The 61465-nt window shown below is 47.4% G+C and overlaps 3 protein-coding genes and 1 non-coding gene across 4 annotated transcripts; 2 read left to right on the top strand and 2 right to left on the bottom strand.

Annotated features, from left to right (window-relative positions):
- Positions 1 to 2265: 2265 nt before the first annotated feature.
- On the top strand, positions 2266 to 13749 carry TBPL2 (TATA-box binding protein like 2). Its single transcript, XM_074148924.1, has 7 exons — positions 2266 to 2316; positions 5278 to 5684; positions 6317 to 6404; positions 7028 to 7119; positions 8042 to 8209; positions 9549 to 9643; positions 11382 to 13749. The coding sequence occupies exons 1-7, from the start codon at positions 2266 to 2268 to the stop codon at positions 11459 to 11461; spliced, it is 981 nt and encodes a 326-aa protein (XP_074005025.1). The 3' UTR covers positions 11462 to 13749.
- Positions 2367 to 2438, bottom strand: TRNAG-UCC (transfer RNA glycine (anticodon UCC)). Its single transcript has one exon. It is a non-coding gene; the product is annotated as a tRNA-Gly (tRNA).
- Positions 13750 to 14858: 1109 nt separating the features above from the next.
- ATG14 (autophagy related 14) lies at positions 14859 to 35505 on the top strand. The gene is made up of 10 exons (XM_074148925.1): positions 14859 to 15136; positions 20972 to 21034; positions 21170 to 21212; positions 21612 to 21693; positions 26612 to 26849; positions 27264 to 27493; positions 27929 to 28046; positions 29864 to 29954; positions 30067 to 30152; positions 34687 to 35505. Exons 1-10 carry the CDS (start codon positions 14859 to 14861, stop codon positions 34991 to 34993), a joined length of 1536 nt encoding a protein of 511 aa, XP_074005026.1. The 3' UTR covers positions 34994 to 35505.
- Positions 35506 to 42589: 7084 nt separating this feature from the next.
- Positions 42590 to 55486, bottom strand: FBXO34 (F-box protein 34). The gene is made up of 2 exons (XM_074149637.1): positions 55287 to 55486; positions 42590 to 45469 (listed from the first exon to the last, which is right to left on the bottom strand). Exons 1-2 carry the CDS (start codon positions 55361 to 55363, stop codon positions 43282 to 43284), a joined length of 2265 nt encoding a protein of 754 aa, XP_074005738.1. The 5' UTR covers positions 55364 to 55486; the 3' UTR covers positions 42590 to 43281.
- Between the last annotated feature and the right edge of the window lie 5979 nt (positions 55487 to 61465).

A 61465-nucleotide genomic window follows, 5' to 3' on the forward strand; every position in this document is an offset into this window, starting at 1 on the left:
AGAGAGGATGATGCCTCTGATGACTAAGAAGGGAAGACCCAGAGACCAGGAGACTCAGGGAGGGGGAAGCCCAGGGACTCATTGCTTCCTGTTCGCTGGATCACTACTCTCTTGACCTCCCCACCACCTGCACCTCCACTCACTGGGGCTCCCCATCATGGGACACCCAACTCACTGAGTATCCACAAGTGGATGCCCAGCTTCAAGGAGGAGGTTGCAAGCACAGAGGCCTCCCGAGGCATGGACATGCCTCCCCTCCCTTGGGCAGCATCCAGAAGACCCTTCCTCTACCTCAAAGCAACCCCAAGAGCTTGAATCACCCACACAATGTGACTCTTGACTTCTCCGACGATCTCTCAGCTTTCTAAACATCTTAACTACTTCTCCACCTCAAGATGGGTAAACAATCCTACATCCATTCAACAGAAGAGACACCAAACTCCATGACTTACCCAAAATCACATCACTTCCACCTGGTGCTCATCCAAGGCAAGAAGCAACACCAATATCAAGAGATTTGTATTTTACGTTTCTCTCTGATATGGCCTCTCACTTAAACATTATGGTTCGACCTCTCCATCTCACATTCACAAAAGGCGGACAAATCAGTCCCTGGGAGCTGCAGGATGAACCTATCTCATCTCCAGGGGGTTCTGCAGTGCAATGAAGGATTAATTAGTTGAGGAAACTCACAGCAATGCTGCAATGCTACATGCAGGGCTACACCACAGAAACACCACGACCACCACAATACTCCAGCTTCCCAACTTAAGCACAGCACCAGTGTTCATACAGGGGGGAAACCACAGCCCTCGGCAACCCATCCTGTTGTGCTAGGACCATGGAGCTGCCTGCAAACACCCCAATCACCTTCCAGCCCTAAATAGGATGTATTAATTTTAACCATCCTGAACTGGTCCGACCTGAGCTCCACCAGCCTCTGTAATTCAAGGTGCAACCTCACAGAGAGTCCTCTCCTTGCTTTGCTGCCCGACTTGCCTCCTGGCTGCCCGGGGACGGGCGGTGTGATGTAAATCAACCTGCCGGAGGCTGAATTTTTCCGGGGCCGGGGGGATTTGGCACCTGTAAAGCACCGGGGCAAAGCGAGTCCCAGAAATACCACAAAACCAGCCCAGCAGGCTGTGGTGAGGAGGGAAGGATGCTCCTCAGCAACGTAGGCTCTGCCCCACGGATAAAGGATGCAAATCTAATCCTTCACACCTCTCAGGCAGCAAGAAGAGCCCGGCAGCACCTCCCAAAGACCTGCTGTGTGCCTGGGCTGTGACATCTTCTTCCAAAAGGTGGGTTTTTTCAGCTCATCCAGCTGTTTGCAAGCAAATCTCACAGCGGAAAGCAAAGCCCTGTCTAGCGGAGCAACAGGGACATTGATCATGGCAGTCAGCACATCCAGCAGCCCAGGCAGGGATGAGGATGTGTCCCCAGCTGTGCCTTCACAGAAACCCATCCATCCATCACCGTGCGATGACAGGACAGGAGAGAAGGAACGAGTCAGCAACTGCTGGTGTCATGTCAAGCAGCACCCGAGCCGAGCTGCGTCGGCACAACACAAACTCCCTCCTGGGAACACGCTACCTCGCGCCCAGACTCTCCACACATGAGTCTTTTGAGAAGGGAATGGCCTTAAATCATCATTCACGGAGGGTGGAAACAGACAGCAGCGGGGAAAACGTCTGCAAGGGGAGGACAGCAGTGATTGCAAGGAGTAATGGCTTCCTCCCCCTTAGCATCGTTAGCAGCGCTGGCCCAGCTGAGATTAGGCCATTTCATTGCTATGCCTTGAGTTTGAGGCGGATAGTTTTGGGCTCGGGCTCCAGATGTGCCTTATTGCACTTGATGAGGCAGGTGGGAGAAATTAAGGGCACGTTAACACTTGCTGGCTACAAAGCACCAGCTAGAGGTGCTTTATCTTTGCAAGGTCTAAGCCACAGCTCTAGCTCCCCATTTATCTTCAGCCCTGAGAAGGGGCTCAGGGGAGCTCTGGAGCTGGCTCAGGTGAAGCCCACTGATTTCTCTAGGCTTTCCCCAGGATGGAGCAAACCCCTGCGGACAGCCCCGCCAAGGGCAGGTGAAAGGCTCAGAGGCTGTTTGATGGGGGTAGCAATCACAGCCGAGAGGGACCCGCAGCGCCCGCCTATTTAAAACCAGCTGCGCTGGGCCCCGCTCCCCGACGAGACGCAGCTGCCGCCCCCTCGGGGTTAAAACAGGGGCTGGGAGGGTGTCGGGGGGGGGTGTCTATCCGTGCCCATGGACGGCGTCTCGCCGCTGGAGCGGTACCTGGAGCGCTGCGGAGGGCAGGTAAAAGAAAAGGTGGGGGGGAAGGAAAAGAGTAGAGAAACAAAAAAAGCTGCGTTGGCCGGGAATCGAACCCGGGTCAACTGCTTGGAAGGCAGCTATGCTCACCACTATACCACCAACGCCGCGCTGTACACAGTTTCCTGTCTGCGCCTGAAGTATGGTGGCTCTGGGGGTTCTCTGTCACCCATCAGGGATCCTCTGTGCCCTAAACAGCCTGGCCACCATCTCCGGCCCTGCCTTGAATAAGCGAGTACTGGGCTATAATGGTCCAGAGCTGCTGGAGGGGGTCTCTGCTGAGGGAGGTTGTCCCCAAGAGGAACGCTGCTTGCATTTAAACTCTTGCTGTTTGCAAGGACCGGCCTATGTAATGGGGTGTGTTGGCACTGTGGGGCCGGGGGCTTGGACGTCTTTGTGCTCGCTGGCAAATATTTGCAAAAAAAAAAATCATTTTTTCTGGTATTTACAGTAGCCCTCCTGCTCTCAGAGGGTTGCAGAAACCACAGGGTTGAGGGACTAGGAGAGGGCTGGACTCTGCAGCGGAGCATCATCTTCACCTAGGGAACACAACTCCTGCACGTGCATCTTGTTGTAAACTACTTTTTCAGCTCAGGAAAACGTGTTGTTTAAATCCAGAGACCTCCTGGTGACAGTCACTAAAGTCAGAATATGGCCCTATAAAGTATATAACATGGTGAGGTATAACCAGGGTTTTACAAATGCCGCTGAGCTTTTTGTATCCCAGGCTTGCTGGGATACTCGCTAATGGCGGATGGGTGAGATATCGCTGCAGAAAGGAGAAAAAACAATTACAAGTCAGTTGTTTAAAGCAGCTGGGTTTGATTTACGTGTACCTGGGTTGCAGGGATTCCTGCAGTGGAAGTGAAAATGGCTGTTTTCCTCTCAAGCTGCCCCAAACTTCATGATCTCAGGCGGGATCTATGTGTGAAATCTCCTTGCCGGAGCTGCTGGGAGATGTCCAAAGCTCTGCCGATGATGGGGCCTTCGGTGAAGTTAATTAACCTCCAGTCTCTAGCAATAACCCCTGGCAGCCAGCCCAAGGCAAACATGGTCTTGTGCCCCCTCTCACAGCCTCTCAGCATCTGGCTAAGGAGCAGGCAGTCTTCCCCAGCGCTTAACCCTGTCAGGGCTGTTTCCCAGACCAGTTAGATGGAAACCCGGTGAGAAATTAAGATTTGCTTTCTGTTTCTACCTCCTCTACGCAGTTCACTTTCTGTTAGTTTTGGGTTTTTTCAACTTGTTTTACAGCTGTTTAATACTTCCAGCCTCATATACCGCTCATTTCTCCGTCAGCTTCTTTCTTTAAGCCATACCATGAACCGTGGGGGTTTTTTGACTTACTGCATTCTAATCTCTGATTCCCCTTAGGATGATGTGTCGAGCGGTCCCACAGGCTCACTGTGATGAAGCTTTTTTGTACCATCTTCTCTGCATCATGGTTCATACAAAACTTTCCTAATTAGCTCCTGTACAGCTAAGCCTTAGCCCACTGGAGGCCTTGCAGAGCCTGCGCCTTCCTTCCTCTGTTGCTAACTTGAAAAATATCTGTTTAAAACAGATGTATTTTAGTTATTGTTATTTGTAACTGTTAATATGTTTGTATCTGACCTCTTAATTCTCAGATAGAGATTCCCAGATTCTTTTGGATCCTGTTTTCCAAAGAGCTGAGGGGTTAAAGATTAGCAGTAGCACTCCGCCCCCCCGATCTCATATGGGGCTCTGCATCTAGAAGTCAGTTTTGGAAACAGTTTTGAGCTCAGGTGTTCATGATGCTTACAGAGCTAGACCTAGTCAAGCTATTAGGGGCTCTCTGGGAGGATTTGTCTCTCAGTAAGAGTTTTCCAAGTGTCTCCAGGCCAAACACACAGCAGAGGAAGTGGGAGATCTCCCCAAGTGCATGGCTGTGTTGTTAAGTGAGCTGATTAGCGCAGAACATAGAGCAGCACTGGCTCAGGGCTGGAAAGCAGTGATCTGGAAACCCTGCTCCTGCTGGAGCTCGGGCAGTTGCTGCCAACTCCAGGGCCTCAGTCTTGTGCACGGCTCCCTGGTCTGATTTGTGCTTGGACTTCTCAAGTCCTTTTGGCTTTGGAGCCCAAAAATGCCTAAATGAACGCAAAACCTCTTGTATGGATCTTCTAGTCCAAGCTGTCACCTGCTGCGGGTGTTGGCAGAAACCACCTTCTTGGAAGAAGATGCCTTAATCAAGAAGGGAATAAATCCTTTGCTAAACTCTTGCCTCCTCATATTATGAAGCCTTTTAAATAGCTTTTAATAATAAACAGCTGATAAAGAAGGGCATTAGTATGCAAGAACTTGCTTGCAGATATGTTGCATGCTTGGTCTGGGAATGGATGCTGGCTCTGGTGACTCTGCCTCAGTTAAATTAGACTGGTGGCCTCCAGCAGCTGCAGAGAATTAAACTGCTCGTGATTCTGTGAGCTGCTGCCCTCTGTTGCACAAACCCAACACAACACTGACACTGTCCCCTAGCAGCAGGGAGAAGGACTAGTAATAGACCGAATGGGAGCTAAAGGAAGCCAGAAAATGCCAGTTATCTGCGTCAGAAAAACTCCTGAGCAATTATGTTGGTTACTTGTATAAGTGAGGCGTGACAATGGCTGTGAAGGGCAAAGTGCCAGCGTTGTCCCTCCAGTCACTGCTAAAGGTATAGCTCTCGGTTTGTGACATTACCGGAGAACTCTAGACTGCCTCTGAAGTGTGGTGGGAAAATGCGTATTTCCACTATAGAAGTTACCTAGGTTTTTTATATGCTGATAGACGAGCAAAGGTTGCACTTTTAAATCTTAAGACTATTCTTTGCTACAATATCTATGGGGGGAAAAATGATTGAAACTTCCACATTGAATAGAAGATTAATCTTAAATAGTATCAGAGTTAATGTTTTAATACAAGATCGCTAATGACACTTTTTCTTCATTCAAGGATGACCTCTCAACTAGTCCTCAGCTTTTTGCTCCCATGAGCCCTTATGATGTAGACCTTCCAGTTCAAACAACTGAAGATGTGTTGTTCAGCCCTCAATTTAACCAGCCCAAAGAGCTTCCTACAGACTTCTCCTCCGTGGACCTCAGCTTTCTTCCAGATATTACCCAAGATAACAAAGAACAAAATCTATCTGAAGATGGCCATGAAATGCAAAAAGAGCTTGATGGGTCGATACCAAGAAATGAGGACGGTGGTATCTTCATGGATGAAAGCAGCTTGTCATACCCAGATACTACTCAACCGTCCCCTGAAGCATCTGGCGCATGTCCTCCTCTGACACCAATGACTCCTATGACCCCAGTGACACCTGCATCAGAAAGCTCTGGCATAGTTCCTCAGTTACAGTAAGTTTGTGTATTATATATGTAGTATACAGAATAGTCGTAGTCTTGCTTAAACTGCGAGGTGCCGCTCTGAATTTCACTCGGAGAATGTAGCAAGCATGGTTTGGTCTTAAATGAGGACAGTCTGCTTTTCTGAGGGCAGAAACAGTCCGAACTGAGTGAGGGGAAAGGGACATGAAAAGAAGTTGAGAGAAATTCTGGCCTTGTTAAAAGATCCCATCCCGTCTAGGCTGGAGCAAGGACGGAGTAGTTTATACCTGTAGAGAATAACATACCTTCACCTGCTTTAAGAGTGCTGTAGTAAGTCTGTAAGCACTCAGCAGTGGTTCAATTCAAAGCTGTAAAAGACTGCAGTGATGTAGTTCTTGGAAGACACACAAACTTAGTGTTCAGGGACTAATAATTTCATACCTTGTTATATCTCCTCCTGTGAGAAACTGTAATTTTGGTATTGAATTACTTAAGTTTTGCCAAAAGTAGCTTAATGCAAGAGTGGGAAAGAGGTAGGCAGGAAATTAGTTGATGGCAATTATTAATTGGAGCGTGACTTCACATTAAGCTAATAATGTTTGGGGGTTGGCTCTGCAGTGGCTTGTTTCTTGCAATAAGAAAATTCCTCTCTCGTTCCTCAGGAACATAGTGTCGACTGTAAACTTGGCCTGTAAACTAGATCTGAAGAACATAGCTCTGCATGCCAGAAATGCAGAGTATAACCCAAAGGTAAATCTTAAGGACTCGAAGCTCTACCTGCACTCCCCTTTCTCAGGTTCTAATACAGAAAATCACCGTAAGTTTTATCCTTTTTCTAATAGCACTGGCTTGACCCACAGGTGAAAGTGATAAAATTCTCCAATTTGGGCCTGTTAAATTCAAAGAAACACAGGGCACAACAAGGAATATTTTTTTTTTTCTTTGAATAAAACCCCAGCAATGAGATGTTAGCAAGCTGTTTAAGAAAGGACATAAACTCTCCCACCTGTGGCCAGCTCCTTCCAGCTGAAAGGGCTCAAGCAGCCCTCACTGGGGGGGTTAAAACTCTTGTCTGAATTAAAGAGAATTACTGGAGTCTGACTGGTATTACATGATACTTCTAGCAAGTGGCCCAGATTGCAGAAACTTACTGGGAATAGATTAGGTTTCTGTAAGGGTCCTGTGACTGTAGTTTTAAGCCCCCTAGTCCTAAGGGGATGGAAAATAACTTTAGGGTGGTAAACAAAAACTTACTCAAAGCCAAAGCACGCTGTGTTGAGCTTTGAAAGTGGCAATTCTTGCAAGAATAAACAGAGATACAGCACGAGCAAAATCCCTCAGCTGGACTGCGAGGTCTTCCTTTGAATTTGTAGAGGTTTGCTGCTGTGATCATGAGAATCAGGGAGCCACGAACAACAGCCCTCATCTTCAGTTCAGGAAAAATGGTCTGCACAGGAGCAAAAAGGTATTTTATTATTTTTTATTTTTTTTTTAGTTTTTTCCTTCCCTCTAAAGGTCTGGGTCTGCAGCTATGCCTATATTCTGATGAAGAACATCAGAAAACCTTGTTTAAAGTATCTAGCAAACAGCTGTCATAATTGCAAGGGAAAAAAAATGAAGCACTGGTATTGAAAAATGTCTAGCTTTCTTCATGATGGCGGTTTAGTAACTACCGAATTGCGTGCTTCTGTCCCTGAATATAGATTAAGCTGAGCAGACACTAGCAGAAAAGCTGCTAAAATGCCCAGGACTTGTTAAGGGGTTATTTGCATTTCTCACCGACTTTAAAGTGAGTTAGGACATAACTTGTGTCTGTCAAGTCTCTCCTCAGTGTCTGCGTTCACTAGTTAACACATCTGCCTCCAGAGAAAATGGGAACTGGAGGAAAGCAAAGGTTATTTCTGTACTTTGAAGCTCTTTTCCTCAGGTTCAGCAGCTGCCTTGATTTTTTTTTTTTATTTTTTTTTTATGTCCCTAAATTGTCAATAAGAATGCATAAATGTACAGCTTAAGAGACCTCTTCAACCCCTGCCACCATCCCAAACCAGACAGGTGATTGTACTGGCGTCTGCAGCCTACCTCTTGGATCAGCCCCGAGAAGCTGTTTTGAGGAACTGAGAAAGTAACCTCTGAAGAGAGGGGAAACGCCTGGGTGACACAGCATGCTCCCATGTGCTCAAATAGACCACAGAAAAGTGAATGACACAGTGCCTTTTCACTTTTAGCTCACTGAAGTTCTTCTGGGGATAGAGGCTTGCTATTTTAAGCAGTAGCATATCTTTTCTGGAGGACAGATGAGCACGGTGGTGGCTCCAAACTGAATTCCAGCTTGAGAGCAGCAGAAAGCACAAATCAAAGCTGCTTTTCCCCTTCTGCTCTTCCCCCAGTGAAGAGCAATCGCGGCTGGCAGCCAGGAAGTACGCACGCGTGGTGCAGAAGCTTGGGTTCCCTGCCAAGTTCCTGGACTTCAAGATACAGAACATGGTTGGGAGCTGTGATGTGAGGTTCCCCATCCGGCTGGAAGGCTTGGTTCTCACTCACCAGCAGTTCAGCAGGTACGTGGAAGTTGGAATACAACCCCAGGCAAGCTGGAGCAGTGTCTTTGTAAGCTGCAAACAGACTCAACATTCTGAGGCTGTATAAGCCTGGGAAAACAGAGTAATAATTAATTGGATGCTGAATATCAAGCATGTCTTTTGGTGAGCAAAAGATGTGCTCGCTGGTTCAGCAGGCATGAAGTGGGCTGCAGATGCCATGTGTTACAATAAAGATAGTAAGGTTTATCTTCTGTGATAACTTCTGTTCAGTCACTTCTGGGGTAAATTAGATCTGGTGAAGAAGGGCTGAAAAACTGCAAGAAGCTCCTGGGTTCTTTGCTCAATTGGTTAATGAAGATATTCTCTTTTGTAAAAGCTTTCTTTAACCGTGAATATTGTTGACACAATTTTCGGTGGTGTTGCATATCAGCAACTGCACCACAGATTCTCCTTAATCTGAATGATGCTGGTGATCACAATTTGACCATTCTCCTGTTATTGCCAAGTGCAATATCAAACCTCAGTGGGTATTGTTCTTCACTGCAGATTTCAAAAGGAAAATAACCGGTCTCGATTAAGCACTTCAGGTTTAATTGGAGCAGCTCTTAAGCTACTTGAACCTGGTCTATGCCTTTGCTCCATTGTGAACCTTTAATACTCAGCAGGGCCTCTTAACTCCCATCAAACCAGACGCCCATCTGCAAGGACAAGGTTTCTCACCTTCAGACATGAAGCCAGGCTGCAAAATACAGAACCAAAAATAAGTGTGTTTCCAGGATATCGCTTCAGTTGTTCTTGTCTGGATGTCTATTAGCCATCAATTTAAACCTGTAGCTGAGCAATGTGCATGCTGTGCCTTCAAAGTGGGCTTGTTCAGAACTAGTTATTGCTATCACTGAGGAAAGGATGAAGATTTCAGCGCTGACAAAATCCAATTGTGTCTTTTATTAGCAATGCATTTAATATTTTGCATTTAATTTGGGGGCTAAATACATAGTAAAGATTCACTTGGCTGTCATCTTGTCTTAGTTGCACAAGATGCTTCCTGATAAGGGCTCTTTGCAGACTGAGAAGGATTTGAGTGCTGTTTGAGGATTACAATAGTGGTTTCAATGCGATGGAAAATCGCATTCAGAAGTGGCTCAGAAATCTTTCAAAGTGAGCATGAAGAACTCTTACCAGCTCCAGTTGGGACTACCAGGTTTCTCTTGAAGATGTCTAAAACCTGACCTGGGTAGCTACCTAAAATCTCTGCGTTTAATTACTCTATTGTTAGTATAATTAAAGAGCACTTTACGCATACAACACTGAAACAGTATTTGCGTTTTACTAATTTTACTTGCTTGCTTTGAAACAGCTATGAACCTGAACTATTTCCTGGCCTTATTTATAGGATGGTCAAACCAAGGATAGTGCTGCTTATCTTCGTGTCTGGAAAAGTTGTACTGACTGGTAAGTGGTCTCCCTCTGTACATCTGTAATCAAGTGCTACCACAACTTCTGAGAAAGCATTTAAATTGAACATTAGTTAAACCAGTATCTTGCCACAATAAAGCCACTCTTTTTAATGCCTACTGCTGCTTGTCTGTGTTTTCTGCAGATAACAATATCAGTATTGTTCCACTAGAACCTCATTTTGCTTCATATAGCGCCTCAGACCTTCATGTTGTTAAACTTGAGTATCTTTATTTTATTCAAAGTATAATGCTATGTGTCAACGTACAGAATCCCAACAGGATGCTGACATGCTAGTAACGACCCAGTCACTTAAATATGAATATCACAATAAGCAATTTAAAATTGCTCGGACAGGAAACAAACTTCTTAAAGCACTTCGGTGACAACATTTAGTAGGGATTATTAGAGGAAAGGGTGGAGATCTAAGAACTTGTTCCAGACTGTTTGGCAAAACACTCACAAGGCACAAGCCTTGCTGAGTAAGTGTGCTCAGCAGACATCTGTACCACAGATCCCGTGTCACAAAAGTTGAATTTCCTAACAGATTCTTTTGTAAATATCATAAAAATACTTTTTTTTCAGATGTACGGGAAGGTAAATGGTACTTGGTCCCAGAGGACCCGAATGCTGTATGTATATTTATAACACAGCTTTGAGAGATGTGAAAGACGAAAGAGAAGTGCCTGCCTTTAGCCAGAGATTCTCAAAATCATCAATCACAAATGAGCTCAGCTAACTGAAGAATGGGGCACTCAGTACAAAGCTTAAATGCTTCCCTCCCCAATCTCCCCCCACCCCCTTTTTAGGTCCAGTAAAATGGTACTGGCCAGTTCCATTCCACTGACAATTGCATTTTTAGGTACTGTAATTGCAATGCCCTCAAACATGCAGCAGGCCCAAAAGCACTAAGGTACGTCCTTGTCTGTGAGCACTGGGCCCAGCTGCAATGACAAGCCTGAATTTGCTGAGCTGCAAGGTTGGGATTTTTTCCTTATCGAGAAAGGAACTTGAAAGTAACTTTACTGATGAATTAGTCATGTCCAAGTGTATTCTGAGGGAAAGGTTTACGCATTCTTCCTGAGTGCTACTTAATCCAACTACTAGTTCATTTAAACGCATTTTTTGCAGCCAGTGTTTGTCACGCTAGCATGGTAGAGTAGTGTCATGCCTGCTGCAATATAGTTAGTGTACAAGACTTGGTAATAAAGATTTGCTTGCAGTAGGATGGAAAAGGCTGGCTTTGAAATTACGGAGGTCCTTAAAAAGCCTAAAAATAAAAAATAAAAAGCTCCTCAGAACTGGAGGAGGGGAGTTCTCGAACTGTGGATCAACTTTCAGTATTTAAGTAAATATCCTTCATTTCTTGTTTCTATCTTTCCACTTTACCAACAGGCAGAGCTGTTACTGATAAGCAGATAGCACCATAATTCTTCTCAGTTGCCTTCTTGTTTCTAAAGCCGATGTTTTGCACCTGTCAGGAGTAGCCAACTCCTGTTTTCGTTCCACAGATCAAACAAAATTAGTCTACTCTTAAAGCAAAGCAAGCTAAAAAATTGTTCTTTGTGAGGTGGCCAAAGTATGATAGAAATTTTGCCTTAAATTAATAGTCAGTTCCTTTTAAACTCCTGTGTTTCTTCACGGTTTGTAATATCATTAGGTTTGAGTTTCATTCAGTTATTCTCAATGCTCTGTTAATTCTTAACCATTTTTTTTTTCCTAAATGTCTTTCTAGGAGCAAAAGAGCGTTCTGAAATCTATGAGGCGTTTGAGAACATCTACCCCATTCTAAAAGGTTTCAAGAAAGCATCATAACATGGCCCATAAAGCAACTAAGAATAATAATACATGGGTTTGTATTTCTGAGCGTGGAACACGAGCGAGGGTGTTCCTGGACCTGATTGCACCACTGTGGATTATTAAGTAAATGATGCTGTTCTGGATGCTGTAAATGCTGATGCCTTTCTATAGTTTGTGGAACGTTTTTTTGCTTTCGGATTAGCTGTCTGTAACCCACTTGAGTTCTGACAACTTCTGTCAAGCTGACAAATTTGCCAAATGAATGTACTTTTAATAGAATGCATATTAAGGTGGCACTTTAAGTATTTTGTAACAGAAACCACATGTCTTTTTTCCCCCTGTTGAACTCATGGAACAGTGCACTTCAAACTAGCTTTATAAATACCCTCAGCTTTAAGTGTACTGAAACCCAATGAAATACAATGTTGTATTTTCATGTTTAAACTCAAAATCTATTTTTGTCTACAATATAGCTTACAAAATCCAGCATGACGTCATTTCAGTGTTTTGAAGACAGTGATTGCAGAGGAATCTGAATCCCTCTGATCCTACCAGTTGGATAAACTCTTTGTTTAAGGCTGTTGATATTCCTTTTACAGAGGAGACATTCTAGGCCCTAGACAGTGCTGGAACATACCTAGAAAGGCTGTGGGTGGAGGGGTAATGAAGCAAATTATCTTATTTGTCATCACACAAATTAGATTTTAACAAAACAGTACCCACTTGTATTGCTGAAATCCCCTCAGATGATGGGAGTTTGTTGCTTGGCCCAGACAAAAACATGTTGGTTGCAACTGCCTTTAAAATGGACTTGAGGAAAAGACAAAGAGTCTTGGATGCTCGAGGCTTAATTATCCCTGTTATTTAAGCAGAGTTCAGCCAATGGCACTACATAAAATCTGGTAATTTTGCAGCTAGAACAACAGGGCTCTTTATCTCCAAGTGAATTCAAGGCTTCCTTTGCGAAAGGTGTCATGGTCAGACTGGTGATGTGACAAGGAACAGTGCAAAGACTGTCCCTTGGCTGTTCTGGTACCTTCTATGATTCCCTGGAAGCAAGTGCCTTTTCCAGAACAGGGCTTCGGTGCTGCTGGGCTTCATCTTGTGTCCTCCCCTCGTTTTCTGCTGAAGAAGGGACAGATCTGTCAGGCAACTCCCTGAGCCACTAGAGGTTGCTGTTAGATGACTTAAGTGTAAGTAAAACAACAAAAAAACCACCAAACCAAACTATCTGGCCATGAGCTACCACTGTCCTTGATGGAAATACACAATATGGACAATGGCTTAATACAGGACAGGTCGTCATAGTCTTGCTGGGCTTAGTTTTGCTGTCACAAGTTTATTTCTGATCTGATGAAGATGTGATTTCAACTTTTGTGTCTGTAATATGTCTCGCTAATGCTTTTGTATCTGCCTGCCTGCTCCTCTGGGGGGGAAAAAAAAAAGTTTGGAAAATGTCATGCACTTCCTTATGATAAACTGGTCTTAACTATGTTATCAGTTTCTTTGTGGATTTCAAACTGTGGATTTCCACACTCAAATCTATTCTAAACAGAGGCTTACTTTTCTGTTTGTTTTCTAATGCTGGAGACTTTCCACAGCTATGGGCTGGACTTTTTATTTGCACTGTCGCTGTAAAAGCTGATAAGCTTTGAGTTACCACAATCTTTTTGCAAGTGAAAAACAACCTGTTCTCGCTGGGATGCTGGAAAAAGTTTATCTAAAATGAGCTCTCTTCAAGAAATTGCATTTTAATTAAGAGCTTGCCACATAATTTCACCAGTAAAGTTAATGCTCTTTAAAAGTATGGGTAAAGTCCTAAGGATAAGAAATGGGCTCTGTGCCTTCTCACTGAGCTACTGATAACTTAATGTTTGCTATGGTAACTCTTGTCTTAAAAACAACTATCTTGGTTCTACCTACACAGCGCTCTTTGTGCCAGTGTTCTGTAGCACTTAAATACAGTAGGGAGGGCAAACAATATAAGCTGGGATATATATATATTTATATTTTTAACTGCAGCATTGGTGGGTTTTTTTGGAGTGGGGTATTGCTTTAAGTCATTCTGGTTTGTGTGGACTGTTTCTTCTAACTGCTTGGTGTTTCCTACTGTATCCTGACACAGGGGACTGGCTCTCTGCTTCTAGATACTCACTGGTCATAGCTATTTAACGCTTGATTCTTGCTCTAATCTTGAGGATGGTGTGAGACAACCCATCACTCTTGAGGAACTGTATCAATATTTGCCTCTTTTCTTATACAAATTGTTCTTGGTATAGTTGTGAATATAACCCCAAGGGTCTGACTTCGGTAGGTATACGTGGTCTGTGCAGCACTGTTATGGGCTGGCTGTGGTGCAGGTGGCCCCCTTGGGACTCCAATGAGGTTAATAGCAGTTGCAGCTCCACCACTGACCTGCTGCTGGTCAGGGTGTTCCACCCTAGAAGTCAAATAATGCTTCTTCAGGGTTACCAGGACAAGGTTACTCAGCACAAGGTTGTAGACCTGTTAGAGCAAGTCCAGAGGAGGCCATGGAGATCCTCCGAGGGCTGGAGCCCCTCTGCTGTAAGGACAGGCTGAGAGAGTTGGGGGGGTTCAGCCTGGAGAAGGGAAGGCTCCAGGGAGACCTTACAGCAGCTTTCCAGCATCTGAGGGGGGCCTACAGGAAAGCTGGGGGAACTTTTTTACAAGGGTATGTAGTTAAAAAATGAGGAGTATTGGTTTCAAACTGGAAGAGGGTAGATTTGGATGAGATCTCAGGAAGAAATTTTTCACTCTGAGGGTGGTGAGACTCTGGCCCAGTTGCCCAGAGAAGCTGTGGCTGCCCCATCCCTGGAGGGGGTCAAGACCAGGCTGATGGGGCTTTGAGCAACCTGGTCTGGTGGGAGGTGTCTCTGCCCAGGGCAGGGGGCTTGGAACAAGATGATCTTGTCCCTTCCACCCCAACCCATTCCATAATAACAGACCAGTGGTACCTGTAAGAGGTTCATGTGAAACCACCCCAGGAAGTAGAACATTAAAGCCTGTAGTTAAGGATGATGGCAGATCTGCAGTGGATGCTGTCTGCGGTTGTTTGTTTTGTTATTTTTTACTTCACCGTTTGCAAAGAAAAGAAAATCGCACACTCCTTACCAGGCCTAGGGGAGCTGTGGGGCAGGGCCTCCACCACTGCTCACCCACCATGTCCTGTGGCAGCCGAGAAGGGGCAGCCCTCCTTCCTCCAGCAGGTGCTGCCGGCAGCCAGGCTCCGGGCCTGAGAGACTGAAAAACCAAACGTTCAAGGTTTTGGTTTTTTTTTTTAAGGCTTCTCTCCTCGGTACTCGCCCTGGGGAGGCAGGGGGTGCCCCTTTCCCCCTCAGGGCCGGGCCGGGGCCGGTCCCTCCCGCCGCCGCCTCAGCGCCCGCTTCCCACAATGCCCCTGCCCGAAAACAAAGTCCCACGTGACCCGCGGCGCGCGGAGCCCATCATGGCGTCTCCCAGCGGCTGCCGGCCCCAGCCCGGCGGGCAGGGCGGCGGCGCCGGGGCCGGGACCGGGCCGACGGCTCTGCGGGGGGCCGAGGAGGACGCCGAGGGGCTGTACGTGGCGGTGGAGCGGTGCCCGCTCTGCAACACCACCCGCCGCCGCCTCACCTGCGCCAAGTGCGTCCAGAGCGGCGACTTCGTCTTCTTCGACGGACGCGACTCCGAGAGGTACCGGAGGCCCTGAGGCGACGGGGACTGGGGGTGGGTGTGGGTGAACGGGACACCTTCTCCCTCCCTTGCCCCGCCGCCGGGGTGGGGTGGGGTGTGAGGGGGGGTCGCCCCGCCTCGCGCTGCGGCCGTTGGGCTGCCCCTCCCCCACTCCCCTCAGGGCTGGGGGGGGGAGGGGGGGAGGAGGTTTGTCCCCTAATAATAATAAAAACTAATAATATATCGCCCCGACTTTCACTTAGTCAGGTGCAGCGATCAGCCTGTCGTGCCCGTGTCCCCGTAGCCGACAGAAAGTCCAGACAGTTCAGGGCAGAAAGAGCCCAGCAGTAGGATATTAACATTTATTTTCAGCAGCACACGTTAAGCCGATAACTTTCCAAAGTCATTAAACAGAATCAGGAGGGTGTACGAGGAAATACCACCTTTTTTTTTTTTTTTTTTTAATTTTCCTGTCTGTATAAATAATCCTAACCGTGGGTCCCCCTTTCAGAATTATGAAAAATACTCCTCTTGAGTTAATCACGCACCTTCCTGCTCCTTGGTGCGAAGAGCTGGCTCTGCGGGACGTGCTTACGTCAATTAGCAAATATCCTCGTTACGTGACTCAGGTGCGGATGGCCGCTCGATAGCTGTTGCTCACGGCGTGTCCGTCCTGGGTTCTTCAAAAGTTTGCCCTCTCCGGAACAGCTCTGGTTTCTGGCTGCCGCCGTGTTCTTGGTCCTTCGTTTGTAGCTTCGTTAGCAGCTGTTGGGAGTGACTTCTTGGACTATTTTGGGAAGGTGGCGAGCAGCCTGTGGCGCGGTCCGGTCCTCGCCCCAACGGCTCTTCCCATCCTTCTGCCAAACGCCAGAACGGCCAAGGGGACAGGGGTGGCTTTCCTCCATTAACGTTGGTGGGAGGGGGCACAGGGTGTCAGCCGGCGTGAATCAGCTCCCAAAATTAAGACCTTGGTCTGCCACCGGATGAGTTTTCCTGGGTTTTCTACATGAAAAACTGTGTCATAGAACCACAAACTGTATTTTGTCTTTCTAAAATAGATGGGAAACTTGTGTTGGTGTGAGGCTGCTCGGGGTTATCTGCAGCTTCCATGAAAAAGCTAGGTTTGGAGTTTGGAACATAAACCAAGTATTTTTTTTCCTGCCCCTTTTTGTAGCCTTGAGATTTTGGCCAAACATCAGGCTTAATTACAGAAATTCAATTGTAGCCTTTGTTATCGTGGAACCGCTGTCGTTCTGCGTTAACCAAGGTTTAAATTCCTCTATCCGTCACAAAAACGAAACCATAACGGAGCAGTCTGAGCCAAAGTACCGGAGGCAACAGCTTGTTGGGAAAAAAAAGCAAACCACTTTCATCTTCCTCGTATCTTCTCACGTGAGGCGAGATCAGCTTTTCTGTCTGACAGTTTTCACTACATCCTCCTAAGATGCTTAAACTGTCCCATCCGTCTGTGGGTAGGAAATCTTCTGTATGTTTACACTGGGTTTATTAACTACGGGAATTAGTCTTTTTCTTTTTTCTATATATATTTTTTTTCCTCTTTTTTTTTTTTTTTTCCTCCCGTTTGCCTGGACATCGTGGTTCCAGCGGTGGGGATCGCTGCTCTTCTGGGACCTCCCTGTGTGCTCGGTTCCCCCAGGCTTTGTTTCTCCTGCTGCTCACAACTTTCCCAAGCGGTGGTGCAATTCATTGAAAACAGCAACTTCGTATTAATTAATTAAAGGAACAACATGACGTGTGTGTGAATAAGACAACGTGAATAACAGGCGTTCTTGACGGGAGCGCTCGATGTAGGGACGGACCCCCTTAAAGCATGGGTTTCTCTTTTTTTTCTTTTTAAGATAATGGAATTATTTATGAAATATTTCGTCTGCGTTCTATAATTAAGACTTGGAATGGCTGACGTAAAAGCCAGGAAGAGCCCGTGAACGTCAGAGGCCGGTTTTCTTTGTAAGCAGCGAGTGGGTTTCTATGAATTTCTCGTGATGTGAGGCGCAGGGAGAGGCAGGGACCACGCACCCCGGGAGAGTCATACAGGGACAGGTGCAGTCCGCTGGCTGCATTTCAGGCTGTGTTTGTGCTGTCACCGTTATTTATTTGTTTATTTTATGCCTTCTAGTACTACCTGGGTTAATTTTGGATCGACCTTACGGCCGGTGCTGGAGGGGGCCGCCAGGGTCAGGGCAAGGGCTTTTCTTGTGTGACTGGCTTCTAAGCGCGGTGTGAGAAATTCAGGATGTGGCAGTGTTATGGGGTCACTCGGGCCTCCCATTTGTCTTTTGGAAGTGTTACAAATTGGGGAAAAATGTTTTTTTTTCTCTTGTTAAAATTAGAAAAAGCAAGCATTACCCCCTGTATCCAGTGATGTTTTATTTTTAGAATTTTCTTGTGATTTTTCCTTATAAGAAGGATAAGCGATTTCATGTTCTAAGAGTAAGAATGATTTCAGATTTCTTTTCACTGGGCTGGTTTGTGTGCTAATTTTTATAAAAGCTACAGTGAGATTGAAGTTGTTCATCTGTCTGGCGAAAATCACACCCTGTATCTGTGCGGGGGAGAGATTGAGGAGCTGTTAAGATTAATTATTGAAGTACAGCTACAATTAAGGATGAGTAGTCCGGAAGTCTTCCAGTAAAATAATCACTGACATTCTTCTTTTCATTGGTAACGTGTTGTGTATTCAAAAAGCTCAGCCGGCATCTCCGTGCTGGTTTCAGCTCGGAGACTCTTCTTGCTCCCGAGAGTTTACTCGAGCCTGTCGTATGCATAAATCCTCGGAGTGTATTTTACGAGCGCGCTGAATTTGCTTTGCTTTAGATGTCTGCAGATGGCGAAAGCCAAAGACAGTATAATTGTGACGTCTAAGCCTGTCTGACTTCTCGAAGCTGGGGGTTATGATTAAGAAGAGTGGCTTTTTGCAGCAATGGAGTTTTATTGTGGTGAATCCGTACAGTAATGGATGCGCCTATTGCTGTCCTCAACTCCTGCAACATAAAGTTCCTATGGATTAGGAATTCCCCCTTTTTGATTGCTTCTCTCTAATTATGAGCCTGTGGAAATAAGCCAGGTAGCAGTAGAAAATCTCGGCTTAATGTGATAAGACTTGAGGAAAGAGAAACATTTAATGGATAAGTTGAGACGTCGAGTTTTCCACTTCTCTCAGTTTACATTTCATGGGAGTTCCTATAATACTTCATCCGAAGTTTTGTTTCTTTGCCAAATTGAAAGGCTGTAGATACACGGAGAAAAATGATATACCCGATGCGATGCAATTAAAATTAGGGCTATATAAAGAAATGGAAATGTTTGCTCAGGAGAAACCTGCTGAAGAAGTTTGGCGGAGCTGTTTGACATAGTTGCTGAAGTGCGTGGTGAGCTGTAATTTTTGCAGGCTTTCACAAATATTTCTCTCTTTCCCTCCCCGGTTAAGAACTTAATTTAGCCCCGGATTCTTGACAGATCATTCAACTTTTCGCTGATGTGATGGACGTCATTTGGGTAATTGCCTTTAGTCAGACTCCGTGCCCATTAATCCAGCTCGGAAAACAAGAATTGCCAAATTACCCCAGCGCTCTCTTTCCCCGTGCGACTGCTGAGCGCTGCGTTTCTGGGCCAAGTTATTTTTGGTCGCAGCCAAAGGTCGGGGGTACAGTAGGTGTCCATTACCCTGAGGAAAGCAGGAGGTCGGTACAGTGCACTTTTGTCATTTCCATGATGACTGGTGGGATGAGGACAGGGAGGAAGGAGGAAGACGCCGGGTTGAGCAGCCGGGCTCCAGTTGCACCACATTCCTCTGGCTCACGCGTGGCCTCTGGCTTTTATACTAAGCCACCTACATTTGGGTTTGGTTTGTTTTGGAAGGAAAACAGATATTTATTTTTTTTTGGTTGACTATGAAGGCAGCAGCAGCCGGTAGTTTTGTTGTTTTAATGCGAAGGCTGGACGGGGCTTTGAGCGACCTGGTCTGGTGGGAGGTGTCCCTGCTCAGGGCAGGGGGGTTGGAACTGGATGATCTTCAAGGTCCCTTCCAACCCAAACCATTCTATGATTCTAATGTCATCTGGAAGGGTGATTACACACTTTCTGCACCCAAATTTAGCCACAGAGCTTTCAGATTTCAGCAGTTCAAGGAAAGAAATAAAGCATTTTAACATTATACCTGAAATCTAACCCACAGAGTTGAACAGAGAGGTCCAAGATGCCATCCTGTCGAGGCTTACTAAATTCGATTCTTTCTAAATAAAGCTTAGATATCCCTGAAATAAAGGACTCGATGGGTTGTATGTGATGTATTAGAGCTCTGTTAGGCTGAAATTGGCTGTTCTACGTGTTCCAGAGGGAAATTAATGAATTGTTTTCCCATATGTGGACTTAACCCAAGGCATGGATCAGGATGGTGCTGTAACATGGGAAGCACAAAGGAAAGCTGGAAAGCCACACGCTGGCAGAAGACAAAGCACATTTGCTGTTTTTTATGCCATCTAAATCTCTTGGCTATCTCTCTTGCTGTTTGCTCTTACTGTTAGCTTTGTCACTTCACGCTTCGTTGTAATTCCTCAATATGCATCGCTCATATGCTATTTTCTTTGAATGTATTTCTCAATACAACACGGAGGGGATCAGAACGTGGCTGCTGCATATTCCAGAGGTGAAAACACAGGATGATGAAGCCTAAAAAAATCCCCTTCTGCTCAGTTGTTTGCAGTTCCCATACCTCAGGCATCTGGTGAAACTGAACTCGAGCAGACATTTGGGTCACGGGCTTGAGATGGCTAGGAGTGCCTCGTAGAAATAAGTAGAAGACAATGTGACTTACTGCCGTTACTAACACAAGAAAGATATGGATGTCACATAAAAGTCTTGAGAGAACACCCTCCTATTTGGACACATTAATGAATAAAGTGTGAGACGCTTCCACCTTAGAAGGGAGAAAATGTGTGGTGTGTGAAATCCTGCATTTCCCACTGCCGGAGTGGGCTCAGCTAAAGTCATCGCAGCATGGGAAGTAACGGGGTTCAGGCTCACTATGGCATCGGAGACAGAGACAATGATGATGAGGGGCTTAGAACATCTTTCTTACGAGGAAAAGCTGAGGGACTTGGGTCTTTTTAGTCTGGAGAAGAGAAGACTGAGGGGGGATCTGATCAACGCTTACAAATACTTAAGGGGAGGGTGTCAAGAGGATGGGACTGGTCTTTCTTCGGTGGTGCCCAGGGATAGGACAAGGGGAAATGAGCACAAACTTGAATGTAAGAAGTTCTATCTAAACATGAGGAGGAATTTCTTTACTGTAAGGGTGGCAGAGCCCTGGCAGAGGCTGCCCAGAGAGGTGGTGGAGTCTCCGTCTCTGGAGACATTCAAACCCTACCTGGACACGTTCCTGTGCAGCCTGCTCTGGGTGGACCTGCTTTGGCAGGGGGGGGTTGGACTAGATGATCTCCAGAGGTCCCTTCCAACCCCATATTATTCTGGGATTCTGTGATTACTGTTAATTTCTCCAGTGACTCAAGGTTTTTAGGGCACTATATGTTTTTCTTCATACACGAAGTATCGATATCACTAAGCTATAAATCTTCTAGAAATAGCAAGCAATTTGCTTACATGTTCAATAATGCAACAAGCTGATGTTTCTTCAGCTTAGAGGTTCTGTTGCAATTCCTGTGAGACGGATGCTCTAGAATTCTGCAAGAGTTTTATACAATTAGCCATTACTTCCAAAGATTAAGACAGATAGTTGAGCTTTAAAGACTCCCACAAGCTTCAGTCTTTTTATCGTTTCAGACAACTTACAATGCCATATTGTGCAAAGTATCAATAAAACCATTTAATCTCTTCCAGGTTTTCAGACAAGAAAGAAAGGCTGATGCATCTTAAAACCAAACAGAGAGAATTCCAAAATCAGTAAGTTGTCGTTATTAAATGAAAATAAACTATAAGAACTCTCAGAAAAACAAAACAGTCTCTCTAACGCGCTGTTGCTGGAGACGGACGCAGTCCAGATAGTCATAAAACTTTCAATCGTGTTTTTTCCTCTAGTGTTTTGAAGGCCATGGAAGGGAAAGAGATAACTGATCAGCTGGTAAGTTGTTCAAAGTGTCCCACAGTTTTTAAACTCTCTGAATTCCTAGATCTCCTAGTTTAAATTTACAATTTACCTTGAGGGCGTTGTGTTGCTTCCCCGAAAAGCCTGTTGTAAGCAAAACCGAAATTGGCTCCGCAAGCAGAGCGCTCCAAACCGTCAATATTTTTCATTTCTTACTAGATATTTGTTCAATAACTGAATATACTGATTGGCCTTGTACTAAGCATTCGGTTTGTTTGTGCACAAAACAGTATATGAAATATTTATTTGTCCGTCCGATCCAATTAAGAACATCCTGCTGCTCTTGTGCTAAAGCTGCTGGCTTTGTTGTTAATCGTTAGTCAGTGGGTTTGAAGTCCTCTGTGCCCTGGAGTTGCTGAATGTTCTTTTTTTCAGAGATGGAAAATAATGTCTTGCAAGATGAGGATTGAGCAGCTGAAACAGACCATTTGCAAAGAAAATGATGAAATAACAAGACGTGAGTAATGCTCGTGCTTTTGTGATGTGGAAAACTCTGTGCCTTAGAGTGAAAAATCAATTGATGTGAATTTGAGTGTTAGTTTTTAAAAAATGGTGAATTTCCAAACCGTCGCTTCTTAAATCAACTGGAAGGCGAATCGTTGAGTGGATTTTAGCCTTTTTATGCTTGGGTTTTAATTAGCAAACAGTAGACATTATTCAGCTGGATGGAGATAATTTTGCAGCAGCTTTAAAAGTAAATGCTTAGCAGCCTGTGACTCTGGCTTTGTCCCTAGAGATGGCTTTATTCAGGGTAGTGTTTCTCATCACTTCCTCTTGATAAAGAGGAGCAAACAGCTCTGCAGCTGTTAGGAATTTCATGTAACTGATGAATTTTAACCCACCCCTGTCTAGGAATCCTAAAAATCCTACTTGAGCAAGAGTCACTGGGATACGGCATAGGCTGGTGAGTCGATGCCGTTCGACAGCTTCAGTTTTGAAACTCATTAAATATTTGACACAGATTTGTAGGGTCATTTTTCAGAAGAGAATATGCAGCACTGCTTACAACCTACGTGCAAAGGAGAGATAGGAAGCGTATTCGGGAGCCTATTGATTGAATCGGGAACGTTTTTATGACTCGAAATTCAAGAGGAGCCAAACAGAGAGTGGAAGCAGAGTCACACACCTGAGAACGGTTATAAAGGAACAGCACAAGCTTGCGGTGATAACATCAAAAAGGCTGAGATGCAAAATGATTTTCAATTAATAAGGAGGATGGATAGTGGCAATGAGAATTGTATAACAAGAAGAAGATGAAGGAGTAGGCAAGCCTGTTAGTTAACAGGAAAGCAAGTAAATCACAGCGCAGAGAAGTCCAAAGGGTTCAGCGCCGCCTTTGCTTCCTCTTCTCACAAAGAAAATGTGATTAGCCAGATTAAATTTTGCATCATGAGAGGACTGCAGGCTCAGGAAAGAAAACAGCCAGCTAAATGTTATTGTGATTATGTCAGCAAGGCCATACGAGATTCACCTTGTGGAACTTAAGGGACAAGCTGAATTAGTTTGTGAAGCACTTGGGAACGCATGAGGGAAGGAGGATGACCCAGGAAACGGGGTGAAAACAGCATCTTTTTTTGGAGGGTGGAGAAAGAACTGATGACAGTCATCCTATCGTAAATCTCTGACCACTTTGTAGGTAGGAAATTAAAAACAGGCATCACTTTGTTAAGAACAGACCGTATCAAATCAACCTCTTCTCCTGGGGTTCAAGTTGGTCTAGTGGAGGATGAAGGAGAAGGTGCAATGTTCCTTGCCATTGGGCACTACCCCAAGCTGCCTCACGAGCAAGCAAAGACATTTGCTCTGGGTATAATCCCTGTGAGGTTGACAAAAAAGGCTAAATAGAAAGGCTGCAATCAAAGAATGGTGATACTGATCAAACCGAGGAGGTGAGACAGGTGGAGCTCAGCAGGAACCCGTTCCTGGCCCAGTTTTGTTCAATATTTTCCATTATAGGTTGAGTGGTAGAATAGAAGGTGGAATGGAGGAAGCCAAAGTGGATGCTGTGGAGAATAGGGTCAAATTCAAAATCATGCAGATAAATTGACAGTATCAGCGGAAAAGGGCAAAGCTGAGTGCATGTTGTGTAGGAAAAAGAGACATATAAACCCAAAGCCGGGGTCAGTGGTGAGATTTGACAGGAAAGGATCAGGGAAATTGCAAATTAAATAAAAATTACCAATCTAATGCTGCTTCAGAAAGGTTATACTAATATAAGCATTATATTTAAGATGGAAGCAATTATCCTGCTGTGCCCGGCACTGGTGTTGCCTCAGTGGAAATCTGAAGACCAATTTGTGCAATTTGAGAAAGATACAAATCAAATAGAGAAAGTCTGGAAGAGGATCTTAGGAATAAAACAAAAGGAATGGCTAAGAACATTGATGTTTGGTTTGATTTAGGGAAGAGGAAGGTGAAGAAAAGCAGTTTTTCAGTAGAAGATTATTACGAAGAAGATAATAAATACTCCTCTTTAGCCTGTGAAGAAAGGAGAAGAGGAAGTCAGTGTGACTTTGAGGAATTAGCCACCTTTTCTCAAAATGCAGCTCTGAAGGTGGCAAAATGTTAGGACCAACTGGGGAGGGAGTTCCTCCACTTTTCTGTGCTTCTCTGAAGCTTATTATCTGCAGCTTTTGCAGCTTCTCTGATTCATGGTGAACTTGATTAGATTGAACCCATGAGTTGACCTAACTGTTGCCCAACCAACTTGCAGATAGACCCAAAATGAACTCTTGCCGTGAGCAGCCAATGGATCAGGAACTCAACTTGGTTTGCTCTTGGACCCGTGTTAAAAAAAATGCTAATAGGTTGCTTCTCTTCTCTTGGATATGGCATAGTTTAATTTTCTGAAATAAGAACAATCTCTAGAACATTGGGCTCCTGCTTTTGCCGTTGACCGGATACCTCAGTAACTGGCGCTTCTTAAAATAAGGTTTTAAAATACGTGTGTTTGCCTTCTGTCTACGGAGAACAGTCCGAGGAGAAAATCTGGCAAATATCTGGCGCAGCTCTCTGTTGTGCCTGTGCTTGCATTTATCAGGCAACATAGATGTGTGGGACATAGCGGTGTCCTGAAATGTTTCTGGGGACAAATTTTAATCACCTCATAAACTCGGTCATAAAGCAGAAAAAAAAAAGAACAACAAAAAAAAAAGGACAGTTGTTTCTGCACTGGGACTTGCTAAAGAGGAAAGGTGTGCGCAGCGGTCTCCCCTCCTCTCCTATAGTTGCTGCTGGCCCCACAGAAAAGGGAGTTCGCTCCGTGGAAAAGGAGCCTTTCAAGTACAACGTGAATGTGAAAATTGAACAGATGGACGTTTTTCTCCTCCTCTCTCTCTTATTTTTATGCAAAGGGAGAGTTTGGGAACATGAATGAGAGCATTAATTGATTTTCTGTTGATGTTACGGGAATGCTTAAAGGAAGCTGAATTCCTGGTATCACTCAGAGAAAAGTCAATTTTTCTACAGTTCCTCTCCCAGGGGGTCACTTATTTTATAAACCTGAGGATTATTAGGTCTTGTCTGCACAGGGAAACTATTCTCACCTTCTTTAATTTGGGACTTCGCATCTCCCACGTATCAGATTTTCCTACCAAACGCATCGTGGAATGCAATCGGTTAAATGACTGGGAATAATTCCTGATGTTCAGAGAAAGCTCACTCTGTGTTTGCAGGAGCAGGGGCGCTCAGGGGGGAATTATGGGCTCCCACCCTGCCAGACCACGGAGCGGCCAGAGGTCTGTGTGGTTCCAGCTCTGCAACACAACTGGGCACAGCCCCGTGGGTGGGAATCTGTCTCGGGCCCCGTTCTTTGGATGTAGCCTTTAATTTTTGTGCTCCCCTGGTGGGAATATCAACAGTCTGAATGTGTCCTAGCTGCTTAGAAGTTTTCGTGGTTTCAGCGAAGAAGAGCTGGTGTCCTGGTGGACAACAGGTTGCCCATAACCCAGCAATGTGCCCTTGTGGCCAAGAAGGCCAATGGCATCCTGGGGTGCATCAGGAAGAGTGTGACCAGCAGGTGGAGGGAGGTCATCCTCCCCCTCTGCTCTGCCCTGGTGAGGCCACATCTGGAGTATTGGGTCCAGTTCTGGGCTCCCCAGTTCAAGAGAGACAGGGAACTACTGGAGAGAGTCCAGCAGAGGCTACAAAGACAATCAGGGACCTGGAGCATCTCTCTGCTGAGGAAAGGCTGAGAGACCTGGGGCTGTTCAGTCTGGAGAAGGGAAGGCTGAGAGGGGACCTCATCCATGCTGAGCAATATCTAAAGGGCAGGTGTCAAGAGGATGGGGCCAGACTCTTCTCAGTAACAGGACAAGGAGCAACGGACACAAACTGGAACATGGGAAATTCCATCTCAACATGAGGAAAAGCTTCTTTCCTTTGAGGGTGGCAGAGCCCTGGAACAGGCTGCCCAGAGAGGGTGTGGAGTCTCCATCTCTGGAGATATTCCAAACCCGCCTGGATGTGTTCCTGTGCAACCTGCTCTGGGTGACTCTGCTCTGGCAGGGGGTTGGAGGAGATGATCTCCAGAGGTCCCTTCCCACCCCTGCCAGTCTGGGATTCCTAACAGAACTAGAGTACATTTAAGAGTTTTAGACATGTATTTGGAGAGTGTGTATAAGAAATATTTTCCTGTGCTTTGGAAAGCCAGAGGTGGGTAACTCATCCCCTCTAGCGGCATATGTTTGTGGAAGCATTACTGCAGTCAGTTATTTTATAGGAGAATCAACAGATGCTCTTGAAGGACGTTTTTTCCAAGCCTCGGCGGCGTGCCTGACGCATGGGGTAAATCCAGGCAGTGGCAGCACTTCAGCACATAAGCGCGTTTCTCATTTTGTGGCTGGGAAGGGAGACAGTCGGTGCTCCCCGGTGGTACCAAGAAGTCTGCTCCGTTGGGATCCGAGCGCTTGGAGAGCACCTACGGGAGCGGGAAGCCCAAATAACACACACTGATCGGAGCAGTGGTGCCAAAAGTGGTGGAGGAAGATGCTATCTTGATTTTTGGCTGCGAGCGATGCGTGTCTTTTTGGCCAGCACCATGCAAGCGTGTACAGGCAGGCTATTTCTGTCATGATGATTACCTCAGAAGTTTAATTAAGCTACGAAATCTTGGCTTTTCTGCTCCAAATCCAAAAATAGCTGGGTAAAAGATAGGGGAAGATTAATCCCAATTTCAGTCTCTTTGGAGATCTTCAGAAAAGATTAAAAAGTTGTACCACTTAGCAGCTGGAAAACGTTAATAGCGAAGCAGGAGTTTCTGTTTTAAGCTGCCATAGATCTTGTTTTCTATAAATATTAATAAAGCTTTTCTCCAGCTTACTACAAGTACCTCACGGCTCCTTTTCCAAGGCTAACATCTGCCGCTGCTTTCGCAGATGCGGAGGGGCTTCTGAGAATCAAAGAGGAGAACCAGAAGCATTATCGCAGGGCTCAGCGGCATCAGGAGAAGAAAGAGAAGATCCAGAAGCATAACCGCAAGCTGGGAGAGCTGGTGGAGAAAAAAACCTACGACTTGAAAACCCAGTATGAGCATCTGGCAAATCTTCGTCGCTCGCATATCCTGGAGCTAACTTCAGTCATATTTCCTATCGAAGAAGTAAAGACAAGCATGAGGTACGGAAGGCTTATCTTTTCGGGTTCGTTTTGCTGAGCTTTAGCCACCCTGCAGTGAGTCAGCTCAGTCTTAAGTCAGATGCTCCATTTCCCGTAGCATCTGTGGGGAGAAGGAGATGTTTCCCAAAGGCAAAGCATCTGGCCCTAAGATAGACGTCCAGAATAGAACCTGGAGGTGCTAGCACCTCCCTACTGAGAGATCTGAGCTATGTCTCCAACGTTAAACTTTCTTAAAATAGATAATTAAAACTCCCAGAAGAAAGGGAAGTAGTTTGGGGACCAAGGAGTTTTGCAGGAGTGTTTCTACAGGCATTTTGTTCTCTGTGAAATCTGGCTAAGTGCCTGCCAAGCGCGTTGCTGATTATATTTTTAAAACTTCTTTAAAAACGCTCTCTTCCTCTTTGGGTTCTCCAGGGATCCTGCAGACGTGTCTTCTGAGAGTGACAACGCCATGACCTCTAGCACTGTGAGCAAGCTCGCGGAAGCCAGGAGAACCACCTATCTCTCTGGGAGATGGGTGTGTGATGATCACAACGGGGACACCAGCATCAGTATCACAGGGCCTTGGATAACCCTTCCTAATAACGGAGACTATTCAGCCTATTACAATTGGGTGGAAGAGAAGAAGACTACGCAAGGACCAGGTAAGGAGCAAGGTCTGAGTAGGGCACCTGGGGTGCTCCAGAAGCCAACAGAAGGCACTGAGGAGCAGCAGCCGGGTCCTTTTGTTCTCACCCAGACAAACCTGAGTCGGGAATAAATACGAGTATAGGGATTAGTCCACTGGAATCCTCTCCTGCAGGAAATGCTCTACTGGGACACAGCAGGATGGAATAGGGAGGTAAAGTTAATTATTCACAGTTTTGACATGGTTCCCATGCCGTCGTTTTAACAGGAATTCCAGGAATTACTATTTTCTATCAACTTCTGACAGATTTCACTGTAAATGATTGCTGGGTTCAGCCTGTTCTCGGTACTTAGAAATGACATTTTCCAGAGTAGACTTCAGTAACGCGTTAACACACCCACTGTAGGCTTCGTTTCCAGTGAGACTTTCACGATGTTTTTATTTCTTTTAGATATGGAACATAATAACCCGGCTTATACCATCAGTGCTGCATTGTGCTATGCAACTCAGCTCGTTAACACTCTCTCTCTCATACTTGATGTAAATCTGCCCAAGAAGCTCTGCAACAGGCAAGTAAACGCGAGCCTCCCGAGAGGTGAATCGGTGACCGGTTTTGTCTGATCTTCCTTCGGTTTGGTTTTGTGAACGCAGTCATTAACTTGGAACGGCTTTTATGGCAAGGGTTGATGGCTCGTGGATTTTTGCGCTGTTTAATTGCGGGTGGAGGGCTGGCAGGATTTTCAGACCACGGTTAATAATCCCTCCTTCCCTTTTTACCTCCTGGGAGCGCAGATGGACCATCCTAGTTGAAAATAACAGCTTTCTAATTGATGCGTTCGACATCCTGACATCAGAAATGAAATATGACAGTGCATGAATAGCACTTTTCATTTTAGGAGACCCTGCTGTGCTTTGCAAAAATCCTAGCCCAATCCAGCAGCTCTTAGTCATCCCGAATAGCTGTAAAAGTGCTGTAGAACAAGGCCTTATCCTACGGCATGACAGCAATGGAATTCTTTTTAGGATAAAACACCAATCGGGATTGTTGGGGGCTGACCTGCTGGAGAGCAACTCTGAGGAGAAAGACCTGGGTGTCCTGGTGGACAACACCATGCCCACGAACCAGCAATGTGCCCTTGTGGCCAAGAAGGCCAATGGTCTCCTGGGGTGCATTAAAAACATCGTGGCCAGCAGGTGGAGGGAGGTCATCCTCCCCCTCTGCTCTGCCCTGGTGAGGCCCCATCTGGAGCACTGTGTCCAGTTCTGGGCTCCCCAGTTCAAGAAGGACAGGGAACTGCTGGAGAGGGTACAGCAGAGGACTGCAAAGATGATGAGGGGCCTGGAGCATCTCTCTTAGGAGGAAAGGCTGAGGAACTTGGGTCTTTTTAGTCTGGAGAAGAGAAGACTGAGGGGGAATCTGATCAACACCTATAAATACTTAAAGGGAGGGTGTCAAGAGGATGGGGCCAGTCTTTTTTCAGTGGTGCCCAGGGACAGGACAAGAGAAAAGGGGCACGAACTTGAATGTAAGAAGTTCCACCTGAACATGAGGAGGAACTTTCCTGTGAGGGTGGCAGAGCCCGGGAACAGGCTGCCCAGAGAGGTGGTGGAGTCTCCGTCTCTGGAGACATTCAAAACCCACCTGCACATGTTCCTGTGCAACCTGCTCTGGGTGGACCTGCTTTGGCAGTGGGGTTGGACTAGATGATCTCCAGAGGTCCCTTCCAACCCCATATCATTCTGTGATTCTGTGCCTGGCTGCCAGACATCTGGGATTGTATTGGGTGAACCCCATTTGTGATGAAAAGCCCTGTTAGATTTTTAATGTCTTTGTGGAGGAGATGGGGTCTGTACAGAAGTACTGAGGAAGCTGTAGACCTGGTCAGTCTTCCAGGGGTCTCAAATATGCTGCTGAGATTCTTTTAAGTGTTTAAAATAGCGAAATAGCAAAGTGAGGGCTCAAAAGTCGTGTAGGGTCTCTGCAGGGTTTTTTTATACTATTATTTGGGTGCTCGGTCTTCCCAGAAGGAAAAGGTTGGGAGCAGGAAATGAGGCGAGATTTAAAAGGAGAGCCGAAATAGCTTGGCTGCGGCCAAACATCTTCGAGTTTCATCGGGTTTACATCACCTCTCCTGCGGAAACCGGTGAGACCAGGGCGAGCGGTGCTTGGTGATGAAATGCTAACAGTCTTGCAAGGCGAAAAATGAATCTCCTGAGCGCTCTAAAACTGGCTGCAGGGTTTAAACTCGCTGCGAGGATGTTTACTCTGGGATTTGTCGGGAAGCCGGGGCACAGAATGCTGATGTCTCCAGTAGGTGTATTTTCCCAGCATTTTGCTTTATGTATATATATATATATGTGTGTGTGTGTGTGTGTGTTTCAACAGTGAGTTCTGCGGAGAGAATCTCAGCAGACACAGGTTCACGCGGGCAGTGAAGAAGCTGAACGCCAACATCCTTCACCTTTGCTTCTCTCAGGTAGGGGGAAAATGCACGTTTGGATTCTTTAAACAGCTTTTAAAATATCAACCGTGCCTGCAGGTTGCCTCCAGTAACTGATCATGTCTTTTTCTTACCTTCCCCATGGTAGCATGTAAATTTAGATCTGTTGCACCCACTGCATACGCTCAGGAACCTTATGTACCTGGTCAGCCCAGACACTGAGAACTTGGGCAGGTAAGAAAAGCAGCATCTCGACTCACCTGTGACTGAATCCCGTTTGAAGTTATGCGTTTGCCTTGTTGCTTATAAGGGAAATTCTTTCTGCTGTACCTATAGATCGGTCCTCGGCACATCAGAGATCAGGGTAGTTACAAGGAGGAGACGGGAGAGGACAGAAAAAGGGGGTCCTGAGGAGGAAATTAGATTTGGGAGATGTCTGTATGCTGGGTGGCAGTCTCAGCTGGAGGCTTTGTAGCTGATTATAGACTCGTTTCCCCTTCGCCCCAAAGCAGGAGCTCCTTCCCTCCAGGGGACAGCAGCACATGCTCCAGACATGACCCAATCCACATCTTGCCAACATGTAAATACCAAAAGCATCCAGCAAAATAAACCCTAAAACAAAATACTAGGTAAAGCTTTCCCAAAAAGCTTTGGACAAGAGGAAATGGTCTCAAGTTGTGCCAGGAGAGGTTCAGATTGGATATTAGGAAAAATTTTTACACTGAAAGGGTTATTAAGCCTTGGAATGGGCTGCCCAGGGAAGTGGTTGAGGCACCATCCCTGGAGGGATTTAAAAGACGGGTTGACATAGTGCTTAGAGACGTGGTTGTGGGGTATTTTTTGTTTTTTTTTATCAGAGTTAGGTTGATGCTTGGACTAGATGATCTTAAAGGTCCCTTCCAACCTAACCATTCTATGATTCTATGAAAATACTTCCAGTCAATGAACGCCCTAGACCAAAGTTGACGCTTTAAATAATACTTATTTCTATGTAAATCAAGATTAAAGACAATTTTTCTGTTAACATAGTACGTGATGAGAAGAACATCAGCCCTTGTGGGCTGCATGCACCAGGTTTAATAATCTCGCTTTTTTTTTATTTTTAACAACTTAACTATAAGAAAGCCGCCAACATCAATTTCCCATCGGGATAATCCAGTCACAAGTCACTTGTGCCTGAGACAGTCTGCAAATATTTGTTTAATCTCACTGCTGCTTTATTCCCCCTTAAACACAGTAACCTTCTGAAATCTATTTTTCGACTCTCTCCTCGTGTACGGATCTAGTTTTATTTAAAAACCTTCAGTGCCTCTAAGAGGAACTGAACACGTGGCTCTGACCGCTTCGCTCGTGGTCTTTGGGTATGTCCCTGCTGATGCAGCCCAAAGATACGGGGAGCCAGATCTTTGTAACACAGCTCAGCCTGGGAAAGACGATGTGCTTGTCTGAAAACAAGGAGAGGGCAGGAAATACCCAGAGAATGAAGAACCGTGTCCTGGAAAGCAGCTGCTGTAAAAGATCCAAGGGCCACAGTGGACAAAAAAGCGAAGCCTGAGGGATCCCCCACGGGGTGATGTAGAAGTTCTGAGCAGAGAGGTGGGTCTGGCTTCTCTGGGCAGATGTTACAGAGCTCCACACACGTCAGCTGGGTCCACGCAGTAAAAGAAGAGGTTGCAGGAAAGAGCTGGAGAAAATACCAATCAGTGAGGGGAACAGTTTAGTCTGTATAAAACTGTCTTAGCTCACTAGCGATGGGATTGAGAGATGACTTGATTTCCATGACTTTGGGGGGAGAAAATACAGGCTGTTGAATGGCTTTGTAGACACCATTGGAAGCAAAGAGTCTGAGCTAGATTGAAATGAGGCGCATGTGCTTAACACGGAGTTTAATTACCCCCAAGAATGAAGGTGGGGATTCTCTGTTTCCTTATGTTGTCCTGTCAGGGCTGGATGAGTTTCTGGAATGGATGCTTTCATCAGGCAGAAGTTACTGGGCTGGGGACAGGGGGAACGGGTGGAACGTAATGGCCTTTGTTCCAGAGGAGGTCACTGGAGATGATCTAATGGTCCCTTCTGGCCTTAAACCTGATGACTCTCCTCTTATGTTGCCTTGTTAAGCAGAATGCTTTGCCAGAAGGCAGCGCTCCCATTCCTTTCTGGATTATGAAAGAGGAGTGTTTACCTTTGATTTCTCAGCTGTCTGCAAAGTTTGCAGCAACCAGCTCTCTTTATTTTCCTTTAGATGTCGATAGTCTCCTCTTTAAGCTGCTGTTTTCAGATACTTATCATTTTACCAAGCTTTAATTGCCTGGATTAAAGTTTTCCATGCTAAACCCGCCGCTTCGGGCTCCTTCTCCCACTAAGGCTGGAGAAACACTCTTACCCCTGTTAAATTCTTGCTCCCGTTTCCCTGAGGAGCTTTGTGCTGTGGAATGAGCTTTGGCAGGGACTCAGCTTGCTGTGAGGAACCCATGAAAACCTCTCGCTCTCTGGCCATGGGTCACGGACCACTGGATCTGCCTGCTTGGGCTCAAGAAAGATGATTCAGGCTTTGGCTGCTCTTACTCCAGTGCAAAGCCGTGGGATGGGGTGGGATGCGATCGCTTCTCCCACCACGCAGTGGCAGCAAGGAACTCGGAGGCACAGCGCAGTTGAGTTTGGCCGGGACCTCTGGACATCCAGCCCATCACCCCACTCAAAACACAGCCAACTAGAGCAAGTTACTCGAGACCAGTGGAGTTTTGAGTACCTCCAGTGATGGAGACTCCACAGCCTCTCCGGGCAACCTGTTCCAGTCTTTGACCTGCCTCATAGTAAAAAAAGATCTTGAGATGTTGCTCAGGGTGGAGTGCTGCTCTGGGAAGTCACAGAATCACAGTGGCAGGGGTTGGAAGGGACCTCTGGAGATCATCTAGTCCAACCCCCTGCCAGAGCAGGGTCACCCAGAGCAGGTTGCACAGGAACGTGTGCAGGTGGGTTTTGAATGTCTCCAGAGAAGGAGACTCCACCACCTCTCTGGGCAGCCTGTTCCAGGGCTCTGCCACCCTCAAAGTGAAGAAGTTCCTCCTCATGTTTAGATGGAACTTCTTTTGTTTAAGTTTGTGCCCATTTCCTCTTGTCCTGCCCCTGGGCACCACTGAAAAATGACTGGCCCCATCCTCCTGACACCCACCCTTTAAGTATTTATAGGCGTTGATCAGATCCCCCCTCAGCCTTCTCTTCTCCAGACTATTTACCAGTCTTTTACCCAAATCCCTTAGTCTCACCAGAGAGATGCTCCAGGGCCCTGATCATCTTTGTAGCCCTCTGCTGTACCCTCTCCAGCAGTTCCCTGTCCTTCTTGAACTGGGGAGCCCAGAACTGGACACAGTGCTCCAGATGGGGCTTCACCAGGGCAGAGCAGAGGGGGAGGATGACCTCCCTCCACCTGCTGGCCACGATGTTTTTAATGCACCCCAGGAGACCATTGGCCTTCTTGGCCACAAGGGCACATTGCTGGTTCGTGGGCATGCTGTTGTCCACCAGGACTCCCAGGTCTTTTTCCACAGAGCTGCTCTCCAGCTGTACTGGTGCATGGGGTTATTTCTCCCCAGGTGCAGGACCCTACACTTGCCCTTGTTGAACTTCAGTAGGTTTCTCTCTGCCCAACTCTCCAGCCTGTCCAGGTCTCGCTGTACGACAGCGCAGCCTCCACTAGAGAGTTGTGCCAACCCTGTTCTCCAAGTCGTAAACTACACCCTTCCCCTCGCTGGCTGGTGTGTGTGTGTGTGTGTGTGTGTGTGTGTGTGTGTGTGTTCCACCACCCGCTGCCAAAGCAGAACAGCGCTGCCGCCCTTCCTGCTCCCCGGACTGGAACCCAGATACCGTGTCCTTGGCCAACTATTTGCATTTCTCTATTGTCGTAGAACCACAGAATGGTTCGGGTTTGAAGGGACCTTAAAGATCATCTCGTTTCACCCCCCTGCCCTGTGCAGGGACACCTCCCATCAGACCAGGTTGCTCAAAGCCCCATCCAGCCTGGCCTTGAACCCCTCCAGGGATGGGGCAGCCACAGCTTCTCTGGGCAACCTGTTCCAGGGTCTCACCACCCTCACAGGCAACAATTTCTTCCTGAGATCTCATCTCAATCTCCCCTCTTCCAGTGTCAAACCCTTCCTCCTCGTCCTGTGGCTCCCCTCCCTCATCAAGAGTCCCTTCCCAGCTTTCCTGGAGCCCCTTTAGGGACTGGAAGGGGCTCTAAGTTCTCCCCGGAGCCTTCTCCAGGCTGAACCCCCCCAACTCTCTCAGCCTGTCCTCACAGCAGAGGGGCTCCAGCCCTCCCAGCATCTCCGTGGCCTCCTCTGGCCCCGCTCCAACAGGTCCACGTCCTTCTGCTGTTGGTGGCCCCAGAGCTGGAGGCAGCACTGGGGGGGGTCTCCCCAGAGCGGAGCAGAGGGGCAGAATCCCCCCCCTTGCCCTGTTGGCCACGCTGCTGGGGATGCAGCCCAGGATGTGGAGGGCTTTCTGGGCTGCCAGCGCATGTTGGTGGCTCGTGTTGAGCTTCTCATCCACCAACACCCCCAAGTTCTCCTCAGGGCTGCTCTTACCGTAGAGTTACCTCCGTAGCCAGTGGATTTCTCTTTGCCAGCTGATAAACCCAGAGGTGTTTTAATTTCTCTGCCCTACCCGAGACAGAGCAGGGCGCTTTGACCTACCGAGGACCCGCGCCAGCGCAGTGACAGGTCCCCCTCCCACGTGGGCTGATGGTGGCACTGTGTCCGTGTTCTAGGTCCGGGCCTTTCGAAATCAACGCTGACCTGGAAGACTCCATGGAGTTCGTGGATCCCAGCGCCGCCGGAGAAACGGATGAGAGCGGAGACGAGCACGTCAGCGACGAAGAGACGGACCTGGGGACGGACTGGGAGAACCTGCCGAGCCCCAGGTTCTGCGATATCCCCTCTCAGCAGGTGGAGATGCTGCAGAGCCAGAGCACCCAGGTGTCTCAGCCCATCGCCAGCAGCAGCGCCGGCGGGATGATCTCCTCCGCTGCTGCCTCCGTCACCTCCTGGCTGAAAGCCTACACCGGGCATCGCTAACGAGCCCGGGTGGGAAAAGCACCGTAGGATTTACGGAAGGAATCCCTCCCCGTCGACGCCGTAGTAAACCTTCCGCGGTCGGTTAAGTAGTGCCTGGAAGAAAGGAAAGGTCAAACTTAGGTTTTTGTAAACCAGAAACCCCTTTTTATTTACCCGAGATGACTGGGACGGTACCGGGTTGTAAATTAGCAAGCTCCGCGCTCCTGAGGGATTCTGCGATGGCACTTGGTGTCTCGGTTCCGTCCGCATCGTTGAGCACGAAAGGAGAAGGACCCGGGAGCCTCTGGCTCCCGCTTTTCCGAAGGAGAAAACCGATTTTCTGGAGTATTTGGATCGGGATGAGGACGGAGAGGAGGCTGCTCCCTGGGCAGCCCGGACAGTGGCGCGAATGCAGTTCCCATTTTCTTAACTCTCCTTTACAGGGTTTTCGTTTGTGCGCGTTTTAAATCTGTCTCGCGTAAGGCAAAAAAAAAAAATTGCATATTTCTAAATTTTTTTCATTCAGGCCGTGGAAGCGATGCATTTTTAACACGTTTTCTAATCTCCGTTGCCATATTTTTAATACGAAAAGGATCAGCACGGACGGGAATTCACGCAGGGGAAAAACCCGCTCCCGTTTTAGATTTTAGGTGGTGAATCTTTACCCGGTTTTGCCGTTATGGAGAAGGGGCTGCTTTCCCGCTGATCCCGGCGGTAGGTGCCGGAGAAGTTTTTGTGTTGTGCTATCCCGAAGCACGCAGGCTCTTTCCTCTTCGATATTCGTACACCAAAGAAACACGCTGGACCTTCTCTGAGCTTCGTCTCCCACGTTTGACGCCGATACCGGGATTGCGTTGTTGCAATAATATCCATCCCTTCCGACACCGCCTTGCCACTTTTTTTAAGAGTAGGAAAAAAAAAAACAAAACAAAACAAAAAACCCACCACACCCTCATTTCGAGCTCGTTTAACGAAATCGCGCCGTCTCCGCCCTACGTCCGTTTTAAACCCTGTTCTGTTCGATGTTTCTGGTGGGGTTGGTTGGGTTGGTTGTTGGTTTTTGGTTTTTTTTTTTTCCTTGTTTCCTGAATGCCCAGGAGTTGCTTGGGTTTCACTGCGGAGATGCTCCCGCCGCTGCTGGCTGGCTCCTAAAAAAAAAACAAAAAACCTCCCGGAGGTGCGACGCGGAGGGATGGCTTCGTTAAAACACGTGCTTCCTCCCCTTCCTTCTTCTTCTTCTCCTCCCCTCTTCCTCTGCCCTCCGGGGCGTAGCGCAGCCCTGAAAAGAGGGGTTTGCTCCATCAGGCTTCCGACGGAGGGTTCGCATCTCACGGAGTCGGGACGTTGGACTTCTCCCACGGGGTAAACGAGCATCCGTAAAAGCATCCTCCCGGTCCTCCGGCGGGGGGGGGGGGAGAAGGTTTCAGGCACCGGGGGTGACGCACGAGACACGTCCCGGCCATCAGGCACCGTCCTCCTGCCTGTCCCCGCTCCCGGCTCCGGGGCTGCTGGGTTTGTGGTGGGTTTGTGATGGTTTTGCTCCCTTTCTCCCCAATCCGGCCAGCGCTGCCTCCCGCTTTCCCACCCCCTGCGTGGCGGAGAGGGTTGTGGTACCCGTGTCCTCGTATCCCAGCGAGCCCCCCGCCGGGGGGGACGGGCTGAGCATCGCATCCCCCTCGCCCCTCTCCTCTGGCAGCTCTTTCTCTTCGCCCTTGGGGACGGGCATCTTTTTTTTAGTAGTTTCTTTTCATTTTTTTATTTTTTTATTTTTTTTATTTTTAAACCAAAGACCCTTAACGTCACGCACATCGTTAGAATGAAGTCACCCTGGGTCCTGCCGTTCTTCGGGTCTAAATCCAGCAGTTTGCGTTCGTTTGAAGAGAACCAAGAAGACTCCCTCGACTACTGCAGCCCCACGGGAGAGGGTCCCCACGACCCCCCAGCAGCCCCCCCCCAGGGTCTGGGACGTGGGGGGGGGTCGGTCACCGCTCCCCTCACAGCACTTTACTCCCCCAGCAGCCGTCCCCTCCTTCCCAGCCCCGAGCAACCAGCACACACCAGTACTGCGTACTGGGCTCTCAGCACCCCACAGCCCCCCCCTCTGCCCCCCCCCCCGTTTATTTTGCACTGGATCCCGCCATTTAACTGTCTTCTCTCTTCTCTTTTTTTCTTCTTTTTATTATTTTAATAGACGTTTCAGTCCCTCTCCCCTCGCCTTTGTGCTGCTTCGAAGCCCTGAAGGGCCAGGCTGTGATTCTGCTCCTTTATTTAGGGAGAAATAAAAAAAAAACCCAAACAAAAACCCCAAGACAAAACCCTTTTGAAGCCGTTAACTCCATCGCCATCGGGACGTTTCCCAAATAATTTCTTGGCGACACGTTGGGAAAAGTTCCCGACGGGCGCCGCGAGGGTGTTCGAAGGCGTCGGGACGGGGCTTTTTCCCGCAACGGGGTTTTGGTTTGTTTTTTTTTTGTAACAAAACCTCAAGGTTGTGGTTTGGGGTTTGGTTTGGGGGTTTTTGGTTCGGTTTTGAAAAAGAAAGCGTTTTGCGCAGCCGTAGCCGAGGAAGAATCGCGCGTGTCCGAACCTTGAGTGCAATCGCCGGGATTTAGTTTTCCAGGTTGGTTTTTCCGGGGGGAGGGAAGGGATGGCAGGAACGTCTGTAATTGGAGCTGTTTGAAGGCGGCCGAGGGAGAGTTTACCAAACGCTTTTCCGAAGCGGGAACGAATGCGGGAATTTCGGATCAGGCCGGGAGGTTTTTTTTGTCCCCGATCCGGGCTGTCCAACCCGCGCTGCCAAGGAAAAACTCTCATTTCCAGAGCCCCCCCCCTCGCCCCCGGAAACGGGGTCCCTTCGCGGGAGCTCGAGGGGGACATCCAAGGGACCCTCGTCACCTGCAAAAATTCCCGGCCTCTCTCTCTGCAAATTCCCAATTAGATGGAACTAAAAACAAACGGTTTGGGAGTTTTGTTGGCTTTTTTTTTTTTTTTTTCTCTTTTTCTAAATTTTATTGTATTATTGCAATAAATCTTTTAATGGTAATTTTTTTTAATTTTTTTTTTATTTTTTTTTTTTAAAAGTTGTATATTTATAATTGTTTACTTCCGTGTGGTTTGTTTGTAGCCCTGCTGGGGAAGCACAGAATTCCCAGCCTTCGAAGGGTCACGGGGAGCAGAGCCCAGGCGCGCAGCCCTGGAATTAGCGATATCCAGCCTAAAAAAAAAAAAAATATATATATATATATACTACTTTTACCTAAAATAACCGCGTCTCCACTGGAGCAGATCGAGGAGTCCTGGAAAACGCACACACGTGTCCCTGTACGCAGGTGGGAAGGGATAAAGCTCTGGTGGAAGCCTGGCTTTGAGCTGCTCCGCTGCTGGGTTGTTCCTGCGGGTGGGGAGGTGGAACGACTTCCACCTGAAAGGGAAGGTGCTCCTCCTTACCAGGTCGGTTCAGAAGGACCCGTGTGTCTTTTGAAGGAGGTGGCCATTAAAGCCAACCGTTGCGTGTCTTGAGCACAGGGATGGGAAGGGGAGCAAGAGGCGGTGGCCTGGCAGGACCTGGTGGCCTGGGAGGCCGTGGTTTACTGGTTGTGGAATGATGGAGGAGAAACAACCCATCCCACCTAATTGTTTTTGCAGCAGCTACTTGGTGGTGAGGACCGATGGCCTGCGATTCCTGTCTGCCGCACGCTCAGGAGCAGCCTGGAGCTGGGGCGGTTCGGTCACGGCCATGCAGGAAAGCAGCCTGTGGCCAAAGCCAAGCCTGGCTCCATGCTCAGCTTGTGCCCATGGGTCCCTTGGGTCACTCGTGCTCAAGCAGGGCCACCAGCAGGAGGTTCCACCCTCTGCCAACACTGGTTTGGGGCAGAACAGCCCCATAATGCCCCAACTCCCATCCCTGCTCCAAGGTGGCTCAGACCAGCCCAACGCAGGTTAGGGAGGAGCAACAGCCTCAGGTGAGGCTTCACCATCATTCCCACCTTGCAAGAAGAGGGACTCCAGATGGAGATCATAGAATCACAGAATGGTTAGAGTTGGAAGGGACCTTAAAGATCATCGAGTTCCAACCCCCCTGCCATGGGCAGGGACACCTCCACTGGACCAGGTTGCTCAAAGCCCCATCCAGCCTGGCCTTGAACCCCTCCAGGGATGGGGCAGCCACAGCTTCCCTGGGCAACCTGGGCCAGGGTCTCACCACCCTCACAGCAAAGAATTTCCTCCTAATATCTAATCTAAATCTCCCCTCTTCCAATTTAAAACCGTTACCCCTTGTCCTGTCACTGCATCTCCTGACAAAGAGTCCCTCTCCGGCTCTCCTGTAGGCTCCCTTCAGATATTGGAAGGCTGCTGTGAGGTCTCCCCGGAGCCTTCTCTTCTCCAGGCTGAACAACCCCAGCTCTCTCAGTCTGTCTTCATAGGGGAGGTGCTCCATCCCTCTGATCATCTCCGTGGCCCTCCGCTGGACCTGTTCCAACAGGTCCATGTCCTTCCTGTGTTGAGGACTCCAAAGCTGGACACAGTATTCCAGGTGGAGTCTCACAAGCGCAGAGTAGAGGGGTAGAACCACCTCCCGTGACCTGCTGGCCACGCTTCTCTTGATGCAGCCCAGGATGGGGTTGGCTTTCTGGGCTGCCAGTGTGTGCTGCCGGCTCATGTTGAGCTTCTCATCCACCAACACCCCCAAGTCCTTCTCCTCAGAAGGAGATGGGACCCATCAGTGCAGCGTGAGATGGTTCTGGGGGCTGGTAAGGGGACAGCTGCTGCAGAGAGTGACCTGGGGACAAGGTGAGGGAGCTGAACTCTGACAGAGCATCGCTGCAGGGACGCAGCAAAGGGGACACGCTGCCGTGGAAACAGGCAGGATGGAGGGAGCCCAACCACCACCATCAGCCACCGGTGGCTTTTCCACCAGGGGACCCCTCCAGAGCTCAGTGAAAACTGGAAGCTTATAACCAATGGAAATGTTATCAGAGTTTCTTCACAGGCAGATCTGGAAATTCAGTCCGGACGCTCCAGGCAGGGAGAGCCAGAACTAATCCCAGTCTTTAGTCCTCAGGTCTTCCAAACATTCAATTTTCTAAATCCAACACCAGATTATTTTTTTTTAATTGCCTCTTAAAAAAAAATTCATCAGATTTTGGGTTCTCCCTGAAGTGGCCCTTAAGGAAACCAGTGGGAGGTGTCCCCGCCCGGGGCGGGGGGGGGTTTGGAACCGGATGATCTTTAAGGTCCCTTCCAACCCAAACCATTCCGTGATTCTATGTAATAAATAGAAATCTGCACTTTACTACATTATGGGGGGGGAAAAAAAAAAAAGAGCTTGGAGGCAGCTCGGGATGGGTACATTCAGAACAACCCACTCCTGGATGCAAAAGTTTGTTCCTTAAAACGATTTTTTTCACCCCAAGGTTCTGCACCAGGGATGGATCCGGCGACCGGCGTTAATAAACGACGTATAAAACAGCCCACGTTCCGGCTCCGGGGGCGGGGGGGGTGGATAGGGCACGGTGAAGAGCAAATCGTCCTCGGAATCTAAAACTGCTCTGAGGAACAAAACAGCCCCGTGCCGTTAGGCTTATTTTTCCCCTCGTTCAACGAAGGGGACCAAAATCTCACGCTCTGTTCCCCAAAAAAAAAAAAATTAAAAAAAAAAAAAAAAATGACCTCACTGGCCCCTTATCTCCTTACAAAATATTTTCCTCGGCTGCTTCTTCTATTTCAGCCCGGGAGGGACTTCCCTCGCCGCCCTCTGCCCCGTTATCTCAGCTTTTCCAGAGCCTTGGGTGGGAGGCAGGAAAGCTGTTTCTTCCCCCCCCCCCCTTCCTTAATTGAAATTCAGCTGGAAGGGCCTTTGATGCCGATGGCTCCGGCGAGACGACTCCTTCCAGAAAGCTGTTTGGCCGCTGGTCCCAGCGGGATGAAGCTCTGGGGAAACCTGCGCCCCGTTAAAAAGAGAACGAAGTCAGGAATTAATGAGGGATCCCGCTTTTCCTCTCCCTCTCCACGGCCGGTTACGAGGCAGCCCCACCCTCCTTTAAAGATTCCTAATTTCATTCCTCCCGCTCGGAATAACGTCAACTGGATTGCAGAGGTGGCCGAGCCGTGCCGGGGAGGGGTAGAGCAGGTAAAGCTGGGACGGGGGGGGGGGGGGGGGGGGGGAATAGCATCCTTTTTCAATGCAGAGTGAACATCCTCATCTTACCAAGCCCACACCTGGGGCTCGGTTTTCTTTCTCTCGCTGTTGGTGGAGAGAACAGAAGCACGTTCCTTCCAACCCTCTCTGTCCTCACATCATTGGAAAACACCGTGAGTCACTCCCCGCGCTCCCACGGCGGTTTCAGGCGAAGACGAAGCAGAGGGAGGAAATGGTTGAGCCCGGCCAGAAGCTCTCCTCGCCCAGCCAAAGCTTAGGACCAGGTCGAGCCGGGTGCTCCATCCGGATGATGCTCCCATGAAGAGCCTTCACCCTCTCCCAGGTGCTTCCTTGAGGGCTGCAGGGCAGAGGGAAGGTAGAACCACCTCTCCTTGCACTGGGTCTGAGATCTTGTCTGCAGAGGTCCATTCTTCTTCTGGGAAGGGGCAGAGAAACAGCCACAGCATGAAGTGCAGGGAGAGGAGGGATCCAAACAGAATCCCAGAATGCTATGGGGTTGGAAGGGACCTCTGGAGATCATCTAGTCCAACCCCCTGCCGGAGCAGGTCCACCCAGAGCAGGTTGCACAGGACAAAGTCCAGGTGGGTTTTGAATGTCTCCAGAGAAGGAGATTCCACATCCCCTCTGGGCAGCCTCTTCCGACACAGACACAACTGCTGTTCTCTTTGGCTGCGAAACACCGGCTGCTCCTGCTCCCAGGAGCTGAAGGTGGCTGTTGGGAATGTCCAGGGGACATTCCCAGGCTTCCAAAATGTTCACCCCTCAAGCAAGGAGCTCCGCAGAAGGAGGGCTGTACCTCTGGGACACAGCACTGCAGGACAGAAGGCGTTGGAGAACATACTCGATGGACGCCACACTCAACTCCCATTCGGAGTGTGAGGAATTACTGATGGAAACGTTCACGACTCCCCTCGGAAAGCACCGACTCACACCTCGGGAACAAGAGGCCAGAGGCTGCAGCAGAGCAGGGCAAAGCACTGCCAAGATTCCTTCCTCTTGCAAGGGAAAAATTCCACATCCAGCAGACGGCAGAGCTTCACCCACCCAAGGCAACTCCGCTCTCATCCTGCTGGATCTCCTCTCCATCCTCAGGAATCCAGGACCTGGCTGAGGGGCCGACGCTAGAGCTGAGAAGCGGGACTCAAACTGGAGAGTCCCTGTTTTTCCACACCCGGCATCAGCTTTCGGAGAACAGGAGCCTCGGGGAGGGAAAGGAAAAGCTGGAAATTATGACTTACAGCAGAGAGTTCTCTAATACAGGTTTTTAATTTATTTGTTTCTTTTTTTTATTTGGAGGACTGGTTCTCCGCAGCAAGCACAGCGCGAGTCTCAACTCCAGCACAGCACCAACTTCCTGCCACAAGTTTGTTGGTTGTTTTTTTTTACACTATTTTTATTTTTTTTTCAGGTGGGGGCAAGAGTTTTACAAGAGAAAATGGGGTAAGGCAGATCTAGAATGCACATTTTATTTAAGTAAAAAAAAAAAAAAAAAACCCAAACCAAAAAAAAACAAACAAAAAACAAACCCAAACCAACCAGACAACAGGGGTAAGGGAGCCAAGAACCTTTTATATTCTGACTATACAATAATATTCCTCTCTTTTTATCCACTGCCACACTGCTATAACGGAGCCGCTCTAAGGCTCCATTTGAAGGTTGTCCAGTTCAGTTGGCTGAAGATTCTTTTGACAAGTTGACCTTTACCTATTTAGAGTTTCTTCTCAGAAACGTTCATATATTATACAGGATATACAGATTTTTTTTTTTTTTTTTTTTTCTTTTTTTGAAACGAGACACTTAAAAACACACACACACACCCACGCACACACACAACTATAGCCGCAACACTATCATAGCTGCATTGTAGTGATTACGTTGTTCAGCCAGCTGTAGACTCTGTATGTACAATTAGTTTTTATAGCGTTATTTACATAGATGGACTAAAAGCTATCTTTAATCTGAAAGGTAAAGGCTCTTGTGTTTAAGTATGTGCAGTTTCATAGCCCTGGGGGGGGGGAAGAAAAAAAAACAAAACCCAAACTGAAACAAAAAAAACCAAAAACACGACAATTATATACACTGTAAACAGCACAAGGCGTGAGAATCTCCTCCTACCCCCAAAACAATCGCGCAGGAAAGTGTATGTGCACTAATATTCCTCTTCCACCTCGGCTCCCGCTCCTCTGGTTTTCTTATGGATGGCACGGTTAAAGCTGTGACAGGCGGGAACCCAATGATTGTCGTGAAGACCTAACTTACAGCCCGGGATGCCCTTCTGAGAACGGTGGCAGCACATCCAGTAGCCAGGCCCGTAAGGTAAAGCTTGACAGTAGGGTTTGGGATGCCACCGGCAGAGCGAGACGTCCCCTTTCACGTACTTCTTCTTGCACTGTTTGCAGGGGTCTTCTCTGTAGCGGGGGTCGCGGACCCAGCGGGAGTCCGCCGGCCTGATGTTGTAGTATTCGATGATGAATTTGAAATAGTAGCAAGTGCATTTGAGGGCAACCAGGCTCCTGGTGGGGAGCAATCCGAAAATCTTCACTATGATGTGGTGAGGCAGGAAGGCCATATACTGCTGAGGCTCCAAAAGCTGCTGAATTTTAAACCTGGTCTCCAGAAAGTCATGCGAAACCTGCCTTTTTAAGCAGGAAGCATCAAGTACTTGCAAAGCCCCTTCTGCGGGAGGGACAGAAAGGGCAGATGGCTCTGTAGGGACACCGTTTTGGACGCACGATCTGTCAGATGCCAAAGCATCCTCATCCTCATTTGGGGCTGCTTCTCCTGGCTTTTCTTGGGTACTTTCCCGTCGCGGCTGTTGCTCGTGAGCAGCGGGCTGGTCGGCCTGGAGGAAGAACAGCCTCCCTGGGAGCTGATCTTCACTGGAACTGGAGTTTGAGAGCTGCTCTTTCCTGCATCCCTTCTCGGTCTTGGTGACCGATATACTGATGCACAAGGGCTCCTTCCTAGCGGGGTGCGGGCTCTGCTTTGGGAAAATGACAGGCTCTTTCGACGTACAATCAACAGTGGCGTTCTTGCTCGGCAAGGAAGCCGGTGGCAACCTGGCAGCAGCTGGGCACGCAGAGGGCAGGGGTCTGGGAGGCTCGAGCCGCGTCTCGAGATCCCCCCTGCCAGCGGTTATCGCCAACACGGCGTGAGCAAGTCCCGAATTCACATTCCCCATCCCAGTATCCAGCCCAGAAGGAAAAGGCCGCCGAGCGGAGGCGGCGCCATCCCACAACTCGGTGTCACCCAAGGGGCCGCACCGACCTCCGTACCCACCTTCTGCCACCCCCGTCTCCTCCAAGCCATCCCCCGGAGTCAGGACCCCCGAGGAGACCTTCCCCGCCTCTCCCTCAGCCTGGGTGCCGTTTGCCAGGAGCACCCTCCCGACGTTTCTACGGAAGCTGTTGTTCCGAGAGAGGCTCCCGGCCTCCCGCTCGCTCTGGCGCTTCAGGCACTCCGATTCCAGCTTGGCCACCATGTCCAGCACACGCACCGGCTCGCTCTGCTGCTGCTCGCTGTGGCCACAAGGTCCCCTCTCCCCATGCACCTCGCACGGCCCGGCGGAGGAGAAAGGGTCTGAGCTGGGAAGCGCACCTTTAGGCTGAGCGCTCAGCCTGGTGGTAGAAGCAGGAGAGCAGGTTTTAGCGCAGTCCACCAGTAAAGCCCTCGCTCGTTGCTCCAGAAAGGCCACCATCTCTATCACCGAGAGGGACCGGCCTGGGAAGACGCCCTCACCGTTGTCGTTCACGTAATGCACCGAACAGTGCTCGATGCCGCAGGCGAACGGCTCCGGCTGGGAGCACCTGGCGCTCGCCTCCCTCATCCTTTCCAGTTGGATTTTGGCTTTTTTAAGATCAACCGACTTTTTCCTGCGTTTTGCCGTTCTCCCATCGATATCCCACGTGCTTTTGATTTTCATCGAGCCGAGCCGGTTGTTGCTGCTGCACTGCTGGGCCGCGAAGAAGGCAATCTTCTCCTTGGTGTTGCCAGGTTTCACCACAGCCCAGACATCCAGCGGCCCTTCTCCTTCTTCTCCCTGGTGGATGGTTGCAGACAGGGCGTTCTTCTTCTCCCTTCCACTTGGACCATCTGCTGGACCTTTCCCATTCATATTGCACATAGTATTCGGATAAATAATCCCCAGAAGCTTTCGAGACGGAGTCACGAGGGAGGGTTTTGGGAAAACGCTCAGCTTGGTGCAGTTGGTGTATTTTTCTTCTTGTGCTGATCTCTGATGGCTCATAGGTTGCCCTCTCAGGGAGTCCTGGCTTATTTCTGAAGATCGCTCTTTCTTCTGTAACTTGAGATATGGCTTTAAGTGCATACCAGAAACCCTGGAAGAAACAGAAAAGGGAGAAGTTATAGTTGCAAAATCTGCCTGCCTGGAATTAGAGGTGGTGGCCCGGAGTAGGCACCAGCACATCTTCTGCTCTACATCAAGCAGCCCACACCTCAAAAGGAGCCACGTGAGAAAGGCAAAGCAGCAACCAAGGCTGCAACATCCACCCTTGGAGAACTTCTCACAATGGGATTATGATCTTAAGGACAGCAGAGATCTTCCCATTGGAGAAATCTGTTTCCAGGCCATTGCAAGGAGAAATCCTAACAGCTAAGGTCTATCTGTTGTACAAACATAACTACAGGTTCATTCTAGAGTCAGAGCTGTCCTTCTGTCTGGTCGTTTCATACAGCCAGCTGTAAATTACACGTAGGTCCAAGGGTTTTTCTTGACATTAGCCACCATAGATAGATATATTACTTTCAGTAAATAAAGTACAGCTGAAAAGGGAAATGAGCAAGTGTAACTGTATTCATCAGAGATCCCGACAGGTATTTAATCTCCTAATACCACCCAAAATGAAACCTAGGCTTTAGTATATCAATAATGGCAAGTTTCGTGTACTTTCCCATAAGGGTCCTTATGCTATACATCAGGTGCCACCATCGCCCCCCAAAGTGACAGAAGCACCACGTATAGCTGAACACAACCACTTCCAAGGCCGTGTTTTTATGAAACAGAATTTAAGAGCTGCGAAGGAGACACTTGGATGCTGGTGACATTCCAGCAGCAGCACCACTGCTGCGACACTCCCCGTCACTCGACTCCTCCCTTCCTCTTCCACCTTCGCAGTCATCTTCAACTCAAAGCTCAGTAACGCGAAAGCCCAGGGCGCTGCCACAGAGGATGCAATTATCAGGAGACTTCGGGCTCTTCTCCCAGGAGTATCGCATAAACGTATCACAGAACTAACTACAGATTAAGTTTCCATGGTAATCTTTGAACCATTACATTAAAAAGCCTCCTTTTTGAGACGGGGATAATCCACGCTTGGCAATTTAAGAACAGCGGGTTCAGCGCTACACTTATTGTGAGCCGATAGGGACACATTCAGACACTGAGTGTGTTTCCCTTGACAGCCACCACCAAAACAGTCGCTTCAGTATTGCGTTTCTAGCCTAAAAATAGCTTTTAATTAAAAACCTCAAGCCATAACATCTATAAAGTCGGACAAATTTATAGCTGCAAGACCTGCAGTTAACACAGACGATAGGTTTGTATTGGACATGTCACAGTGTGACGGGGACACAAACATACTTCGAGATGCCCTCACTGATGCCAAGCAGGGTACCCCAGGGGTCGGCACACAAGGAGGGGGGCACCCAGCTCACCCACCCCTCAAGCAGATCCACCAAAGTGCACAGGAGGGAAGGTGGGAAGTCCTAACAGCAGATGCTGACCAAGAACACACATGGAGAGCAACCTGGAGCTTGGAACCTTCCAGGTGACCCTGCCCCATGGACAAGCCAGGGTGTAGACCCTCCAGAGTAACCGATGGCGGGACACGGAGTTGAGACAGAAAGCACTGGAGCCAGCCAAGGGAAGGCTTTGAAAGGAAGATGTTCTACTTCCAGCTGCCAACACAACACACACAAGGGCAACACCTCGGCCAGGCACCAGAGGAAGCCTCCTGCCCTAGGAGCAGCCATGCTGCTTAACCACGGCTTTCTCCTGTGGCTTTGGTTCCTCCTTCTATCCCTAGTGATAAGTAGCAAGGAGATGGGCGACAAGTGGCCAGCAGATCAAGAGAGGTGATTCTCCCCCTCTACTCTGCTCTCGTAAGACCCCACCTGGAGTACAGTGTCCAGCTCTGGAGCCCTCAGCACAAGAAGGACATGGACCTGTTGGAGCAGGTCCAAAGGAGGCCACGAGGGTGATCCAAGGGTGGAGGCCCTCTGCTGTGAGGACAGGCTGAGAGAGTTGGGGTTGTTCAGCCTGGAAAAGAGAAGGCTTCAAGGAGACCTTAGAGCCCCTTCCAGTAGCTGAAGGGGGCCTACAAGGGAGCTGAAGAGGGACTGTTTGCAAGGGTATGTAGTCATAGGACGAGGGGCAATGGTTTTACGCTACAGCAGGGTAGATTTAGATTAGACATTAGGAAGAAGTTCTTCACAATGAGGGTGGTGAGACACTGGCCCAAGGTTGCCCAGAGAGGTGGGAGATGCCCCATCCCTGGAGACATTCAAGTTAAGACTTGATGAGGCTCTAAGCAACCTGATCTAGTTAAAGATGTCCCTGCTCACTGCAGGGGGGTTGGACTAGATCACCTTTAAAGGTCCCTTCCAACCCAACACATTCTACGATTCTAAGTGTGGGCAGAGAGGTTTTGGGGAGGTACATCAAGAAAAAGGGGCTTAGTCCACCTTTCTACAAGTGTGCATAAAACCTAGGGAACCCCTTTGGTCCCCTGCAGAAGGGGGACCCCCTGAAGGCCAGGAGGCACTTCAAAGGATGCTGTTATGTTCTCTCCCCTCCTGATTTTGTAAGATCATCACCTCCCTCTTCCAACCAGACAGTGCTAAAAACCATCTGCGCTTCACCTTCAGACTGTGGGGATAAGAGAGCTCCCCGTACTGCAAATATGCCTGCCTAGTCCCTGGGTTAATTCTCTCCCCGTGCCTCCTGCCTGCCGATTCCAGCTCTTGTTGGAACTGGGTCACCTCCCAATTTAGCCTCCTCTGCAAAATGCAACCGAGCTATTTTGTTTGCCTTCTCAGTTGGATGCTAAAAACTAAAATAATCTGATAAAAATAGAACCTTCAGGGCGCTGAAATAGATGAATAAAGAGAGAACGGGAAATCAAGGCTGCTGTAATTTGTTTCAGCCTCATTTTCCAGAGGGTCTGCCTCATCTCGGTGGCAATTTCTAGTTAAGCAGTGTCCGGCCACCGATGTGCTCGGCCCAGAAGAGCAGGAGGTGAAGCACTGCAGTGAAGCTGCTGCGGGGAACGGTGCCCGCAGCCCTCCAGAAGGGCATTTCTGAGCCGTGCTTTTCTGACTAGAGAGAGAAGCGCGGCCGTGGCTGCCTGCCACCCTACCCCGGGGAGAAGAGGTGAATACAATTAACTACACGACTTTGCACGTCGAAATCTCATGAGCCGGGAGCAGAAGATCAAATTTCATTCATGAGTTTTCATGCCAAGGTGTTTGAAAGATGAGCTGAACGGGGATTTTAAAAGGCTTTTCTTCAAGCAGTTTTGAGGAATCCAGCGGGACAACCGCTTCAACCACCCTTCATTAAGAGAAGCTGCAAACGAAGGTGAGACCAGGTATTACACGAATGAAAACAGGACCAAACTGGTTACCCCAACAGGCTCAGGGGACATGTTTAGCCAGCAAAGTTGGTTCAGCTGCTCCCAGCTATTTCTGGTCTATAGAGAAAGACAAAAGGGCAGAGCTATGCCTCACCTATTACGGATTTCTTGTTTAAGGTTATATTTCCTCCTGTGTTTCAGTTAGTCTCTGGCTCAGCCAACAATACCATTTAAGGTTGAAAAGTTATAATTTACATAACAAAATTATGCCTTAGTCAGAAGTTTTAGTGCCAGAATAATTGCCTCATTTGAATTCAGCGTTCAGTTCATTGCACTGGATCCAGATTTAAAGAAAACCTTCATTTAATAACTTCAGACAGCTATAAAGGAGCCCTGCTAACTCCACCTGACCAGCTGAATCGCTGTGCCACCTGCCTCCCAGTTTTGGGGCAGTGGGAGAGAGAATTTCTATTTTAGAAAAAAAAAAGGCATTTGTAATGGACCTTACCTGAAATGAAGAAAAAAAGCCCCCACCACACACACGCTTTGCTGGGAACATTAAGAAATGAGAACTGTTAGGCAAACACAGTGTCTTCCCCGCACGTCAGCAGCACATTTCATTCCTAGAATTAGAACAAGGCTTCCCAGCAGAAATTGCTTTGAAGATGAAGCAGAGCCCAGTCCCCACCCACAGACTACCTTATTTCTGCAACATTTCAGTGCTGGCAAGCGGAGAACTGTGGCAGCTGCAGGTTAAGTTCTTCAATATTTAAAAACACCAAAAATAGTTGTTAAAAGGTGAAGTCACTGACAATTCCCTATACTTAATTCCAGAATAATTCTGTTTGCTTTCCTCCACCCTTTCAGTTATCAAGCTTTCTAATTTTATCTTTAGAGACAATGACTCTTCAGAAGTTCATGGAGTAAGCATAAAAGGTTTTCAATCCCAAATGTGTGGTTTTGAATTGCTGATAAGAGATAATTCTGCCAGGAACAGTCGGCGCTGAAACAACTACCAGCGCTGCCTTTTATACTGTTATTCCACCCTTAAAGCCATGAAATAGAAGGGCCAGTTTTTTTTTTATTTCTAATCAGCCGTGTCTGAAAAAACAGGATACTTACACTTCTGGAATGACACTGCTGTTTTCCCAAGTGGTGACCACAGCTCGTTTCCGCTACTGTTTTATCAAGGTAGTTACTACACGGGATTGATATAGGAATCTGTGCCTTTATGGATGTGCAGGCACAAACACACCCCTCCTCTCCCTACTGAAGCGAAGACCCATAAGCTACTATGCCAAGCTGGCCAAAAATCCTTCCGCATCCTTTTGTATTTATATCTCTTCCAAATCACAGCAGCCTAAAAAAAAAATAAAATTAAAATAATATATTTGCTTTAGTGGAAGCTCCAAAGCTGGAAGAGAAACCAGTAGAAAAGGTTCAATTTTCGAAACTCCTTTCTAGGATGAGAGCCTGGATGTCCCTGATGGCACCTGGGTCAGGCACTCTCACGATGCCCTGTGAAGCCAAGAGATTTCCTCTTTCCAGCAAGAACAGCAACAAAAAAACCCCAAACAACTATAATCTGCTCAAATACCGCAAGTTTTCTGGGCAAAGTACCGGAAGGTTTTATTAAGGCGAAAATTTCAATCAAAACCCCAAAGTTTCCTGTGGATTGCTTTTTGTAAACACTAACTCCAGTCGACAAAAGTTCCTAGCGTTGCTGACTGCGCAGGCAGCGCCAACTACAACTCTGGAAAAAAACCCCTCAGGGCATACTAACAAAAGGCAGAAGCCAAAAGCGGGGAAAAAAAAAAAAAGAAAAAGAAAAACCCCAACAACAATAAAAACCCACACCAATAACCTCTGGCAAGGCATTTCTCTTCCCTGGCATCCCATTTCTCTGGCTCCAGAGCTTAGCTCCTCTGTAAGGGACACTGATAATTATGAAGGACTAAATGCAAGTTAAACTATGGTCAACCACTTGTTATTTCTGGAAGGAACTTGGTGGGTCCTTTGGGCTCAATCTCCAGTACCATTTCCATCCCCTTTGCGCTGCCGGGGCAAGGCAGAGCAGACGGAGAATTGCTTCAAAGGCATTCCAGGGATTCTGCCGGGGCGGGAAAGTCCCAGCCCAGCAGCCGGGATGGACGAGGACGCTCTGCTACTCACTGGAGCTTGTTCTGGCGCGTGGCAAGTGTCCAAGCCTGGAGAAAAGCGGGTTGGGAAGCACGATGCTCCAGACCAGGGGCGGGTTTGACTTCAGCAGCCGCCGAGGCATCTGATTTCTAGAAAACCCACTCCCTTGCAGCAGAAATTTAGAATCATAGAATGGTTAGAGTTAGAAGGGACCTTAAAGATCATCCAGTTCCAACCCCCCTGCCCTGGGCAGGGACACCTCCACTAGAGCAGGTTGCTCAAAGCCCCATCCAGCCTGGCCTTAAACACTTCCAGGGATGGGGCATCCACAACTTCCCTGGGCAACCTGTTCCAGTGCTTCACTACCCTTACAGTAAGGAATTTCCTCCTAATATCTAATCTAAATCTCCCCTCTTCCAATTTAAAACCATTACCCCTTGTCCTGTCACTACAATTCCTGACAAAGAGTCCCTCTCCGGCTCTCCTGTAGGCTCCCTTCAGATATTGGACGGCTGCTATGAGGTCTCCCCGGAGCCTTCTCTTCTCCAGGCTTAACTTCAGATTAAAGCAATTGCTCCTGACCAACCTACATCCTACATGTTTTTGGCCTGTGAAAGCGCCTCTTGCATCAATTGGAGAGCAAACGGGGATTATTGCAGGTCTTAAGGGTAAACAGAAGGTATGAGACTGCTGAAGCAGCGTTCTCCACTCAAGCGACCAGCCTGGGGAGAAGCAGGACTGTGGGACAAAGCTGAGGAGCTAAATGCAAAGTAGGCCCCTAAAAACTCTTTAACTTTGGACTCCCCACCCCTTGTTCACCCACGTCAGGTGTTCAAATAACCTGACGTTGGGGAGACAACACCCAAATAGAACTGCACGCAGGAGGAGCTATAAAATCCATCATCTTCACCAGACAGAGGTCTCGGGTGACAGATCGCACGTCCAAGCCCAACACAGGCTACTCCAGTTTGAGGGGTCCCACCCACTAATAAGTTTCAAACGCATTTTCAAGTTAACACACACACGCCCTTCAGCATGAAGAGGAGTAGTCTCAGCTTCTTTCTAAGTTTTGGCCAGGAAGAAGTGCCGTTGCTTTGCCAGTCTTTTGTATAAAAGCACTTACCGTGAAGCCAGTGACGTAGAAGCAATTCTTCTTGAGCCTGAGGAAGCTCAAACCCCTGTTCCCTACTTCCCAGCCACGCTACGGATGACACAGGGGTGACATAAAGCAGAGGAGAACAGAAATCAACAGAAAGATTTGGTATTCAAGCTTAAGCTGCTCCAAAAATACATAGCTCAAAGCTGATGGGATAACACGGATGCCTGTGGTACAGGCTCAGATGAGAAGGAATCACACAAGTCCTTTGGGAAAAGGACAGCAAGAAAAAGGAAAATATGGTGTTTTTATAGAGCTTCTCCTGAAAGCTGTTCAGATACAGAGATAGTGACAGGTTTCCTTCTGGAAATGCTTTATCTTCCTTGATTTAACAGTTGTTTTCTAATTTATTAACTGCAAGAGGACCAAGATCCTTCTGGGTATCACAGCACAACAAATTTCTTCAAACAGTTAAGGAACCAACACAAAGGGATGCTATTTATTCTTCATTTCTGTGCATACGTAATGAGAACACATGAAAGGTTGTAGAAATTAACCTTGGACGGCGCTGTCATTAAGAGACTCGGAGTTCAAAAGAAAGAATAAGCAAAAGCAGATCTGAAGGCAAGTCACCGGGTTGTTCTTTAAAAACTCAAGACCAAAAGGAACTGGTTCCTGAAGTCAGCTGCGCCGCGGCGCAGAGGATTTCGCTGCAGACAACACAACCCAGCAGGCATTTTCCAGGAGTCAGAAGGTGTTTCCATTCTTAAGAACAAGAACAGAAAGAAACTCCAACTGAACACCTTCCTTCTGCAGGAAGGAACACAAGAAGCAGGCACAGGTTGCGAGTCACTTGGAAAGTTGGATTTTAGAGATGAAAAAGTGTAGGAATAAGCACGAGAAGTGGTGCAGCATTAAGTCCCTACAAAGGTATTTAAACCATTAAAATAGTAAAAGGTTCTTCAGTTTGTGAGAAAGGACAGGGAGAGAAACAGGGCTGCGAGCAAGGTCAGGGCAGAGATTAAGAGTACTCAAGGTACAGCACAAAATACTGAACTTGACTTTGCGTCGTTTTTAAAGAGGGGTGAGATAAAGGTGATCAGGAGGGCAAAAGCCCAGGGCTTAATCTGAACGAGAACACTGGCAGAGGGAGTGTTCATGAAAATTGTGAGGAGTGGCTCCCCTCAGTTTTAGAATCCAAAATTCAAAGGCTCATGAAATGCAGGCCAAGAAGCAAGATTTATGAACCTCTTGAAAGGCAACAATAGGAGTTAATAAAACATGTGGCACGCTGGAGGTGGCACTGCAGGGGAGAAAGAGCGCAGCCTCTCCAGCCCTGGTCATCTGACTTCAATAGAAAGGTACTTGGCAAGCAAAGAGGATTAAGGTGACACAGAAGAAAAGGGGGAAGAGGAAATAGTTCAGTACACCAGACTAACCTAAAGGTTCTCCAAAAAAGTGATCTTTTTAGACAAATGTACTATATTTTACTCACATGGACTTCAGAAGAATTACTGGTTAAGACAGATTGGCAGAGGAACAGGAAAACAGACAAAGGAGTTGGCTTTGCAGCAGACAGCCCCAGGTGACACTGAACAATACCACCAGCCTGGAAACCAAAGACCTGCCTTGCGAATCAGCCTCGGGAACATTCTGGTTTTGGCAGGAATGACCTCAGCACAAATACTACAGGTGCCCCCACAGAAACGAAGGCATTTCCAAAACAGCACGGAACACCAAGGAACAGAAACGGGGGAGAGTTTTGAGGTACAGATGGTAACGCACCAGCAAAGTGAACACCAAGAAGTTTTGGAGGTAACCAAGAAAGGTCCGTTGGCCACCGTAGACACATCTATGAAAGAGATGCAAGTGGAGGTGATTCTACAATAGATTCAAGGCAGCAGTGAAAAGCCTCCTGCTGGATCTGCTCTGGAGTGCGGCACACACGTTTTGTCATGACTCAGAGGAGACTCACCCAGACTGAGAATGTCAACGACAGCCATTATTCAAGAAGCTACTAGATAACACTTGGGTCATTTAGCACAGCAAAACCACAGGTGAGAGTACACAACCGTATTTTGTAGAATACAGCAAAAGAGGTAAAATGCTGAAAATAAGAAGAAGAAGTGGTCCTTATGCAAAAAAAAAAAAAAAAAGAAACTTAAGGTCAAACAAGTATCTAAGCTAGCATGAACATTCATAGAATCATAGAATGGGTTGGGGTGGAAGGAACCTTAAAGATCATCTCATTCCACCCCCCTGCCATAGGCAAGGACACCTCCCACTAGACCAGGTTGCTCAAAGCCCCATCCAGCCTGGCCTTGAACACCTCCAGGGATGGGACAGCCACAGCCTGGGAATCAAAAGAAGGTTCCTAATTGCAGATAGATCTGTCACCTTCAGTAATGGATTAATCTACAGGAGGAGAAAAGATGTAATTGTTTTTAGGCTGCACTTCTAAATTTACAAAAGGGATTAAGAGATACTGCTTGGGAAAGCAAGGAGCCGGATGACCCAGGAAGTCTTTTCCAGCACTAAATTACTATGAGACTAATGAAGCAAGTATATGCTGTATACACAACCACAAAGAACAAAGGTTAAAAGCTTTAAACCCATATAGCTCTTGGAAACCAGAAAACTGGCTCTCTTCCTCCAGACTGAGGAAGTTTAAGAGTCTTGGTTTCAGAAAAAGGAAAAAAAAAAAAAAGATACATATATTTTCAAGTAGCTTGAACTCGACCAAACTGGCATGTTCTCACATTTGCATAAGGACAAGTTGTTCTGTACGGTGTTCCTATAACGAGACAGAGTGAGAGGCGTTCACTTAATTGTCGCATAAGCGCAAGTGTTTGAAATCAATCGTGCATTTCTTCTTAATAAGAGACACAGGAGAGCGAGCAATACAAAATCTGAGCTTAAACTAATCTAATTACTTACTCCAAAGTAAGACAAACCACAACGATTGCCAGTATTTCTACTTGCTGTAAGCTGACTGCGTGTTTTAAAGCCTACTATGACAAGCCATCCTCCAATTAAGTTCTACTTCAAAGCCACGTTCCCAAATTAATTTACAGCTGTTGCTAAAAAACCCCAGATTTCTCCAAGTACAGCAGCAACTGTAGTGAATCTGTAGTTGTCATGATCAAATAAAAATGTCAAGGAACATTTCTACCCTTAAGCCATTACAACATTTCACTTAAACGCTACCCAAAAGTAAGAATTTAGACCAAACATCTGAGTGACACGCAAGACAACAGGAAAGTAAGGAGAAGGCTAAATTGGTGCTAAACACTTAGCTCGAGGCAGACCAGCCCGGTCTGTTCATACCGTTTGACTTGATGGAAGGTGGAGGATGTGGAATTCAGCGGTTCCCTGTGGAGGCCAGCTCTGCAGGAACTCTTCATGGTAACTACCTCTCCAGCTAAGGCACGCCGTCACAGCCAGTCCATCCTGGGCTACGCACGAGGCTTCCCCATCCGCTCTCCTCGCCCCACACAGAGCTTCACCGTGTCTCTGCCGCCTAGAAACTGAACAAGCAAGAGGTACATAAGATGATCACATTCAAATAGAGCATTGATTGAACCTCCAGATGATCAGGACAAGGAGTCTTTACCATGAGAGGGGAAAAAAAAAAAAATACATATATACACACACACACATATATATATATATAAAAACTTAACATCATCCCATTTTGCAGCTGGAGTTTCTGAACACTGTTAAAATACAAATTAACACCCCCCACAACAGCCTGTCTGCGCATACAATGCTCTTTCACCTTATATACGACTGCAGCACTACCTTGGCTCCTCCTGTGGAACACGCCGTCCTCCAAGCTCCGTGCAAACAGGACGCACAAGATCTTTCTGCCTGTTAGCACCGCATCAGGCTTTGGAGGGAAATCGCTGCGAGCAGTAAGATTTGATGCTGGCCAGGAGTTACGTGAGCGTTCTAATCAAAATAACGTGGCGGATTTCAAAAAGGACAAAAAAACATGCCACCAGGCAGCCGCCAAGCCTTGTGAAAACTGCCCTGTCTTTGCATCACACACAGATAAGTCGGCAGATTTCACCAAAACAAAGCTGTTCTGCAGTATCTCTCGTTCGCACTAGGTTGCTGCCTTCTACGCCTTGTCCTTGGAGGAGACACTATTACCAGGGCTTTAACGTACTTCAGCGGTGAAAGAACAACAACCTTCGAGTTGGAACATAAAAGGGAAGAGTGACACAGCAAAAGAGCCCTGGAAAAGCTCAAATCCTCAAGCCTGAGTTGCCAGCAGATTGTTTTAAAGATCGTTTGCTTCCTCTCTAGAGGACCGTGCACAATGATGCTGTAATACAGGAATGCCATTTGAAGATGCTAACTATAGAGCTGTGTCCCCAGGGGGTTTGTCATTTACTGCAGCAGGTTGTTCTCTCCTTTTCAGCAGCTTTTCTCGATGCTCCTACCACTGCCCTGTTCCTCCAGCAGCATTTCCAGAGCCCAGCATGGAAAACTTGCTGGAGGTTTGTGCTTACCGGCAGCCAAGCTTTCATAGAGATGAAGCACCTCACATCACCCCTTTCCTAACACCTTCCAGAAGAATAAATCCTAGGAAAAGAGCCCCACCTATGCAAGGCTCAGTCAATCAGTGCTTGGCCAATGTGGTTTATAACTCAACGCCGTTGCTAAACACTCCTGGCCTGGAAAACCTGCTCTAACTTGGTAGCCACACTAGCCCAAAAAAGTGATAAAGGATGACCTTCCAGTCAGAGCAAATAGAAACTGGTTTAGATCCAGCCAACTTGGTTACCTGCTACAGCAATTTCACAATTCCTCTAGCGATTGTGAATAAGAGGCTGATCGTTTGCCTACCTTGGAGTAAGCAGGAGCCTAAAATAATATATAAAATATTATACAAACACATTCCAGTCTTCATGAAGAAATCTCTGCTGAGCTCTACGCAAGGCAAAGGAACATATTGGATAGAGGAGATGGAGGCATCGCACCGGCAGAGCGGGAAGATGAGAGCATCCCTCCACCCCACGAGCTCAGAAAGACAAGGAATTAGGCTGCCGTGGTTAACAGCAGCAGAAATCAAAGCTCTGTAGTTAAAACACTGTTTTCATTAGACTGCCCAGACTATAACAAGGATCTACCTGCAAGAGTGAAACCTACGCACAAAAATCAGCTATTTCTGATGTTTTGTGGGCTGTAAAATACATACTCACAAACAGCAATTTAGAGAAAAAAAGCACATGCCTAGTGCTTTATGAAAATCAAAAGTTAAACACAAAATCGTTACTTTCCCATGAACCATCAGTAAGAGGCACTGAAATCCTGACTTTTATCCAAGCTTTTGTCTGGCTTCTCCTTCTGGCTTTACTGACACTAGCATTTCAGACTCAGCAGGAACTGTATCACAGAAACATGATTATATCCACACCCAAATAAACACAACCATTCCATTTCAAGAATGCCAGTCACTTTTTCAATAGCTGAAACTCCCTCCATGTATTCCTGGTTCGGAACACCAGATGTTTTGTCCTAGTCCTGCTCCTTTGCAGATCAATTGAGAAGTAAACAATACAAAAAAAAAAACCAAAACACACAGACAAAAAAAAAATTAAACCAAAATATCATCTTGTTTGCAGTAAAGAGCTCGAGAAATAAATCCATCAAGTGAACTTGTTCAGGTCAGGGGCAGCCACAACCCCGATTCGAGAACAGGTATTGTATGGTGGGATGGGTCTAAGAAGGAACTAGCACCTACTAGAGGAAAGCAAAAGCTGAGAAAATAGACACAGAGAAGTTCAGATGGGCACTGCAGCACAGATCCAAACACAGCTCTATACAAAGCCTGCTTTTTCCCCCCCCATCCTCTAGCTGCCGGGCTATAGAAAAGAGCTGAAATAGGCTATTAATGCCAGCAAGCTGCTGACAAGTTCCTACTGTGTGAGTAGTAAAAAGCTGTGCTTGCGAATTAAAAAAAGAAAAAAATATATAAATCAGCATCCAAGCTAGCACAGAGATACTTACTGCCCTTTAACTACCACAGGGTGTTTCTTTACCGAGGCTGATCCTTATCAGTAGGTGCTTCAGCTGATTTGATACCTTTGCACAGAGTCGGGTACGGCCCAAAAACTGAAATACTGATGCACATAGAAACAAAGCAGAAGAGAAAAGTTAAAAACCTAATCGTGTCGTCCTCCCTTTCTGAAACCACCCCCAAACATATGCCTTTCTGCAGAAGATGTGGGAAGGACTCAGATTTTGGCAGCAGTAACCATCACGTCCTCTCAGCAACGGACAGCAGTTTGCTGAACGGTCCCACAAAACTCCCCAAATATCAGCAGTTTTAAAGGCAGTTCAGGAAAACAAATGTATTAACTCAACCAGAGTGGATGAGACGGGGTCAAGGTCTCTTCATCTGTGCAACAGTAACTACAGCTTTTGGTATTTCAATAGCTAAAGCTTTGCTGCAAGAGCAAGTGTGTTTTAAACAGCAACGGTAACTGATAAACAAACAAGTTGAGAGGATGAGCCCATCCTCTCAGAAAATGTGCTTTCTAGGAAGGAGGTCGTGGCCTCGGGACCGGTTCTGAGCAGCAATCACGCTGTCGGTAAAAGCACATTTGACCAGCCCACGTCCACGCTGGGCTACCTTCAGGATGCTCTGCAGGGTCACAGAGAACCAGCAGAGCCAAGATGCAGGAGAAAGCAACGGCAGGGATTTCAGAGGGGAACTCAAAGAGTTAATACCAAAAACCAGTTAAGTAAAAAAAAAAATATTTAAAAAATAAAAAATACCAGTGCTGAGGCCTTATAATAGGGACGTCCACGTGGGTTTTTGTTTTCTTGCAAGAACAGAGTTGCACGTCCATTCCCCCGCCGCTCAGCTCAAGTTTAGGTTGTTACATGGTACTTGTCTCTAAAAGCATATTCCACCAGACACGCAACTCTGCCAAGTCCCAGCCTCGCCAGCCCTCCCCAAACACCCACCCTGGGACTCAAGACTCTTTCCCTAATCCCAACATCCGTATTTCCTGTTAACAACCAGGATTCCGCAGCAGCTCCCAGACTAGGCTGGACAGCGCGACGACAGACCAGGTCCTCAGCCTCTTAGACACCTACAGAAACACAACCCTAATTTAAACACCTTAAAGAACTACCTTTTAACGCTAAGATCACCAGACAGGTTTTACTTCTTTGTTTAATAGAACAGTCTTAGGCAAAATAAGAGAAAACAAGCACCTTCTAACTCTGAAACCGAGAGTTTCAGAGTGACCTCACATTTGTGTTTCCATCCACCTGAGCTGGCAACAAACCCTCCCATGAAACGAAGTATTTAGTAAAAACACCGTATCCAACTTCCAAGCATTAAGAGATGCAAATATCAATCCCTACAATCCGATGAGATTCTCTAAGTCCTGCTGAACTGCAGTTTGGCCTCCTCATCTGCAGCAGGAGGCTACGGGAGCCACCACAGACATCGTTTGCCTTGTGAAACCTCATGCGCACAGCTTCTCCTCTGTTTGATGGTCAAAAGGCATAGCTTTGCATAGACCTGTTATCTAATCTCAAAGCAATAAAGCTGCCACAGGAGCTCCAGATGGAATAAACAAGGGGAGCTTCCCATGTCTACTCACGCACCAAAACCTGCTGATATCACTTCTTCTAGGGACTGGAAATCAGAACTGGACGAGCAGCAGGACCTCATTATCACTGCCCTTGGCTCATTTCCCCACCAAATGCACTCCAGCCCTTCCCAAAGCTCCACCAAACTCCCATTTATACTCCGTACCCTGGGTAACACCAGACAGAGCAGTTATTTAACTGATACCTGAAGATTCCCACACAAATTTGAGCATCCATGTCTGCAGGGAGCACATGGATGCTCTGAAACACTGCGCAGCCCCACAGTAATTCTCATCCCTCTCTTCATCCCAGCCCTTCCCCTGTATCAGCATTGGCTCCCATCTGATTTCTCACCTGGAGCAGCTCAAGGAGCTGAACTAGGAGAAACTTAACCCAGAAGAGGTCAGGTTTCTGAACCCACTTACCCCCAGCACTAGCAAAGCCCGGTGGGATGAAGTTCTCAGCAGCTCAGACTGGACACAGATGTCTCGAAGCCGCACCTTGAATCGTGCTGGGAAAAACATCTGCCACAAAGTGATTTTTAGCTTCTTTCAAGTCAGTGGAAAGGAACACTTTTGAATGCACAGCGTGTAAAAAAACCAGTGTTTCGGAAGCGGGGAAACAAGCGTGCAGGGCTCCAAGGCAACGTTTGACTCTTCGCTGCTGTCAAACAGCGCTGCTTGCTGTACCGATAAGCGTATGAAACGCTTATTCTAATGAAGCACTACAGGGAGAACCTATCTTCCTTCCACAATCATGTCAATTAAAGAATGAAAGGCTTCAAATTGATAGCTCTCACTCCTTCTGTCCTCTAGGTGTGGTTGGTGTTGGAAGGACTAAGTCATCCCCTCTCAAAAAGAAAATCTCAGAAGGAAAAAAGAAACCAAAGACAGGATAAACTCTGCTGCACCTTCTTAACCCTGTATTTTAATATGGGGAAAAAAAAAAATATATATATATATATATATTTTACAAGTGTTTTCCTTGTTCAACTATTCCTGAAAGGTTTCAGCTGTCTTGCACAATTTGGACACTATCCGTGGCTCGACTGGGAAGAAGTTAAGAACCGGCTTATTAGATTTGTTCTGCTTGATCCAAGAGGAAAAACAAAACCAGTAAATCCCTTACTCGCTGATGGTGCTGCAGCGCTGGTGACAAACGCGCCCAGATCACACATTACTCTGCTTTCTAGAAAGCTACCACCTCCTTTGGCGCTCCTTGTCACCACATAATGTCCCGTGTGCCCCGAATGATAAATAGGGGGCAGCGAAAACACCCCCCCAAGCAGGGGCTACAGCTGCTGCGTCCTCGGGGTACAGGCAAAGGGACTCCCTGTGACTCGAGGGCACGTGATCCATGAGCCACGTCTGAATTATTTAGCGTATAAAACTAGATTTGTTTTCTCGTGCAGATTCTGAATTAATGAAAGCTCAGCTGAAAGGCTACTTTTCTTGGGGCGAGGGGAAGGAGAAAGCTTCCAGAAGCCTTCCTATTATAGAAGCAATAGAGCTGGTTCCAAAAATAGTAGAGAAGCACTCCCAGAGCTCTGGAGACGTCGTGCCCTCCTTTTGTAAGGCTGAGCTCTCGCTGGATTGCTCCTGTACATGCGAAGAACAGTAGAAACCACTGCAAGATGCAGAATTCACCTTAAAGGGGAGTTTTAGGACAAAATCCAGAGACAGAAATCCAGACAGCCTACCTGAAAGAGATCAGCCTGAATGCCAACAGGGAGCCAACCTGCCCCCTTCAGAGAAAGCCAGTTAAAACCAGCAAGAAGAACCACCCCACCTTTTTTTCAAGACCACATTAGTTTGTTAAAGGTCCCGATTATTATTACAACACTGACAGAGCAGATTAGGGTAGTCAACACTAATTTCATCACCCTGTTT

Source organism: Numenius arquata, chromosome 6 (genome assembly GCF_964106895.1).
Source record: "Numenius arquata chromosome 6, bNumArq3.hap1.1, whole genome shotgun sequence".
Taxonomy (NCBI): Eukaryota; Metazoa; Chordata; class Aves; order Charadriiformes; family Scolopacidae; genus Numenius; species Numenius arquata.

Bases quoted from the DNA above. Each gene is read 5' to 3' on its own strand.
- TBPL2 (XM_074148924.1), top strand. From the start codon at position 2,266: ATGGACGGCGTCTCGCCGCTGGAGCGGTACCTGGAGCGCTGCGGAGGG. The intron at 2,317-5,277 runs GTAAAAGAAAAG...TCTTCATTCAAG, and splicing joins TGGAGCGCTGCGGAGGGCAG to GATGACCTCTCAACTAGTCC. The intron at 8,210-9,548 runs GTACGTGGAAGT...GCTTTGAAACAG, and splicing joins ACTCACCAGCAGTTCAGCAG to CTATGAACCTGAACTATTTC.
- ATG14 (XM_074148925.1), top strand. From the start codon at position 14,859: ATGCCCCTGCCCGAAAACAAAGTCCCACGTGACCCGCGGCGCGCGGAG. The intron at 21,035-21,169 runs GTAAGTTGTCGT...TTTTTCCTCTAG, and splicing joins CAGAGAGAATTCCAAAATCA to TGTTTTGAAGGCCATGGAAG. The intron at 28,047-29,863 runs GCAAGTAAACGC...GTGTTTCAACAG, and splicing joins CCCAAGAAGCTCTGCAACAG to TGAGTTCTGCGGAGAGAATC.
- FBXO34 (XM_074149637.1), bottom strand. From the start codon at position 55,363: ATGAAGAGTTCCTGCAGAGCTGGCCTCCACAGGGAACCGCTGAATTCC. The intron at 45,470-55,286 runs GTATGAACAGAC...TGTTTCTTCCAG, and splicing joins ACCTTCCATCAAGTCAAACG to GGTTTCTGGTATGCACTTAA.